This window comes from Talpa europaea (assembly GCF_964194135.1).
Source record: "Talpa europaea genome assembly, chromosome: X".
NCBI lineage: Eukaryota > Metazoa > Chordata > Mammalia > Eulipotyphla > Talpidae > Talpa > Talpa europaea.
In genome coordinates, this window is record NC_140081.1 from 94,909,065 (window position 1) to 94,979,839 (window position 70,775).

The window sequence follows — 70,775 nt, forward strand, 5'->3', positions numbered from 1 at the left end:
AAGTGTGTTTTGGGGGTTAGCAAGTCAAATGTTCTAGTTTCCAGATGTTCTTTGCAACACTGCCTGAGAGACTTTTCCATCGCTCCCCCCGGGGCGATTCAGAATCAGATCTCCCAGCGGAGGAAGATGGAGGTCGCTTGAGCGGATGCAGGATGGACATGAATTCACCCACTCATTCCCAGAATGGTGGCGTCACACCAAAGCCAAAGGCAATCAGATGTCCTCAGAAAACCACGCCGTGCCGCCCTGCACGTTTTGCCAGGGTCATGTACAGGGGTGTATGGGCTTTGCCCGACAGTCTCAGACTGGATGCCAGTGACCTGGGGCACGTTGCTTCACCTTGGTGCTGGGCCTCAGGGTGCTCCTGTGTGACAGGGTGATGACCCCACCTCCCTTGCAGCACGAGCAAAGAGCAGATGGACACCCTTGTCAACAGCGACAGGTATCGCGTCGTGACCCTCTGACCAGTGTGGCGCCCGGGCCGTCCGTGGTAGCCCGCAGTGAGTCTGTGGAGAGGGTCTTGGGCACCTGAACGTGAGTGGGAGTTCGTCAGACTGTACATTCCCCTCAGTTCTTCCTCTTTTACCGCCGCACTTCTCAGCACCGATGAGTCACACCCCGACCTGTCACGCAGAGGGAGATGCGACGACGACCTCTCTGTCACCTCCTCTCACCACCTTCCCAAATGCATCCTCAACAACTCCTCCTCCTGTCTGAACTCACCCCCACCTCCCTAGTCCCATGGCCCAGAGGCCCTCGAACTAGCCCAGCCCCAACGCTACAGGGTGGAGACAGGAGGTGACCGTGGAAAGTACGAAACCAAAAAGGAAGGCGGGACAAGAGGAAAAGTGGTGAGCAGAGAACGTCGGACGACACACCCCTTCCCCGAGGGTCAGCCCGCATGTCTCTTCCGACCCCTGACCTTTCCTGGAGGGAAAATAAAAGGCCACAGAGTGACGGGGTCTGGGCACAATGATCGCCCGTGGTGCTGAAAACCGGCCTTCCCCACACGTATGCCCTGGGGTTCACGCAGCTTTTGCAAATAAGCAGGTTTTGTCCATGCCAAGCATGCCCGCCAGGGCCGGTGCCCCGGGCCGGGATTGTGGAAGGGGGCGCGGGATGGCCTTCAGGAATTTGCCAACATGCTCTGCCAAGGACACAGATGGCGGTACCGGCGAAGGAAGACACCGAATGACGAGGTGCTGAACTGGGGAAAGGGGCAGAGGAGGAAGAGGAGTAGTGGAAGGAGGACTAGAGGGAGGAAGAAGGAGGAGGAGGCCGATCAAAGAGAGGAGGAGGGAGGGGGCGAGCAGGGAGCACGCGGTGCAGCCCCGCGGGTGCTTGGGGGGCAGGAGGGCTCTGGTCAGCATGCCCGGGGCGGGGCGGGGGGGGGGGCCTGCCTGTCAGGCTCGTAGCCCGAGGGCAGACGACGGCCCTTCCCGCAGGCCCGGCAGACAAACCCACGCGCAGCCAGAAGTGAAGCGTCTGGTGTTTATTTTCGGGCGGGGCCTCTGACACGGGTGCCAACACTCCAAGGCCACGGGCTCGCAGCCCTCCTGGAGACGCGCGGCCCTCGCGCCGGGAGGACGGCGGACCCGGCCCAGCGAGGCCCGTCACCCGCGGCCCGACGGGACGGCCAGGCGGCCCGCGGGGCTCGGGCGGCTGTGCGGCTCCCCGGGCGGCCTCGACGCCGACAGAGCCCGCGGGAGCTGCCCGCGGACGAGCGCCGCACCGAGGGGCTTGCTTGGAGGGCGACGGCTGCTTCTTGGGGGGCAGATGCGTGCCAGGCTGCCCGCTCCCCGCGCGAAAGGATGGGACTGGCGGGGAGGGGCGGGGGGCGGGGGGCGGGGGGGGGGGCCGGGGCCCGGGGCCCGGGCCGGGCGGGGTCACTGGGCGAGCTCGGGCCGCGCGGCTGCCCTCTTCCTCACTTGCTTCAGGATGTCCTTGTCGAACAGCTCCTTCTCCCGGCGCCGCACGGGCGGCCCCCGCAGGTACTTCTCCTCCGCCGCCTTGTAGTCGAGCCCGTCGAGGGCGGCGATGGCGCAGATGACGGCCTCCGGCAGCAGGACCTCCAGCACGAAGCTCACCCGGTCGTCCCTCAGCGCCAGCACCCGCCTGTCCACGTGCGGGTAGATGTCTTGCAGGTGCCCGACCACGGCGTCCAGCTGGTCCTCGTCCTCCAGGTAGGTCTCCACGCAGATGACGTACCTGGTGGAGCTCAGGAAGGACTCCAGCCAGCGGGACGGCCTCCTGCCCGTGACGACGTCCAGGAGGTGGCGGTCGGCCCCCTTGCGCCTCACGATGAAGTCCACCAGCTTCTGGTTGGCCCGGTCCCGGGCGGCCCTCATGCGGTCGGGCAGCAGCTTCTTGCGGGCCGTCTTGGCGCCGGGGGCGGCGGCGGCTCCGTCGTCGTCGTCGTCGTCGTCGGAGTCCTCCAGGTCGGCGTAGTCCACCTTGGGGAAGTCCACCCGCAGCTCGCCCTCCTGGACGGCTCTCCTCACCGGGTAGCTGGCGTCGGCCGCGTAGTAGTCCAGGAAGGAGCCCGCGAAGGCCCTGCGGCCCAGCCCCTCCCTGTAGTGGGCGATCAGCGCGAGGCACCAGTCCAGGCTGAGCGGGTAGCCCTTCCTGGCTCTGCGCACCAGCGTGTCTTTCTCGCCGCACTCCAGGTGCCGGAGCCTGCGGAGGGGCACGGGGATGCCGCTCTTGCCGCGGCGCATGTCCGCCTGGATCAGGAGCACCCTGGCCGTCTGCTTGGCCTCGTCGACGCTCTGCACCACCGCGGGCCAGAACGGGTGGTGCTGAAATTTGAACCAGACCATGGTCCCTCTTTCGATGGGCCGCGGCTGCGGCGGGGAGGCCGGGCGCGGGGGGCCACGGCCGTGGCCGCCCGGGGCGCGGGTGCGGGTGGGGCGCGCGGCCGCTGAGGCCCCCGGAGGCGGCAGTCCCGGGGGAGCGGCGCCCAGCCCTGGGCCTCGCAGCCTCCGCCTTCTGTTTGCCAGGCGCAGGGACCGGCGCGGCGCGGGGCCGGGCGGCGTGCCCGGGGAGGAGGCGGCGGCGTGGCCCTGCTGGGCGGCCCCGGCCCCGGGGTCCTCCGAGGAGCTGGGGCCTCCGGAGGGGCCGGCCGGCGCCTTGGCCTCTTCTTCCAGAGCCGGGGGCGCAGCGGCCAGACGCCCCGGACGCGGGCACTGGAGGCCGCCCGGGCTTTTCTGCTTGGCTGTGCGATGCAGGGGCAGAGCTCCCGGGGGGTGCCCCTGCCCGCTGGCCCCTGGGCGGGGCCGGGCGCCCGCCAGCGAAGCGACGCCTGGGCGCACGCCCGACCTCTGCGAGGGCCGCGTGCGCCCCTCCCTGGGCCCCGGACCGGCCTTCCTGCGCACCGGGGGGGCTTTGTGGCCTCCGCCCCTGACCTCCTTGCCGCCAGAACGCCGCCCCGACGGCCCCCTGGGCTCTTGCCTGGCCCCTGCCCTCCGCGGCCGGTCCCCGGGCCGCTGGCGAGGCTGTCTGCGGGCTGGCCGCGCTGGTCCCTTTGGAGGCAGCCCCCCGGCCTCCGGGCTCTGCCTGGCTCCCGCCGGACCCCCGGGCAGCGCCTCCTTCAGGATGTCCTGGGCCACCGCGAGGGCGCCGCAGTAGGCCCCGTCCTCGCCTGCTGGGACACCCTGCTGGCACTGGGCCAGCAGCAAGTTGGTGACGGAAGCCATTTGAGAGGCGCTGAGGATCTGGACGTCGCGGCTGTCCGCCCGAATTCTCTCATCCACCGACAGGATCTGCACTTGGAGAGAAGGCGCCGCGGCCCTGTTCCTCCTGGGCGCCGCGGCCCCGCCTCCGGACAAAACCCTTGCTGGCCAGTAGCGGCCTCTCCAGGGGCACAGGACATACTGGGCCTGCGCGGTCGCCTGACTGGGCTCTGGCGGGGCCGGGCCCTCCGCGGCGGTGGCCGCGGGGCGCTCCCGAGGCAGCGTTCTGGCCGACGCCCTCCTCGGCCGGGCCCGCCGGGCTGGGCTGCAGCTTGAGCGGCCGGTCCTCCCCGCCCGGCTCCTCCGGCGACGCTGGACCCCGAGTCTCCAAGCGACAGAACCGGAGGGCGGTTCTGAGGGCAGGAAAGGACAGGACGAAAGACTCAGGGACCCGCCCCCCCGTGCGAGGAGACGACAGTCGGGGTCTGGGAACCGTGAGGCGGGGGACAGACAACGAGGGGAGGCGCCGAGCAGGCTGGGCAGACCCGTTCTCGGGGGCCGGGCGTGGGCGCCCCTTTGAGAGCTGGCTCCCACCTCTGCACGGCCCCCCACGCCCTCCCCCCCCCCCGCCCGCCCGTGCCCTCTGGCGCCCGGGGGCTCCACCGAGGGGACCGCATCGGCGTCTCTCTTCTGGGGTGCTCTGTGCCATCCCGTCAGCCTGGCAGCCAGCGGGTCTGGGCCCGGGGGTGCCGGCGGTCGGCTCGGGTCGGGCTCCAGAGCCTGAAGAGGAGGCGGAGGCGCGGGAAGCTCGTGCCCGGGCTGCAGGCCTCAGCCTCCCAGGGCTCGCGGGCGCGGCTCACGGCCGCCGCTGCCACCGCCCACGTCCCCGCCTGTGGTGGTCGCGAGGTTTCTCCCCCCGCCCACATCTGCAAAGCCCTGGCAAGGAGAGGGAGCCAGACCGCCCCACCCCAAATGTCGGCCCCGCGGGACTGCGGGCGCCGGGGGAGCCTCACCTGACGGCCCGGGGCTCCTGGGACGGGCGTGTGCTTCTGGCAGCCGGAGGCCTGGCCTCTCCGCCCGCCACCGCCTGGCGGGCGCACCCCTCATCTCGCTCCACGCTTCTGGGGCGTCCGGGCCCCGCCGGGGTCCAGGGGTGCCAATGCTGACCCCGCACCGGTGCGCCCCGAAGGAGAATCTGGAAACCCAAGAGCAGAGGGGAGATTACTGAGCCAGTGATCTGCGGCCCGCGTTCTCATCTCCTGCCCCCGCCCCCCGCCACTCCAGAACGCGCCCCGTCCGCGCCCAGCAAGGCCGGCAACCTCCTCCCCGCGTGGGAGTCCTCTCTGCCTCCTCCCGCCCGTTCCAGGGCTCTCCACGCTGCCCGGACACCTGTTCTGGCGCGCATGCGGCGTGTCGCGGGCAAGGTGTTGTTTCACCTGGCGTCTGAGACGCGCCTCCCTGGCCGCACCGTGGAACACCTGCTGGGAGCCTGTCCGGGAGCCGGGAGCCGGGAGCCGGGAGCCGGCTACCCAGCCGGTCAGCGCCTTCGCCGGCTGCTGGGGGAGCGGGCCGACGCGCTCGGGAGCTGGGCCGCCAGCAAGCGAGAGAGCGCGCGCGCCGGCTAGTCGGCCAGCTGGTCCGCCTCGCCACTGCAGTCACGGGCCCCTGGCGCGGCCCCACGGACGGCTGTTGTTGGGGTGACCCCGAGGCGCGGGCAACAAACGGAGAAGGAGGAACGGCGCGGAAGGGAGGGGAGGACGCGGCAGTTCTCTCCCTCCCAGACCCCTCGGCCTCTGCCGGCCCCGCACACCCTCCCTCCGGGGAGCCAGAGGACAGGCGGCAGGCGGGGTGGGGAGCCGGGGGAGCCCGCAGCACAGGGCAGCACACGGGGCTGAGCCCAGAGGCGCGGGGACCCTTGACCTCCGCCCCGCCTCTTCTGGAAGCACGTCTCGGGGGACGAGGCCGGGGTGTCCTCCAGGGGCCCCGCTTCTCTTCAGAGCCACGGTCACCAGAAACCCGCAGGGCGGCGGCGTCCGCGGCTAACGCGCCCCCCCCCCCCCGGCCCGGCCACCAGCGGGTCCCTGCTCAGAGGAGGCCCACCCCCTGCCCTCGGCGGTGCCCCCAGGAAGGCGGTCCGCGAGAGCCGCCTTCCTCCTCCAGCCGCGTCGGCTGCCCCGGGTAGCGCAGTCTCCCCGCCTGGCCACACGGCGAGCCCGGGCGTCTTCCCGCCGGGCCCGCCGCCTCTCCCCCGCGGCGCACGCAAGAGCGGCTCCCTCTGAGGCGGTGGGAGCCGGCCAGCGGCCCGGGGCTGCCGTCGTCGACGGAGGGGAACGTGGGCAATGCTTGGGGACCCCCGCTGTAAGGGACTCGGGCCACGATGGCCTCGCAACAGGTGTCGCCTTCGGACACTGACGGGGCCGGCGGGCCGGCGGGCCGGTCCCCTCTGCCGCCCCCGGGAGGAGCCGCTGGCCCCCTTCAGAAAAGGCCCACCTTTTGGCCAACCAAGCTCCTCGGGCCGGCGGGAGTCCCGCGCGCTCGCATACTCACACACACACACACACACACACACACGCGCGCACGCACGCACCCACGCACGCACGCACACGGCGGCAGACACCTACTATTCTCGATGTTTCTACAGTTACTCCATCTCTCCAGTCTGTCAAGATCCCTGTGCAGTGTTTCTGCTGCCAGGGAGAACGGCTTACCCCCGTTGTCGTGGAAACCAGAATGTCATCAAAACGCTCTCCCTGGTGTTAGCTTTCTATGGAAACCAGGAAGCACTAATGCATCCTCAGACGAGCGCGCCGCTCCCCACCTCAGCACCCGCCCCGCCCCGCCCAGGAGGGAGTGAGGCGGCCGCGTGCACACCTCACGTGCCTTGCACTAGGCTGGGCCCAGGCGCTTTGCGCGGAATGTTATGGGGCAGTGAAGGAGGCCAGCTCTGTTCCCCACACACACGCACACACACGCACACACGCGTGCAGGCGCGCGCCCCTCGGGGCCAGGTCCTCCCCCGGGGCTCCTTTCCACCGGACGGGTGCCGAGTCAGGCACTCCGCACCGGCTGACCTCCCTCAAGGGCAACCTGGACGCGCCTCACATGCTCTCGGGCCCCGCCGCAGGGGCCCGGACCCTGCGCGGCGCGGCCTGTCCCCGGGCTCTCAGGTGGCCGGGTGCGGGTTGAAAGGCACCCGCTCCGCTTCCCCGTTAGGCCCGACCCAGCCCGGCTCCCTGTGGGCTCAGGAAACCCCAAGGTGTGCCAGTCGGTCTTGGTTCTCGGCAGCAGGAGCGCCCCCCACGCCCTTTGCTCCTCATTCCTTGCTGCTTTTCCCGTTTGCAGCGTTTCCCGGGTCCCTGCTCCGCGCGTGTCCAAGCGTGCCCGCCGGCCGGGAGGCCAGCAGGTGGAGACGTCGCGCTGCCGGCGCTCTGGCCAGCCGGGCCTCTGACACACACGCAGGCCCAGCCCCAGGGCACAGGGGACGTGCAGGTGCCCAGCTCCCGGGCAGCTCCCTCGGTAGGCCCGCGCCAGGGCCCAGGACTCTGCAGGGGGACGCCGGTTTAGTCTCCTACCGTCAGCAGCGCTCAAAGCGTAACGTTTTGGCCTCACGGGGCTGCATGCGTCGAGCTCAGACGCACGTCTCCTTAGCCACTTGTCTGTCCTTGGGCGGCTGGGGTGATGCCAGGTCTTGGCTCTCGCGACGCACGCTGCTGGGAACACACTTCTTACGCGTGTCTTCACTTTCTCGGGGCCAATCCCTCGCCGGGCTGTGGCTGGGTCACGCGGCGTTTCCAGATCCACGACGTTCAGGAAGCTCCAAACGCTCTCCCCGGGGCTGGACCCAGGCGCCTTGCCTCCACCCGCGCTCGCGCTCAGTGAAGCTCACCCGCCTGCCACTGCACGGGCGCAGCGGAGGCTCCGCTTGCTTCAGGAGCACCTGCCCTTGGTAGCGGGCGTTCGGGTGTCCTGTTGGCGAAAAGGGGACAGTGGCGTGTTTGAGAAATAAAACCGCATCAGCGCTTGGCACTTTACACAATGCGTCTCTCGGCAAAGTAGATTTTAAAAATGCGCGCGGAGGATCCGCCACAGCAACTTCAAGTGCAAGGTTTTCATTCGTTGTGCTAAGGGAGGAGGCTCAGTGTGATCGCGGGCTAAAGCGCTGCGCTCCTGAAGCTTACAGAATGAGCCAGCGGTAGACTGGGAAGGCTTTATGGGCAACTCTGGATGGAGTTGCCTCGGCCTGCTGAGGTGACCCCTTTGCGGTACATGAATTCGTGCAATCAGCACGTCGCGCCCGAAACTACGCTCATGGGCACTCTGCGAACAAAATAGTAAGTTCTTCTCCATGCCTTGACATTTTGTGCATTTTAATTCGGGGGGTACGCTTTTGCCCTCATCACGTGCCCAAGTTCCACTCGCCTTCCACCCAACCGCCCGAGCCAAACCCCTTCTGCCTCCCTGCCCACTGCTCCCTCTGGCAGTCGTTACGTTCTTCCACGGAAGTCAAGATTCGTGGCTCCTGCAGCGGGCCGCTCGGGGTTGGCGTCCATATCCCCCAGCTGAGCGACCCATGCCCTAGCTCTCTTTCACTGACTTGTTGGCCTCAGATAATCACCTCGCGGTCCACCCTTTTTGCCCCAAACACCAGCATCTCAGCTTTTTCCATGGTATAATGCTACATCGAGCATATATTCCACGTTGTCTGTATCCTTTTGTCTATTGAATGACACTGTGGGTGCTACACAGTTCCCAGCCTTGGCATTTGTGGTCAGTGCTGCTATGTACCAGGCCTGCATAAATCTTTTTCTGTAATATAGTTTTCATATTCCAGGATAAATACCAAGTAGAGGCATTACTGGATTATACAGAAATTTTCATTTTATTTTCTTAAGCAATCTTCATACCATTTTCCAAAGAGGTTGTACCATCTTGCACTCCCACCCACATAAAGTTTCTTTATCACCACAATCTGTTGTTTTATCTGAGCTTTCTCACAGGGGTGAGGTGTATCTCATTGAGGTTTTGATTTGCATTTCTCTTATAACAAATTTTGAGTAATTTTTCATGTCTGTAGCCACCTGAATGTCTGCACGGAAGTGTGTACTTAGGTATTTTGCCCATTATCTGCTAGGGTTGCTTCTTATCTTGCTGGTGCATAAGAACTACAAATGAACTATAAATCTGTATATGAACTACAGTATAAGAAGTACAGATTTTGGAGATTATCCCCTTGTCAGATGTATGATGTGCAAATATTTTTTCCCAGTCTGTTTGCTGTTGTTTTTTGGGTTTTTTTTTTTTTTTTTTGAGTTTGTAGTGTCCCCTATGTTTTCTTTCAAGTAGTCTGTGGTTTTGGTCAACCATGCAAACTTAGGAGCCTTTCAATATGATCTACAAGGTACTAGGATAGATTCTTCTTTTAAAGACTATGTTACTGGAATTAAGGCTGCCCCTTACTGAGAAAACACAACAGGGTGCACAGATTAAATAGATTTTTTATTTTGTAATATTTTTCCAAAGGGAGAACAATGTAAAACTCCGTATTTGCAGTTTCTGCTCTTGCCACCAAAGCACTGAAAGCTTCACACACATACAACTCTGGTTTAACTGCTACCCACATAACTGTCTGGGGTTCCTTTGGTGGTTAATGGAAAAGGAGTCCTACACTCAACAAACATATGATAACAAAATGAACTGACTTTAGCGAGAAATATTTAAACCACTGCAATGTGGCTTAGTGTAGCTAATGTTATGCTTATAACAAACAACTTGCGTTGAAGTTCTTTCTTCAAAATCACCAGAACAACATGGATTGGAGATAGTTTCGAACGACTGCCATATCTTGCTCTTGCTGTTTCAGGAAAGGAAACATTAGTTAAGTGCTATGTGCATTCTCATAAATAAATTACCCCAATGCTCACACCCCACCTCAGATCTTAATATAAAACCCACACCACTTACAGATTGTATCATAATGTTGTTCTGCAATGCGGCCATTTCTTGTCTGAGTTCACCATTTTCATCCATGATGAGATGTTCTTGATCCTTGTCTAAGTCCTCCATGCTCTGAAACAGGAAGTCCAGCTGAGTAACAAACTACCACTTTTCACTTCATGTTCTAAACATGAACGATTAAATCTTAAAAGTGATGGTTACTACATTCCAAAGGATGCTTGGTATTTATTTCAAATAAAGAATGTTAATATTACTAACATGTAAAGATCAAATACCCACTTAAGGAATTTTTAAATACCATATTTGAGTCAGATTATAGAGGTAGAAGTGTCATATACTGCACTCAAAGGAACGGGTGAGGACAAGGTGGATCAAAAAGAGCAAAAGACTGACATGCCCATGGCATGAATTACCATAATTTTGAAACTCTCTAAAAAGTTTCTAATCACTAGGTAAGAACAACACGCTTACAGTGACTAACCATCAATGTAACATGATGCCAATGAAGCAAATAAAATGAAAACCGCTATGCGACCATTTTAAGTTACGAGAAACAAACTTATGTGCTAAATGTCTGCTACTTGTCCAACCAACAGTGATCTAGTGTGTCCTAAATAAAAGGCACTCTGTTAAGTGCTATAGAGAAAAGCACCGTCACTTCCTTATTCCAGTGAGAATTAAAAAAAAAAAAAACATACAAAAAACTCACACAAAAACTTTATAACAATTGGCAAAAAAATAAAGGTTTCAATAAGGAAAGAGACGATTAAAGAAAGACAATGAAGAAAGAGACAATTAAGGGCCTCCCCGGTGGCGCAGCGGTTGAGCGCTGGGTTGCGAAGCTGCCCGCGGCCTCTGCGGCGCCGGTTTGATCCCCGGCTGCTCCCCGGCCATCGGAGGAGGGTCCCACATGGCGCGCAGACCTCTCCTGCCGCCCGCTGCTCCCCTCAGCAGTGTCCTTCGGTCCTTCTGCCTGCTCTGCTCCCCGCTCTGCTCTGGTGAATTCTCTCACCCTCCCGCGCTTCTGACTGTACCCAGTGCATGTATAGACAAAACAAACAAACAAACAGACAAAATGAATAAAACATGCCTCTATAAAAAAAAAAAAAGATTAAAAAAAAAAAGAGACAATTAAGTGTTCCAGGGTAGGAACACGAAAGCAAGGTGAGACACTGGGTTAGTTCAGAGGCAGCAACTGCTCTGGAGGGCTGGGAGCAAACACAGAATGTACGTAGGAAACTGCCAAGGAGGCCTCGACGCCAGACACCGCAAAGCTGAGAACTGAAGGTGGGAGGGTGGCGTCAGGTCTTCCGGAGGGCGGGCACGCGGCTGGAAGAGTACTGTGCGGAGCTGTAAAGCATGAGAGAGAGCAGGCAAGAGTTTATGCAACAGCACGAGCGATGAATGACAAAGTCCTGACTAGGGCAGTGGCACAAGAGCTGAGAGAAAGAACTGTCTGGCCGTAATTTCAGAGGGAAGAATTGCAGGGCCCAGAAATGACGGGATGGGAAAGTGCTGATGTTTAGAAAGGACCTTTAGGAGAAATCTTCATTAGGACTTTATCAAACCTCCACACCAAATAATAACTGGCTCTCAGGGAGAATCAGAGCAACACTGTCTCTATTTGAATTTTAAAATAACTATGCTGAATATACAAAACTCTGACATTCCTTAAAGAATACTCCTATTAAAACTCTTTCACTGCACTCCTTGAACCATCTTATTTGACTCACTGACATATATTTGCCCAAGATGATTAAAAAGAACATCCCATGGTAAAAGAGAAGGGGTATAATGAGGATTCCATCACCACCTAATAATTACACATCTGTATGAGGAAGAGAACAATGTCACCGAGGAAAATCAGCTTATAGGCAAACAGGACAGCAGCTGATTCTCAGTTCACAAGCTTAGCGCCCTCCTCTGCCTTTCATATTGTTACACATCAGGGCCTTATGATCCCAAGTCTGCATATATAAAGCCATTGGAAGTCACTGGAGATAGTCTCAAAGCAAATGTACCATAAAACACTCATACCATATTTTCTAAAAAAGAGATATTCAATCATTTCAATTTCTACTTTCTATTTTACATAAACTGATGATACAATAGAAACTAAAGATATTACAACCAAAACACAGACCTTAATTTCCATGATAAAGTTGTCACTGATCTCCTAAATATCTTTTGTTGAATACAACATTATAATTAGATATCAATTTTAACTTCAACGTTACATCGAGGTAAAATTCCCAATCTACCGCTTCTTGTCTTATATAACATCACAAAACTAATAAATTCTGAAATAAACACACGTTAGCTTGTATGTTTAAAGAGGGAAAAATAATTCTGAAGGGAAGATGGTTAAAACCATGTGGTTAAAGCAGGTAACCAGAATATTTTCCCCATAAGTTATGAAATAATCCTGCTTTTACTTCAAAACAGACATTATGTTTTAGAAGACTTCATTGTTACCAAGTGCAACCGACCTTTAAAAACTCCTCGTATAGATTGTTTAATTTTTTCTGTCTCTGGTGATGAACCATTCTAGTTTGTTGAAAAAAAATTTTTTGCTCCTGAATCAAATTCTACAAGAAAGAAAAAGTTGAGATAAAATGCACTTAATTTCATAGCTGGAAAAGCATAAGGCCACACTAAGTTTAAAAGGATTTTTCTTGGAATCAGTATATTTAACATTTAATTTTAACTTTTATGATAACGTTTCAAGATTTGTGTTCCCCACCAACAAATGAAAAACATACTAACACTAGCCATCAGGCTTGAGAAAGAAATTTTCTGTCTTATCCATATTCAAAATATCTTAAATCTAGGTTATTTTCAAATCCACAAATGGCCCGTACAATGATCCTTTTACTAGAAGTAAGTGAAAACTATGCACTCATCTTACTAACAGTCAATAAGGGCACATGCTTTTCTAACAATATTCAAATCATATAGTAGTTCTTGGGCATTCAACATCCGTACAGGTGAACCTTCAAATAATGCAGACTTTTGAGTTCTTGGCCTCATCTCCAAAAACAATATTGTCATCTCCCCTAGTTTAGGTGTTTACTTCCAAGTTCAAGCCCTAGATTCTTTCATCCCCTGCCATCTCGACAATTGCAATGTTTGTATGACAACAGACTTATATGGGAGCTATGTGTCAGGTCTGCTTTGCAAGATTATAAATAAAATTAGAATACTGATATTTATGTTCAAAACAAACCGTGAGGTCAGTGCTCTTATCATGCTCCCTTCACAAATGAGGACATTGAAGCACAGAGATTACATAATCTGCCCATGGCTACTGCAGACACACAGCAGACACATAACCTGCTATGGATGGAACAGAGTTGGACCCCATATGCTATATCCAAAGCCACAGGATCTTGACCAGTATATGCTACTGTCTCCCCAACATTCAACCACTAGGACCTCCATGTGTTTACAGCTCACTCCCTCTCACACTATAGCTCGGTCCTTTGTAAGGATCTAACAAGGACTCAGACACTCTTCATTGTCCCTTATCTCTACATGTGTTCACCTTCTTCCTTCCCAGCTAAATCCATGGTCAATCATCATAACTGTTGCATTTTCACCTTGGCCCTGTCTCATTCTGTCAGTCTGCATGACCAACCCATGCCCGGAAAGCCCGGCTCTCCAGATGCTCGGCCACAACAGCCCGGCGCACTCTAAGCTCACGAGCGCTGTGATGTTGCTGCCGCCTGATAACGACCCTTGTCCAGTGCTGGTCCAGCCTCAGGGAAGACTTGCAGGCTCCTCCTCTGCCCTCAAAGTTAACACCTCCTCTGCCAACCTTACTCCTAACTATGACAGGGGCCAGTTCATTCAGAGTAAAACGTGTCCTGACTGCAAGGACTGGTCAAGGATTGAGCAAATGACCCAAACACGGTGAGTCAGTGCCCAGAGGAGGGGACTCCCCAGAGGAATCTCCTGCCAGAGCTGTGAGGAAACAGTGCCTCAGTATTCTGGCATGACTACACTGTAGTGCATCTAGATTACGAGGCCCTCTCTTGCTGATCTCATGGAACAGGCCTGCGAGGTGCACGAGACACTGCCTGAGCAACCTTTTCCTGGTCCCATCCAACTGTACCTAGAGCTAAGCTCCCCTTGTATTCTGTGCATAAACCAAAAAACAAAAAAAAAAATCCATCTTTGGCACTTTGGCAAATTTGTGTCACTTGGAACTGCAAGAATCCCAAGCAAGAGAAGGAATCAGAGCCTGGGGCTTCTGTGAGTGCGCTGTGTGCCTGTGCTACTGCACTTCCTGTGACAACGCAGCCAGCACTGGGGACGGGAACCTGACTCAGGTCTATGGTAGAAGACATGGCCAGGCTCTCTTCCTGACCAAGATGTGGTTACAACAGACTAATTAATAATTAACTGTGGCTCAGCCTGATACCGACAGCTAGTTTTTCCTCTTCTTCCTTGACTTTCTGCACATCTATATTCCACTCCTGAAATAAAGTCAGAAACTGCTGGGAATATTCCTGGAAAAGCTTCTGCCTGTAAAACACAATAATGAGCCATGTCACATTCCTCTCCCGAAGAGAAAAGGTAAACACTTCCAAAAATATTGATTTGCCATCAACTGTACTATAAAGGGAAAAGAGAAAAACAGCAGCTGAAACCTTCAGATGGGAAACAAATGAAACAGATGGTGGCCTCTCATTCCTGGAGTGATTACTCCTAAAAGACGTGGAGAGAAGCCACCTCAAAGGCCTTCGCCCTTGAAAACTAGGAGGATTAATGTTGCATAAATTTTCCAGGAATATTCATTTTATCCACAAGGATTTCTCCCTCCATTTTCTTCTGCAGAATAAAAGATAGGCTGTGACAGGATCAATCGATTCGATGAGGATACCATGTACACTACAATAGAAGATTGCCAAACAGTAGTATTTCACATTTCCCCCACTGTAGCACAATAAGGATTTGTACAAAAACACAGTGAACCCAATAGAGAAATTTTAGAACATTTAAATATAAGATTGAAATTCTCCACATAACTGATAACAGCTAACAATCACAGGACATTTATTTTTTATTCTGCTAGTATATTCCAAGAATGAATATAAATTTTTTTCACATCAAGAAAACTCAATTATAATTTGAAATTGACTTCTAGACAATACATCTCTACTCAATTAAGGTGTGAGGTTAAAGGAATTACTCTTCTTAGAGACATATCAACCAAATACATTTTGCTCTAGAGACTCCAAAAAAAGAGAAGGCAATGGCATTATCCTCAATTACTTTGTATCCATGAATACTAAGAAATTATATGCAGATTTGGGCTCTAAAATCCATTAAGATTACCTTTGCTCATCCTGGATTTTCCAAATATGCTCAATTTTCTGGTATATTGCTCTAATAGACGCATCGGTGTTTCTTTGGAAACTTTTTCTCTTTTCGTGATGAACCTTTGCAATGTCTTCTGTATTGGAAATACATAGCCATTGAAGTTCAATGTTGAAAATTATACATTCACACTCATGTAAGATAACATGGTAAAGATGGTTCAGCAGTATTGGGAAGAAAATTGCCAAGAAAAAGGCCTCCAGTCAAAAATCAAGTTTATTCACCTCCTTTTATCCATAAAATCTTTTCATTGCTCTATTCTTTATTGTAATTTTTATAGCTGCAGGCCATTTATTAACTTAGACTCTAAAAAAGAGCTACAGCAAAAAGTGCTATTTTCAAAATTGCATACTATGAGCCTCAAAGACATAGTCTGAATTTCTGTCAAAAAACAAGTATAAAGGCTAATTCTTAATAAATATGTAAGATATACTTCAAGTCAGAGGATGTGTTTGGCAGGATTATTGTTAGAAATGGATAAGTTAAATGAACAATATTACTCTATGTTAAAAGATTCCAAACAAGATAAAAATAAATAATTATAAAGATAAGAAACTTATTCTTAAATTTAGTCACTGAGGATTGTAGTTAAAGACCATGGAGAATTTCATGAACTGAAATAACTTATTCAAGTACACTTTCTAAATACTTTTTAGAAAAAACATGGTTAAATTTTTCAACATCACTTTAAAAAAGAAGGGCCTCCCCGGTGGCGCAGCGGTTGAGCGCTGGGTTGCGAAACTGCGCACGGCCTCTGTGGCGCCGGTTCGATCCCCGGCTGCTCCCCGGCCACCAGAGGAGGGTCCCACATGGCGTGCAGACCTCTCCTGCCGCCCGCTGCTCCCCTCAGCAGTGTCCTTCGGTCCTTCTGCCTGCTCTGCTCCCCGCTCTGGCTCTGGTGAATTCTCTCACCCTCCCGTGCTTCTGACTGTACCCAGTGCATGTATAAACAAAACAAACAAACAAACCAGCAAACAAATAAATAAAGCATGCCTCTATAAAAAAAAAATTTATAAAAGAAGCTTTACAATTTATGAGAAGTTTAATACTTCTAGAAACACCTTATAAAGTATATGATTTCATGTTTTTGGTCTACCATCAATAGCTATTTTCTGGCAATCATGACAAGGTACATTATTAGATATTTTACACATCTAGCTTATTTCTCATCATAATTCATGAGACAACTCACAAATCAAGCGTCTTGTCACCACCAAAGAGAGGAAAGCTTTCAAGATATATCTGCTCACAAGAATGATCCATAAAGAGGACTCAAAAGTTGAGTCTGGGGGGGCCTCCCTGGTGGCACAGGGGTCAAAGTCAGCACTATTAAGCTATCATCAGCCACTGCAGGATGAGTTCAGTCCCTGGCCAGGGAGCTAACCCACACATGGTGGGCAGACCTCCCCTGTCTCATCCGCTACTCCCCTCAGCAGTGTAATTCAATAGATCTTCCTGTTCTGCTCCCCACTCTGTCTCTGGTGAATCCTCTCACCACCACCCCACACCTCTGGCCTATACTCCAGATCTTGTATGGATAAATAAATCTTAAAAAAAAGAGTTGAGTCTGTGTAAAGAGTCTTGTCCAATGGACCAGCTAATGTAAATGAGCTCATGTCAACAGGACAATTTAAACTTTGATGTTTATGGTTCTGAGCATTCATCACTAGCATACTTTTTTCTTTCTTTTTTTTTTAGCTTTATTTTTATTTATGCAATCAACAACTGGGGTGCAGGCCAGAGGTACGGATGTATGAATGTGCGTGTGTGAGAGACAATTCACCAGAGACAGAGTGGGCAACAGAACAGGCGGATTGACTGAAATACACTGCTGAGGGGAACAGCGGGCGAGACAGGAGAGGTCTGCTGCGCCATGTGGTCAGCTCCCTGGACAGGTATCGAACTGATGCCTCAGTGGCTGCTGACAGCTTGATAGTGCTAACTTTAACCTCTGTGCCAACAGGGTGGCCCAATACTGTTTTTCTAAAAAACTTCTAGGAATGTGTTCTTTGCAATGCCACTCACTGTACCTGTTATTAACAAAAATTACAACAACACAGACTCATTTCATAGGCCTCAATTTCAATTTCTGGACCAAAGGGAAAAATAGGAAAGTCACAGAACATAACTAGAAAGAGAACACTTGCAATGTTCGTATAAAAGCTGATACATAACTCTGTGGCAAAGAGAAAAGGCAGTAATTCAAACACGTCATCCTAGCACCCTGGGACCCAGCAGGCGCACAGCACAAGCAGAAGCACCGCTTTCATCTCACCATTCGGAGCAGACTCCCCTCTTAAGTGCCCGTGAAGATGGGGTCGCCGAGGAAATGGGCGCACTCGCACTACGCTACATGCTAGGGGAAGCCTGTGTCTGAAGAAGGTGTCAAATACAGACCTGTAATCCACAATTACCATTTCCTGTCATACATGATTTTTGGTTTAAAACAATTCTCTTTCACTACAAGAGCTTCTAAATCATACCTTTAAATTTTTCCAACATCTCCCGTAATTCTTTCCTGTGAAGAAATTACATTCAAAATTTAATTAAGAATATGCAATAGCAAAGAAATTACATTCAAAATTTAATTAAGAATATGCAATACCATGCTTGTTCTGAAAGAAAGTGTTCATGTCAGTATTTGTAACAACAGCAGTTACCTGAGCTAACTTTTTATAGTACACATACTGGACAAGCAAATATTACTTTAAAAACATTACCGCATATCTTCCGCAAATGTCCCTGTAGAATGAACTTCTTCCCATGAGTCATCATCAACTGCTGGACTGCTTCCTGCATTGACAGAGATGAAAAAATAATTTTAAATGAATTATGGCATATTGGTAAGTTACAGAGAAATAACATTCTGTGGCATTTTTGAGATTTTCTATCAGCAAAACTTTAAAGGAAACATGTGGGAAGAATCATGTTATGTTCAATGAATGAAATTTAATCAAGGACCAGGCCTTTTCCATGTAAGCATTCTTTTTAAGATTTATTTATTTATACAAGAACCAGGGAACAGGCCAGATTCATGGGAGGGTGAGAGGATTCACCAGAGACAGAGCGGGGAACAGAACAGGCAGACTGATGAAATACACTGCTGAGGGGAGCAGTGGGCGCGACAGGAGAGGTCTGCCGTGCCATGTGGAACCCTTGCCGGCTGACCAGCTGGGATTGAACTGGTGCTTGCAGAGGCTGCGGACAGCCTCACAGCGCTGCGCTCAACTGCCTATGCCACCAGGGGAGGCCCCATGTAGGCATTCTTATACCCCTTTCTGGTTAATATTACTGAACCATCTTTGTAAGCCTTGCTGCTAACAAGTAAGATTCTGTGATCACAGTTTAGGACATGAATATCACATGAGCATGTACATGCCATACACACAAAAGGAGTTTACTGTTTACAATTCTGAGGATGCTGAAGGAGTGCTCAGAAAGGCATGGTTCCTGCCAGATATGCTCTACCTGCAAGAGAGGAGACAGTACCTCGCTGTTCGGCCTCTGCTTCACTCAGGTCCCTTCCCTCTTCGCTCTCAAAATCATAGACTGCCATGGCCTGAGTATTCCCAGATCTTGCCTGGCATTTCTTGTCAACAGAGGCCATCCCCAGCTGTGTGCTGGGCACACACAGGTCTCCTGAACCTTGTGAGCACAAACAAGGGTTAAAGAAAGAGGGTCGTTACTGACAGAACTGCTGGTAAGAGTTCCATTTACAGATCAGGTGGGCCTGACTCCTGGTCTCTTGCTGTATGTACAATAGGAGAAAAACCACAGGCGGCCAGCCACCCCGCCCATCCACATTAGGGCTTGGGATGCAGAGCTGCCTCCTGACTCCAGTCAACTCAGTGTGTATCTCTCAGCCAAAGTCTTGACCACTGTTGGGACAGAGGTCCCACCTAGCCTTAGGTCTCTAGGGACAACTTGTGAAGAGTCAAGACAAAAGAAAGTTCCTGCATTCCAAAGGGCAATCGACCTTTGCACCTGTACTGGGGCCCAAATTAGACAAGGGACCCGGTGACTTCCTGGAGGCATTCTAACACCCCATTCTGGGTTAATTTCACAGCAAATCACCACTGTGAGCCTAGATACCATGGGATACCAGGTTCTGTGATGCCGGATTACGGCACAAAGATCACAAGCACATGTACATGTTCGCCCCCACCCCCAATGCACACGCGGGAACTTCACTGTGTGCAAGCACATCCGCACGCAGGAGTAGTAGGCCCCGGGACACGCCCTACCACGGACGCTGCGAAGGTGCCAAGACAGTACCTGGCTGAACCGCCTGTGGCCCACTCGGCTCCTCCGGATCGTCACTCTCAAAGTCATAGACGGCCATGGGGTCAGGGGGCGCCTGCGGCTTCTTAGATCTCGCCTTGCGTTTCCTCCCGGCGGGCGCCATGGGCAGGCGGCGGCCAGGTCCTCGCAGCTCTGCTTCCTACCTCGAGGGAAGGGCCAGGCCCTGAGCGCGGCCGGCCGGAGCCTGCAGGGGTGCGCGTCGGCCAGAGGCGGCGCCGTCCCGCGCGCTCCGGGGCCCAGCGGGCGGGAAAGAGCCGGCGACCGCGCGCCTCACCCGCGTGGCCTGAGCGGGGGCACCTGCCTCAGACGCCGCGCCCGCCCTCTGCCGGCAACGAGCCTCCCGCGCCGCCAACGGACAGGGAGCAGCAGGCCTGATGGGCGCTGAGGCCCCCGCCCGCCCAGGTCCCGGGGCCGCGACCGCAACCGTCGCGTCGGGGCCGGGAAGTCCAGGGACCGCGCGCGTCAGAGGCCAGAGGTTGCCCGCGCCGCTCCCGCCCCCTCAGGGCTGAGGAGACGCCCAGGGCCACGTGACCCCTGAGACGCCCAGCGCACCCCCAGCCCCTGAGGGCCTCCGCGGCCCTTGGTCTGCGCCTCCCTCTGGCCTCCGTCCCTCCTCCGGCCGTCCATGCTTCTGCCCTCCGTCCGCCCGTCCTCCCTCCGCCCGTCCTCCCTCCCTCCACCCCGCCCTCCGTCCAAACCTCCGGCCCACGGCCCGCACCGCGACCTTCCCGGGACTCCGCCGAGCTCCCGTGAGGCTCTGCGGCAGCTCAGCCCGAGACTGGGGCGAAACGGGCGGGAGCCGCGCCGATTGGCTGGTGTGGTGCGCCTGCGCAGCTTGGGGGCGGGGTGGGTGGGGCTCTGACTGGCCACGCCCCCACGGGGGACCTACAGCACCTGCGCCTGCACACTGAGGGAACGGGGGGGGGGGGCGGGGAGGGACAGGGAAGGGGCACAGAGGAAGAGGAGGGGGGCAGGGAGGGGACGGAGAGGGACCGACAAGGGGGGGGAAGGAGTCTGGGCTTCTGTCTGGCAGGGGCTTCCCTGCCTCCTCCCCTGGGAATCTCAAAAGGACACGGGCCTGAGGGGTAAGGCCTCCCCACCTGGTGAGGGAGAGCTGCCAAGTCCCCTCCTTGGCCACCTGGCTCCTGTGCACCCACCCGACCCTGGACCGGGGCCTAGCTGCCCGCCCGAGTGCTCTGGGCATGTGCTCCTCGGTTTGCCAAAGTTGAATCAGTCAGCCCGCCTGGACATGTCCTCCAAGGTTCCCGCTGAGTGCTCCCGCCATCTGCATAGACTTCTGGGGGTGGCGTTTGGGGCAAAAAGGGTGGACCGCGAGGTGATTATCTGAGGCCAACAAGTCAGTGAAAGAGAGCTAGGGCATGGGTCGCTCAGCTGGGGGATATGGACGCCAACCCCGAGCGGCCCGCTGCAGGAGCCACGAATCTTGACTTCCGTGGAAGAACGTAACGACTGCCAGAGGGAGCAGTGGGCAGGGAGGCAGAAGGGGTTTGGCTCGGGCGGTTGGGTGGAAGGCGAGTGGAACTTGGGCACGTGATGAGGGCAAAAGCGTACCCCCCGAATTAAAATGCACAAAATGTCAAGGCATGGAGAAGAACTTACTATTTTGTTCGCAGAGTGCCCATGAGCGTAGTTTCGGGCGCGACGTGCTGATTGCACGAATTCATGTACCGCAAAGGGGTCACCTCAGCAGGCCGAGGCAACTCCATCCAGAGTTGCCCATAAAGCCTTCCCAGTCTACCGCTGGCTCATTCTGTAAGCTTCAGGAGCGCAGCGCTTTAGCCCGCGATCACACTGAGCCTCCTCCCTTAGCACAACGAATGAAAACCTTGCACTTGAAGTTGCTGTGGCGGATCCTCCGCGCGCATTTTTAAAATCTACTTTGCCGAGAGACGCATTGTGTAAAGTGCCAAGCGCTGATGCGGTTTTATTTCTCAAACACGCCACTGTCCCCTTTTCGCCAACAGGACACCCGAACGCCCGCTACCAAGGGCAGGTGCTCCTGAAGCAAGCGGAGCCTCCGCTGCGCCCGTGCAGTGGCAGGCGGGTGAGCTTCACTGAGCGCGAGCGCGGGTGGAGGCAAGGCGCCTGGGTCCAGCCCCGGGGAGAGCGTTTGGAGCTTCCTGAACGTCGTGGATCTGGAAACGCCGCGTGACCCAGCCACAGCCCGGCGAGGGATTGGCCCCGAGAAAGTGAAGACACGCGTAAGAAGTGTGTTCCCAGCAGCGTGCGTCGCGAGAGCCAAGACCTGGCATCACCCCAGCCGCCCAAGGACAGACAAGTGGCTAAGGAGACGTGCGTCTGAGCTCGACGCATGCAGCCCCGTGAGGCCAAAACGTTACGCTTTGAGCGCTGCTGACGGTAGGAGACTAAACCGGCGTCCCCCTGCAGAGTCCTGGGCCCTGGCGCGGGCCTACCGAGGGAGCTGCCCGGGAGCTGGGCACCTGCACGTCCCCTGTGCCCTGGGGCTGGGCCTGCGTGTGTGTCAGAGGCCCGGCTGGCCAGAGCGCCGGCAGCGCGACGTCTCCACCTGCTGGCCTCCCGGCCGGCGGGCACGCTTGGACACGCGCGGAGCAGGGACCCGGGAAACGCTGCAAACGGGAAAAGCAGCAAGGAATGAGGAGCAAAGGGCGTGGGGGGCGCTCCTGCTGCCGAGAACCAAGACCGACTGGCACACCTTGGGGTTTCCTGAGCCCACAGGGAGCCGGGCTGGGTCGGGCCTAACGGGGAAGCGGAGCGGGTGCCTTTCAACCCGCACCCGGCCACCTGAGAGCCCGGGGACAGGCCGCGCCGCGCAGGGTCCGGGCCCCTGCGGCGGGGCCCGAGAGCATGTGAGGCGCGTCCAGGTTGCCCTTGAGGGAGGTCAGCCGGTGCGGAGTGCCTGACTCGGCACCCGTCCGGTGGAAAGGAGCCCCGGGGGAGGACCTGGCCCCGAGGGGCGCGCGCCTGCACGCGTGTGTGCGTGTGTGTGCGTGTGTGTGGGGAACAGAGCTGGCCTCCTTCACTGCCCCATAACATTCCGCGCAAAGCGCCTGGGCCCAGCCTAGTGCAAGGCACGTGAGGTGTGCACGCGGCCGCCTCACTCCCTCCTGGGCGGGGCGGGGCGGGTGCTGAGGTGGGGAGCGGCGCGCTCGTCTGAGGATGCATTAGTGCTTCCTGGTTTCCATAGAAAGCTAACACCAGGGAGAGCGTTTTGATGACATTCTGGTTTCCACGACAACGGGGGTAAGCCGTTCTCCCTGGCAGCAGAAACACTGCACAGGGATCTTGACAGACTGGAGAGATGGAGTAACTGTAGAAACATCGAGAATAGTAGGTGTCTGCCGCCGTGTGCGTGCGTGCGTGGGTGCGTGCGTGCGCGCGTGTGTGTGTGTGTGTGTGTGTGTGTGAGTATGCGAGCGCGCGGGACTCCCGCCGGCCCGAGGAGCTTGGTTGGCCAAAAGGTGGGCCTTTTCTGAAGGGGGCCAGCGGCTCCTCCCGGGGGCGGCAGAGGGGACCGGCCCGCCGGCCCGCCGGCCCCGTCAGTGTCCGAAGGCGACACCTGTTGCGAGGCCATCGTGGCCCGAGTCCCTTACAGCGGGGGTCCCCAAGCATTGCCCACGTTCCCCTCCGTCGACGACGGCAGCCCCGGGCCGCTGGCCGGCTCCCACCGCCTCAGAGGGAGCCGCTCTTGCGTGCGCCGCGGGGGAGAGGCGGCGGGCCCGGCGGGAAGACGCCCGGGCTCGCCGTGTGGCCAGGCGGGGAGACTGCGCTACCCGGGGCAGCCGACGCGGCTGGAGGAGGAAGGCGGCTCTCGCGGACCGCCTTCCTGGGGGCACCGCCGAGGGCAGGGGGTGGGCCTCCTCTGAGCAGGGACCCGCTGGTGGCCGGGCCGGGGGGGGGGGGGGGGCGCGTTAGCCGCGGACGCCGCCGCCCTGCGGGTTTCTGGTGACCGTGGCTCTGAAGAGAAGCGGGGCCCCTGGAGGACACCCCGGCCTCGTCCCCCGAGACGTGCTTCCAGAAGAGGCGGGGCGGAGGTCAAGGGTCCCCGCGCCTCTGGGCTCAGCCCCGTGTGCTGCCCTGTGCTGCGGGCTCCCCCGGCTCCCCACCCCGCCTGCCGCCTGTCCTCTGGCTCCCCGGAGGGAGGGTGTGCGGGGCCGGCAGAGGCCGAGGGGTCTGGGAGGGAGAGAACTGCCGCGTCCTCCCCTCCCTTCCGCGCCGTTCCTCCTTCTCCGTTTGTTGCCCGCGCCTCGGGGTCACCCCAACAACAGCCGTCCGTGGGGCCGCGCCAGGGGCCCGTGACTGCAGTGGCGAGGCGGACCAGCTGGCCGACTAGCCGGCGCGCGCGCTCTCTCGCTTGCTGGCGGCCCAGCTCCCGAGCGCGTCGGCCCGCTCCCCCAGCAGCCGGCGAAGGCGCTGACCGGCTGGGTAGCCGGCTCCCGGCTCCCGGCTCCCGGCTCCCGGACAGGCTCCCAGCAGGTGTTCCACGGTGCGGCCAGGGAGGCGCGTCTCAGACGCCAGGTGAAACAACACCTTGCCCGCGACACGCCGCATGCGCGCCAGAACAGGTGTCCGGGCAGCGTGGAGAGCCCTGGAACGGGCGGGAGGAGGCAGAGAGGACTCCCACGCGGGGAGGAGGTTGCCGGCCTTGCTGGGCGCGGACGGGGCGCGTTCTGGAGTGGCGGGGGGCGGGGGCAGGAGATGAGAACGCGGGCCGCAGATCACTGGCTCAGTAATCTCCCCTCTGCTCTTGGGTTTCCAGATTCTCCTTCGGGGCGCACCGGTGCGGGGTCAGCATTGGCACCCCTGGACCCCGGCGGGGCCCGGACGCCCCAGAAGCGTGGAGCGAGATGAGGGGTGCGCCCGCCAGGCGGTGGCGGGCGGAGAGGCCAGGCCTCCGGCTGCCAGAAGCACACGCCCGTCCCAGGAGCCCCGGGCCGTCAGGTGAGGCTCCCCCGGCGCCCGCAGTCCCGCGGGGCCGACATTTGGGGTGGGGCGGTCTGGCTCCCTCTCCTTGCCAGGGCTTTGCAGATGTGGGCGGGGGGAGAAACCTCGCGACCACCACAGGCGGGGACGTGGGCGGTGGCAGCGGCGGCCGTGAGCCGCGCCCGCGAGCCCTGGGAGGCTGAGGCCTGCAGCCCGGGCACGAGCTTCCCGCGCCTCCGCCTCCTCTTCAGGCTCTGGAGCCCGACCCGAGCCGACCGCCGGCACCCCCGGGCCCAGACCCGCTGGCTGCCAGGCTGACGGGATGGCACAGAGCACCCCAGAAGAGAGACGCCGATGCGGTCCCCTCGGTGGAGCCCCCGGGCGCCAGAGGGCACGGGCGGGCGGGGGGGGGGGAGGGCGTGGGGGGCCGTGCAGAGGTGGGAGCCAGCTCTCAAAGGGGCGCCCACGCCCGGCCCCCGAGAACGGGTCTGCCCAGCCTGCTCGGCGCCTCCCCTCGTTGTCTGTCCCCCGCCTCACGGTTCCCAGACCCCGACTGTCGTCTCCTCGCACGGGGGGGCGGGTCCCTGAGTCTTTCGTCCTGTCCTTTCCTGCCCTCAGAACCGCCCTCCGGTTCTGTCGCTTGGAGACTCGGGGTCCAGCGTCGCCGGAGGAGCCGGGCGGGGAGGACCGGCCGCTCAAGCTGCAGCCCAGCCCGGCGGGCCCGGCCGAGGAGGGCGTCGGCCAGAACGCTGCCTCGGGAGCGCCCCGCGGCCACCGCCGCGGAGGGCCCGGCCCCGCCAGAGCCCAGTCAGGCGACCGCGCAGGCCCAGTATGTCCTGTGCCCCTGGAGAGGCCGCTACTGGCCAGCAAGGGTTTTGTCCGGAGGCGGGGCCGCGGCGCCCAGGAGGAACAGGGCCGCGGCGCCTTCTCTCCAAGTGCAGATCCTGTCGGTGGATGAGAGAATTCGGGCGGACAGCCGCGACGTCCAGATCCTCAGTGCCTCTCAAATGGCTTCCGTCACCAACTTGCTGCTGGCCCAGTGCCAGCAGGGTGTCCCAGCAGGCGAGGACGGGGCCTACTGCGGCGCCCTCGCGGTGGCCCAGGACATCCTGAAGGAGGCGCTGCCCGGGGGTCCGGCGGGAGCCAGGCAGAGCCCGGAGGCCGGGGGGCTGCCTCCAAAGGGACCAGCGCGGCCAGCCCGCAGACAGCCTCGCCAGCGGCCCGGGGACCGGCCGCGGAGGGCAGGGGCCAGGCAAGAGCCCAGGGGGCCGTCGGGGCGGCGTTCTGGCGGCAAGGAGGTCAGGGGCGGAGGCCACAAAGCCCCCCCGGTGCGCAGGAAGGCCGGTCCGGGGCCCAGGGAGGGGCGCACGCGGCCCTCGCAGAGGTCGGGCGTGCGCCCAGGCGTCGCTTCGCTGGCGGGCGCCCGGCCCCGCCCAGGGGCCAGCGGGCAGGGGCACCCCCCGGGAGCTCTGCCCCTGCATCGCACAGCCAAGCAGAAAAGCCCGGGCGGCCTCCAGTGCCCGCGTCCGGGGCGTCTGGCCGCTGCGCCCCCGGCTCTGGAAGAAGAGGCCAAGGCGCCGGCCGGCCCCTCCGGAGGCCCCAGCTCCTCGGAGGACCCCGGGGCCGGGGCCGCCCAGCAGGGCCACGCCGCCGCCTCCTCCCCGGGCACGCCGCCCGGCCCCGCGCCGCGCCGGTCCCTGCGCCTGGCAAACAGAAGGCGGAGGCTGCGAGGCCCAGGGCTGGGCGCCGCTCCCCCGGGACTGCCGCCTCCGGGGGCCTCAGCGGCCGCGCGCCCCACCCGCACCCGCGCCCCGGGCGGCCACGGCCGTGGCCCCCCGCGCCCGGCCTCCCCGCCGCAGCCGCGGCCCATCGAAAGAGGGACCATGGTCTGGTTCAAATTTCAGCACCACCCGTTCTGGCCCGCGGTGGTGCAGAGCGTCGACGAGGCCAAGCAGACGGCCAGGGTGCTCCTGATCCAGGCGGACATGCGCCGCGGCAAGAGCGGCATCCCCGTGCCCCTCCGCAGGCTCCGGCACCTGGAGTGCGGCGAGAAAGACACGCTGGTGCGCAGAGCCAGGAAGGGCTACCCGCTCAGCCTGGACTGGTGCCTCGCGCTGATCGCCCACTACAGGGAGGGGCTGGGCCGCAGGGCCTTCGCGGGCTCCTTCCTGGACTACTACGCGGCCGACGCCAGCTACCCGGTGAGGAGAGCCGTCCAGGAGGGCGAGCTGCGGGTGGACTTCCCCAAGGTGGACTACGCCGACCTGGAGGACTCCGACGACGACGACGACGACGACGGAGCCGCCGCCGCCCCCGGCGCCAAGACGGCCCGCAAGAAGCTGCTGCCCGACCGCATGAGGGCCGCCCGGGACCGGGCCAACCAGAAGCTGGTGGACTTCATCGTGAGGCGCAAGGGGGCCGACCGCCACCTCCTGGACGTCGTCACGGGCAGGAGGCCGTCCCGCTGGCTGGAGTCCTTCCTGAGCTCCACCAGGTACGTCATCTGCGTGGAGACCTACCTGGAGGACGAGGACCAGCTGGACGCCGTGGTCGGGCACCTGCAAGACATCTACCCGCACGTGGACAGGCGGGTGCTGGCGCTGAGGGACGACCGGGTGAGCTTCGTGCTGGAGGTCCTGCTGCCGGAGGCCGTCATCTGCGCCATCGCCGCCCTCGACGGGCTCGACTACAAGGCGGCGGAGGAGAAGTACCTGCGGGGGCCGCCCGTGCGGCGCCGGGAGAAGGAGCTGTTCGACAAGGACATCCTGAAGCAAGTGAGGAAGAGGGCAGCCGCGCGGCCCGAGCTCGCCCAGTGACCCCGCCCGGCCCGGGCCCCGGGCCCCGGCCCCCCCCCCCGCCCCCCGCCCCCCGCCCCTCCCCGCCAGTCCCATCCTTTCGCGCGGGGAGCGGGCAGCCTGGCACGCATCTGCCCCCCAAGAAGCAGCCGTCGCCCTCCAAGCAAGCCCCTCGGTGCGGCGCTCGTCCGCGGGCCAGCTCCCGCGGGCTCTGTCGGCGTCGAGGCCGCCCGGGGAGCCGCACAGCCGCCCGAGCCCCGCGGGCCGCCTGGCCGTCCCGTCGGGCCGCGGGTGACGGGCCTCGCTGGGCCGGGTCCGCCGTCCTCCCGGCGCGAGGGCCGCGCGTCTCCAGGAGGGCTGCGAGCCCGTGGCCTTGGAGTGTTGGCACCCGTGTCAGAGGCCCCGCCCGAAAATAAACACCAGACGCTTCACTTCTGGCTGCGCGTGGGTTTGTCTGCCGGGCCTGCGGGAAGGGCCGTCGTCTGCCCTCGGGCTACGAGCCTGACAGGCAGGCCCCCCCCCCCCCCCCCCGGGCGTGCTGACCAGAGCCCTCCTGCCCCCCAAGCACCCGCGGGGCTGCACCGCGTGCTCCCTGCTCGCCCCCTCCCTCCTCCTCCTTCCTCCTCTCCCCCCACTCCTCATCCTCGCCCCCCTTGTCCTCCTTGGCCCCCACGCCCCCGCTCCCCGGGCAGCTCTCGAGGGCTGGGTTGAGCTCCCGCGGGGCTGAGCCTGTCTTGGTGTCTCCGCATCCCCCTTGCCCCGACGTGGCCGCGGCAGGTCGGGGGCCACATCCTGCACACGCTAGCTCGCGATTTCCCGGGCCGCCCGGTGCCCTTCGCCTCAGCTTGTGCTCAGCACACCCCGCGGTTGCGCGCCTGCGGGCGGGCCTTCTTGGCCTCGGCGCTGCCCTCCCACGGCCAGGTCGGTGTGTTTGGGTGGGGCAGCCCCTGCCCCATCTTCAGCCTCTAGACAGGAAGGGGGTCAATGCCGGTGCTCCCGGAGCCCACAGTGTCCCTGAGGAGAGACAAGGGGATGCTTGGTTTCACCCTGGGGGCCTGAAAGATTTGGGACACACTCGACCCAGTGAAACTTCAAAACTCCCTGCCACGTCAATGGTTTCTGCTGCAATGAAAGCCCTGGAATGTCGTACAAATAACGCAAGACAGGAGCAATATGGGAAAAGAAAAGAGATGGTCCAGATAAACATGAGGGAGAACAAATTGAGGCAGTCATAGAAAAAAAGTTGACTTGCTTCACTCACCTCTGCCAATACTCCTGTGCCCATGTTAGCCCCATGTGCACATATGGAGGTGAGAAGAGGTACCCCCAAATTTATATAGCTAGGCAAATGACTGAAAATTTTTAAGATTTTGATTTTAAGAAGACTACTCTCCACCTTACAGGGGACTGCTAAATTTCGAAAGAAAGCTGACCTTTTAACAGTTCTAAAAACCAGCAAAAGAGGCGCTCTTCACATGTGAATTTTTAACATATCTGCTCTCCCGGTCACCTTCAAGAGCAGAAAAACTGTATAATACCAAGTGAAGAGGAGAACTATCAAAGGAAAATCTCACACACGCTTATTAAAATAAAAAAAAAGGAGTGTGAAACAGAGTAATATCCCTCCAGACCATGAAAGCATCTTAGAAAGAAATGTACCACAAAGCAAATGAAACTATTCCTTTATTTTAAATTAAAGGCTTTAAGAAAATGACCCACAACATGAAAGAACAACATAAATTTGAGTTAGAAACCCTCAGAAATGACATGACAGACTCAGGAAAGAATTAGAGATAACAAATGATTTTAAGTATCTTTTATAATTTCAGAAATTAGGACTAAAAAGAACCTAGGAGTGACTAAATATAACATAATGCCTTACGAGAAATAAGGAAGCTTTTAAACAAAATGATGAGGAAATGGAAACTATTTGAGAGAAAAGGACAAATACAGAAGACAGATAATAGGAAAAAAATCTAATATATGTATAATAGGCTTCCCCAAAGATTAAAACTAAAGCAAAGGAAGAGAATGAATATTAAAATGTATATATCAAGAAAATTTTCTCAGAAAAAAAAATAAGATTCAAGACTAGGAAAGAGTGTACCACATAGCCTGGTAAAATGTTCCAAAACAGCAAAACCCGAACATGTGCCTATAAAATTGTTGAATTTATGGTAATTTTCTTTGGCTCTCTAGGCAAAAAGAATAATTGTACAATGGAGGTAAAATTAGTGTTTCCTCAAATTTTTCAACAACAGTGTTTTCTACCAGAAGCTAAGTTATGATAATCATGAAGTAGAAAAAAATCTCAGTCAAGGATTTTATATCCAACCAAGTTCATCATCAAGTTCAAACTCTCACCAACACTTGTCATTTGTTTTTGTTTTCTGATAGAAGCCATTTTGACAGGTGTAAAGAGACATCTCATCCTGGTTCTGATTTACATTTCCTGATAGTGATGTTGGGCACCTTTTTCATGCACTTGATGGCCATGTGTTTGTCTTCTTTGGAAAAATGTCTATCCAGGTACTTAACCCATTTTTCAATTGAGTTCCTTGTTTTTTCACTATTGAGTATTGTGGTGTTATGATATATTTGAAGATTAACCACTTATCAGATATCTAGATGGAAAATATTTTCTCCCTTTCAGTAGGTTAACTTCATTCTGTTGCTCGCTCTGCTATGCAGTTTTTTAGTTGATTATAGTTCACTTGTTTTTGATGCCTATGCGATTAGTGTCATATCCTTAAAATGACTCAACACCAATGTCATAAAGCTTTTCCCATGTGTTTTCTTCTAGGAGTTTCATAGTTTCAGATCTTTTAAGTCTTTAATCTGTTTAGAGTTTATCTTTGTGTATGGCATAAGAAAAGGATCTAATTTAATTCTTTTGTGAGTAGATAATCATTTTTCTTAACACTTGTCAAAGAGACTGTCGTTTCCCTGTTGTGTATTCTTCACTTCCTTGTTGAAAATCAGTTGACAGTATGTGTGTGCATTTATTTCTGGGCTCTCTCTTCTGTTCCTTTGGGTTATGTGTCCGTTCTTATGCCAACATCATACTGTTTGGATTACTACAGCTTTGTAATACACTTGAAATCAAGAAGTATGGTGCCTTTGCTTTGTTTTTCTTTGTCTATTGATTTGACTACTCAAGGGTTTTTGTGCATGTTTCATGTCTAGTGTGAGATAAAACAAATGAGGAAGTGTGTATATTCTAGTACGTGCGTGGGGATAATGTAAAATAGAAGAGATTAACAAAACTTACCCTGTGGCCTTGAATATGAATGAAAACCATCACTACAAACTATGATCTACTTTATGTTTATGAATGGACATTATCTCTCTGAACTATGAGCTGCTTTCCCTTTAGCATATGTGTATATAATTCCTGGCACCTAAATTGTCCTCGAAATTACATTTCTCACCTAAAATGAAATGAAAAAACAATAACAACAATAAAAACAGAGTTCCTTAGGGAAATAATTTATTTCAGGTCTGGGGTCGAGATGGATGAGCAACTGATCATACTGTGAAATGAGGATGTGCAAAGACTACTGTGGTTGTGTTCAAAGGTCTTGGAAGACTTTACCTGAAGGGCTCAGAGGAGATGAGGACAGCCCCCTGGCTAGACAGGAGGCAGGGGAAGACTTCCAGTGGGGACTCTAAACTAAGATGGACCTCATGGATAAAAGTTACCCAGGCCAAGAAAGTGGGGTTTCAGGCAGGGAGAACAGCTTACAGACAAGAAGAGGCTGAGTGAGTAGAAGGTAGGGGTGGCAAGCTCTTTCTGGAAAGGGCCGGAGGGCAAAATCTGCTGGAAGTGACAGTGTGGCTGTATGCCTGTGCAGCTATCTGTGGAGCTCCTGGCAAGCGACTTTCCACCACCTCAAGGGAAGCGCACACATGGTCAGAAGGGTCCTTTTAGTGACAGTAGGAAATAACCCGTGAAAGGATTAAATTCAAGGTCACTTAATTCACCTGTGGGTGGTGTGTAGGGTGTTCACATATAAGTGAACAATGCAGGACTTTTGGTGAGGTCAAGATTGTCAACTGATAATACACTGATTGAATTCAGCTCTGACCTTGATCCTGTGAATAGGGACAGATAGGACATTGTTCAAAACACACACATGTGTGTGGAAGGGAATTTGATAAAAGGATTAAGAATGCAGGGCCTCCCCTGCTGGCACAGCGGTTGAGCGCTGGGCTGTGAAGCTGCCCACAGCCTCTGCAGCACCGGTTTGATCCTGGCCACCGGCGAGGGTCCCACATGGCGCGCAGACCTCTCCTGCCACCCGCTGCTCCCCTCAGCAGTGTATTTCGTCAGTCTGCCTGTTCTGTTCCCCGCTCTGGCTCTGGTGAATTCTCTCACCCTCCCGCACTTCTGACTGTACCCGGTGCTTGTTTAAATAATTAATTTAAAAAAAAAAAAAGAATGCAGAGTTGGGCTTCCCCGGTGGTGGTGGTGCAACGGATTGAGCGCATCGCTGTGAAGCTGTCCACAGCCTATGCGGCTTGGGTTCGATTCCCAGCCAGCCAGGGAGATACCCACATGGTGCGGGACCCCTCCTGTCTCGCCCACTGCTCCCCTCAGCAGTGTTTTTGGTCTGTCTGCCTGTTCTGCTCCCTGCTCTGTCTCTGGTGAATTCTCTCACCCTCCCCTAGTTCTTGTAGAAATAAATAAATCATTAAAAAAAAAAAAGAATGCAGAGTTGAATCTAAACAAATCACATTGAAACTTTTTTTTCAGGTTAAAAACAAAATACTCATAGCGTTTAGAAAGACACGTTTACCACAGTGATCCTATTTCTAGTTGTTAGCCTAGTTCATGCGACAAATAGGCATCATTCCATCCCACCTCGACTTTCAGAGTGCTCCAGAATAACCGAAAAAGCAACAATACATACATAGAATGAAAGGGAGGTTTTATTAAAAACAAGAGAAAAGAAAAAGGTGTGGCCCTGGTGGCATCTGTCAGTGGCAGCGAGTCCTGCGCTGCCAGGCTACCTCTTCGCTAGCATCTTCAGGTGGGGGGCAAACCAGCCCTGTGGCCATTGGCCCCCTCACTCGGGATAGGGATCTGCCAGTTTCCGGGAAAGAAGGCCAGAGTCTCCCTCCTCTCCACAGGCCTAGGCTGCGCTCCTGTATCTTGGCGCAAGGAGGGTGATAAGGTGGCAGCGTCCTATTGTTGTTAGCGGGTGGCACCTCATTGAAAGTTTCCAGTTGGCAGTAGTGGGTCCTCCGGGCTGGCTAAGGAGAGGCTGGCGCGGGGCCTGCTGCAGACAGGACAGGCGGAAAGATGGACTGGGCTCAGCCCCGAGGCAGGATTGATGCAAAAGAAGACAGAACAAGATCTTTTTATGAAGAGACATGCTTTTGATTCCGCGATTTGATGCGAGAACTGAGGAGAATAGATTTTACATAAAGAAAGGCTTGGCACAGGTCCTGCCAAGGTGCCTCAGTCTGCTAGGCCTCGCGGTGTGCCGGCCCACCCCCATATGGGGTGGGGAGCTGCTTCTGAGAGAATCGTTCAAGCAGAGCGTTCTCATCTTTGTCGTGACGACAGACCTGTCTGGAAACTGAGAGTGTAGTTGAGGGCTGCTTCCTGCCACGGCGGCAGTGTGGTGACTGGGACAGGAGACACGCACTACCTGGTCCTCTAGGAGAAGCGCTCCCACCAGTGCTTGAAGCAACTGCATTTGTCCTGTCTCACAGAGCGGGGAGGTGATTTTAAAAGACCTTTAAAATGTGTGCTGCTTCGTTTGAACCAAGCTCCCTGCCCACTGTGACGAGGGCTCTGGCTGGTACCCAGGGTGTGCCGAACTCACAGAGGGCCAAGGAAACACGAACAGGGGAGTCAGCCTTTGGGGGTTCTTTTCTGTATCCCTTAGGGACTGCCAGGAGGCTCTTCTCGACCTAAGTGTGTGTGCGGCTGCCCATGTCCCTGAAGGAAGAGGCTCCGGCCCTTGCCTACCGAGCCTCGGCTCCTTTCCACGTGGGTGTGCTTTGGCGGAGGGTCAGGCTTCAGGCACTGCTGTAGCAAAGTGCCACAAATGGCGTGGCTTGGGCAGCAGACGGCGAATGTGTCCAGTCTTGAGGCCCAGAAGTCTGAGAGCCGGTGAGGGCAGGGCCTGCTCCCTCCCAACGCTCCAGGGCCAGGCCTCCTCCAGCTCCAGGTGGCGCTGGCAGCCTCGGTCACATCAGCTGGTGGATGCCTCAGGCCAGGCTTCACATCACCTTCCCTCTATGTGTATCTCTGTGTGCAAATGTCCCCTGTTATAAAGATGGCAGCCAGCTTGGATTGGGGCCACCTTAGTAACTCCGTCTTTTGGGATTATTTTTTCCTGTCTTAGGCAATGAAATAAGCAAAGACCCTATTTCAAAACCAGCTTACATGCTGAGGCACTGAGAGGTGAGGGCTTTGACTTGTGAGTGGGGGGAGAGGCACAATTCCACCCAACAAGTACGGATGTGAGACAATGTGAGTGGCGGTGCCCGATCCTTGCTCCCATCATGTGGCCACACAAGGTAGCAAGGAGAAGGAGGGATGGCAGAAGAATGCAGAGCTTGTTGTTGGGAGGCAAGGAAGAAAGGTCAGGGCCCCTCACCTACAGAGATTAAGAGGACACAAGAATCTAAGTCTCAGAATAGATACAGTGAATGCGGGTTTGCTCAGCAGATGGACTCCCGGGGTGAAGAGAGTGGAATGCAGGGTGGGGGAGCATGAGAGAAGATGGCTCCCAGCATAGGAGATGACCATCTCAGTTCCTTCTGGAATCTGCTCTACAAGGAAATCCAAAAATAAAACTTCTAGAAAACAAGAATGACTAGTTCAAGAATGCAAGTTCATCTGTTCCACTGTCCTGCCCCACAGACTCCAGCACCACGGGCAACTTTGAGAACATAGCCGCAGAGCGGTAGGATGCACCCAGGGGTCGAATGCAGTTGTTGGGGCTTCTGCTGGCTCCTGCTGCTGTGAACTGCAGTTCAGAAAGGTGCAGAGTATTGCTCAGGGTCATGGGCTCCTCAGTGGTGGAGCTGGGCTTAGAACCCAGTCACACAAAACCCTCCTTCTTAACCCAGTGCTGGGTTGCAGTGGTTCTAGAACTTCTTCCTTGCCAGAGCCACTTGGAGTGCTTCATGAAAGTCAGAGCGCTGGGGTCCCCTCCCAGAACATCTGGAGCTGAATGGGTCTGAGAGTTTGCATTTCTGCAAATGCCCAGGAATGCTGATGCTGCGCTCTCAGGTGCCCACCTCATCTCACCGCCCAGCGCTAGCACCAAACCAGCAATGCCCTCAATGCTGGCCATAGGCCCTGCCTGAGTGCTTTGGGCATGCTCTTTGCCCCTCCGCAATGTCCTCTTCCTGGGTGGCCCCAGGGAAAGCTCCAGGTCGGCCTAAGTCTGGCCCCCAGCAAGCAGCGCCCCACACCCGGCACGCCCCCTCGCTGGTGCAGCAGAAGGGCTCCGGGCTCCTACTTCTGTGCGGCACTGCGCTGCGCTGCGCTGCTGGGTTCCAGCGGAAGTGACCTTGTCCTTGTCTTCTGACGTCAGCAGTAAGCGCAGAAAGGCTTGTCGGTGATGGCTCTGCTCCATCCGGCCTCGGTCTCAGGCCCCCACTGTGCTGGCCTAAACACTGTTTCATTCTTACCCCGGACCTTCCATTGGCCCCCACGCTGCTGCCAGTTGCTCTCCAAGCAGAAACAGGTCAGACAGAAGGTGGAAGACTGAAGCCCCCAGCATAAAATGTCTGCCTGGGCTAAGCGTGGCCTGGGCAGCACGAGACGCATAGCGAAGCCGCAGCACCCACAAAGTGGGAGAATGCACCGCAGCGCTGCAAGAGAAGCGGGGAGGCCGGGGGTCCCTGAGGCCCTGGCGAGCAGGGGTCCATAAGGTCAAATGGCTTTTCATAGTGATGCTAAGGTGCTTCTGCCCTTTGCCTGCCCTTCCCCCAGCACAGCGAGCAGCCCCCCAGGCTACCGCAGCAGGAAATGTGAAAATGGGAGGGCAGACCGGGCGGCCGCCACTTGTTCTGTACACACGTGTTCATGAAGTGTTTTCTTCACAGCAACATTGCTGCTTTATCGCCGTCATCTTGGAATGAATGAGTAAGTATTTTTAAATTTTCCCACTTGTAATTTTCATACTGTAAATGTTGGTACACGTCGCCCGCATAAACAAGAGCTCTTTGGGGTCCTTAATAAACTTGAGGAGTGCACAGGTTTCCTGAGACCAGAAGTTTGTGAAGCTCCCGGTGTTGTCGCGGAGCTCGCACGCTGCTCTGGGGCCATGGGCGGGAGTGAGGGCCATGCGGGGGTGTGCCGGGCTCCGGGAGGGATGATTCCGCCTTTGCCCCGACCATTGCCTGTTTGTCCTCCTCGACGGTGACGGTGACGGTGACGGCACTGCCGGATGCAGGTCTCAGGGGCAAGCCTGGACAAGCGTCAGATATTTGTACTTACAATTTCCCTGTCTTCATTTTTTTACTTCTCCTCCTTTGTCTATGGGAAGGGCATAAAAATATCAAAAAGGAGTTATGGGCCCAGCTTGACAACAGCCAGAGATAAAGAAAAGGATGGTGTTAGTCCGCTAGGACAGCTGCAACAAAATACAAACAAACTACGTGGCTTAAACAACAGCCATTTATAGCCTCCCGGTTCTGGAGGGCACAAGTCCGAGATCAAGGTGTCGGCCAGGCTGAGATGGCTCCGCTCCAGGCCTCTCTCCTGGCTGCCAGCGGCTCCTTGGCCGTGGCTGCATCCCTCCCGCCTCCACAGGACGTTCTCCCTGTGTGTGTGAATATGGCCGCGCTCCCTCCTTTATCAGGACTCCGGTCCGGTGGGATCAAGGCCCACCCTAATGACCTCATCCTAGCGTGATTGTCTCTACAGCCCCAGCTGCAAATAGAGCCCCGTCCTGAGCACTGGCAGTTGTGACTCTGACGCAGCCCCTGGGAGAGGCACGATTCATCCCATAAATCCCGGCGAGTTAGAGAAACGACAAAGGAATGAGACGAAAGTTGAAATTATGGGACTCAAATCAAAGAATCAGTTCCCTATTTGGGCTCGTGGTAATGTTACGGGCAACCCCAATGTGACATGGGGTGACCTGATCGTGGGTCCTCACCCTCGGGCTTAAAGGGACTTACAATGAGACCCACTGCAGACACACACAGAGGGTAACAAGGGTTTATTTACAAAAAGGGGCAAGTGAAGAAAAGACTAACTCAGGGGGAGAGCGAGAGCGAGAGAGAGAGAGAAACTGGTGACTGCGTCCTACCAGTTCCGCTGAGCTGGGACCCCAATAGCAGAGCTGAAAGCCGGCGAAAAACCCAGGACCCCCACGACCCACAGGTCGGGTTCCATCAAACCCGGCAGCTTAACTCCACCCCCAGATCCCAGCACCCTCCCCCCAGAGGTGGGGACATTATGGGATTTGCAGTCCCTGGTGTCTCGGAGCTCCTTGCTCGGGGGTGGGGGGGGCATAAAATCTGTTTGTGGAGTTCGGTCAGGACGTCCGTGCCCCTGAACACTAAGAAAAAACTAAAGGGGATGTCAAGGCCAGAACTTCAGATTCCTTGCGGAGTGTTATTGTCCCCGCTTGCATGAAGATGTTACGTGGGGAATGGTTCGTCCTGTGCGGGCTGGGGCTGGGGGTGGGAGCGGAGGAGGGAGCTCTGCTCCCATGGCTGCAGTGTGAGGGAGGGGGGTTCCAGGGGAGAACCCGGTTCCAGGTGGCTCTCAGTCTGGGGTCCCCAATCTTCTCTTGCTGGCTGTTACCCCAGACCACTCTTTGCTCCTTAGGCCACCTTCTCAGTGTTCCCCGCCCCCAGCCCCGCCTGCAAAGAAGGTTTAAACTCCCCAGCCTTCGTGGCTGGCAATCCTGGGATTACCCCAGGCCCAGGGGAGAATCTAAGGCAACTGACAAATGCCCTTCCTTGCCCCAGCCACATGGCTCCACATGCTCACAGCGGGGACCCCAGGAGGCTCAGCCGTTGGGCCCGAGCCTGCCCACCGCAGAACACGAGCTGTGTCTCGGCTGCTCTGTCAAGACTGCGGTTCCCATCCACCAGAGCACTCCTCTGGGCGCCCTTTCAAGGTGCCTGAGCGGCTTTCAACTTGTCACTTCAGTGGCATCCTCAGCGGCCACTGAGCCAGCCCCTACCCTGAGGCCCACCCTCACGTACTTCCCACAGAAGACTCTTCCAGAGCAGATTTCAAGAGAACTCTTGAAACTGTTGTGGAAAAAGTTTCCCATAGCCGGGCCATTGGGCTTCCCTGCCCATGGCCCCCGCTTGTCGCTCACCATGTCCAACTTAGCACATGGGGCCCTCTGCCGTGGGACAGGGACACTTTCTCCACCAGCCCTCCCCCCTTAGCGCTGGGTGGACCTTTAAGGAGGTTCTGGTCACAACACACCTCCAAGAAGCCCCAGTGGCTTCCCAGACTGAATTCACTGTCAACCTAGTTGCCGCCCCCCAGCCACACCCACATGCCCAGCACTGGTGCAAGGACCCCACAGGGAGAGCCAGCCCCGAGGGAGCAAAGCCTGAAAGGCTGTGAGGCAGGAGCGCTTCTGTCAGGCTACCTCTCCCCTTGAACATGCACCCCCCCATATGCCCGAGGGCAGCACAGGGGTGCCCCAGCCAACCACCACCCACAGTCAGTGAACAGATGGCAGCAAACCCCACCCCATGTCCCCCAACGGCCTGTCCTCCTGCTCTGGAAAGGGAAGCACCAAATGGCCAGGCCCCTCACTGGAAACCAGTCAAACAATCAGTCACCCACATACACCCCCTGTGCCGCTGACCCACGTTCTGAGCAGGGAACGCAGGTGGAAGGGAAGCAGTTTCACCGTAGGCCTTCGAGGGCCCCTGACACCCTGGGGCTCCGCAGGGCAGCAGGCTGATGCTGGCCTCGCTCCCAGGTCTTCCACCACACCTCGCCTCTCTCTTTCCCTCCATCCCTCCCTCCCACCAATCCCCCTTCTGGGGAGGGGAGTGGGCCCGGGCCTAGAATTTGCACTGCGACTGTGGAGCCTATGAGTGAGACAGGCAGGCCCAGGAGCAGGGCAGCTGACGGGCTGCTGGCCCAGCACACACAACCTGTGTCCAAATAAGGGCCCACAGAAGCCTGGCCCTAATAGTGCCTCTGTTGCCTCCCATAACCCCCTTCTCCAGGAGCACCCCTGCCCGCAGTCGCCCGCAGCAGACGCGAGACTCAGAGAAACATTCCATGAATGTATTGAAGAGAAACGCCCGCTGCAAGCGCTGCAGGGAGGAATGACACACAGAAGCTCCTAAGGGCCAGGACGGCCACAGGTGCGGCCCCGTGTCGTCCTGGGGTCCCCGAGGAGGTGGCTCGGCTGCCCCCACCCTGCGGGCCTCCGCCACAGCCTCCCTTCCCGGGGCCCAGGACCAGCCTCCTGCCGGGACGGCCCATCGCTGGCCGCCGGCCGCCCCCAACCCGTCCGGCCGCCATGCCGGGGCGGGACCGTGCCCTGGGCCCCCGCGGGACAGTCAGGGCGCGCTGGAGAGGAAGCACAGGGGGGACCCCCGGCCCGGGAAACCGAGGGACAAGCAAGAAGAGGGCGGCGCGGCAGAGCCCAGGCCCCTTCCGGGGCAGCGTGGGCGCCGGCCACCCCCGGCCCGCCTTCCTTCCCGCCGTCTCCCGCGGCCGGGCCGGGCCGGGCCAGCTGGCAGCGCACACGCCTCTGCGCAAGGACAGGCAGCCGTCAGCCCGAGCCTACAGCGGGAAAGCGGGGGTCGCCCTCGGGACGCTGGGCGGAGGGGGAGCCCGGCTGGCACGAGCCCGGCCCGGGGGGCGGCTGCCCCGGCGGGCGGACACCCGCCGGGGTCCCCAGCCGCGCCGGGCCCTGCACAGGAGCCATGTGTGCACGGGGGCGGGTTCACTTAGCACGCCCGGGTCTCCGTGGGGCCCCAGAGACACAGGTGGGCTTGCCCAACACCGAGCGGCTGCCCCCGGGGCGAGCGGGGGGTGCCCGCCCCGCCTCCAGAGCCCCAGGTGGCCTGCAGCCTCGAGAGGGCCCACTCGTCCCCCAGACAAGCGGGGCGGCCGAGGTCCTCGGGTGCTCCCGGGCCAGCTGCCCCGGTGGCGGGGTTGGGGGCTGGGCTGGGGGCTGGGCTGGGCGCGGAGCCGCTGGGGCGGGCCTGGAGCGGGAGGGCGAGAGGCCCCTCTGGCCGCCCCGCTGGCATCAAACGCCGTCATCTCATCACCAGGGAGGGCTGGCGGCTGTGGCCAGGGCCCCCGGGGAGGTGAGGGTCCCCTGGGCTCGGTGGGGGCTGGGCCCTGCTCCCCAGAAAGGGGGGGACTCTGCTGCCCCAGAGGACAGGAGGCCCCACCCAGACCCCCTGAGCCTATTTTCCCGAGGAGGACTCGGAAAGGCTGGGCCCCCAGCCCCAGCCCCGGCCCCCCACTCCTCCGGGGTGGGCTTGAGACCCTCCTCTGGGGGCTCCTCGGCCTCCTGGGCCCCTGCCTGGGCGAGACCCGCTGGCTCGCAGCCAGGGCCTCCTGGGCCCTCCTGGGCCCTCCTGGGCTACCTATCTGGCCCAGCGTGGGGCCCCCGGGGGCCTCCGAGGGTGCTGCCCCACCCAGGCCTGCAGGGACAGGAGTGTCTTCATCTTCCTGGGTGGCAGCACCAGCCTTGCTGCTCTCCTTGGGGGAAGGGGCTGCTGTCTGGGCATCCTGGGAGTTAGGAGCAGCCTCACCAGCGCTGGCAGTGACAGGAACTGCCTCCGTGGCCTCTTGGGTGACTGTGGAGCAGGCTGTGGATTACCTGGTCATGGTGGAAGTGCCGGGGTGACCACCCCATGGGCCGGGGCCTCTTGGGCAGCATCTCTGAGGTCTGGGCCAGCTTGGGCGCCGTCTCCGTGGGCTGGAGCTGCCCAGGCCGCCACTGGGTGTCCACTGTCTGCTCTGGCCCCTCCTTCAGGTTGGAAGTGCCGGTTCCTGCCCGGGGCCACCTGGAAGCCTCAGTCTCCCAGAGGAGCCTGAGCACGCCCAGGCAGCCAGGCGGCCTCCTCTCCAGCCGCATCCTCATCAGCTGGTTCTGCAGTGTCTCTCTGGAGCGCGCCTGCACCAGCACCTGCCAGGCCCGCACCTGATAGCAATGGCCTGGTGAATGGCCCCTTCTCATGGCCGACCGCGCAGCCTTCCAGGCGTATCACCTAGGCAAGGAGAGTCTCCTGGGCTGCTGGAAGCTGGTGAGGCACCCGAGCTGTGAGGCCACGAGCACCCCCCCAGACCCCAAGCACCTGCGCCAGAGCGGCCACGCGGGGCTTCTCTGCCAGGAGGCCAGTGCGGCGCCGCCCAGCTCTCCACCAGCTGCCTCCTCCTCTCCTGCTCTGATATGTGGCGCCCCAGGTCCAGCGTGCCGTTGGCATGGTCCAGCCAGCTCTCGCAGGGCTCCTATACCCCAAGGCCTGGCTCTTCCACCCTGGAAACTTCCTCCACTCCAAGGAGGCCACATTTTCCAGCACAGGCTCCAGGGCCTGGCTCCATTGCTGGGTCCAGGCTTCTTCCTCACCTGCTGTTCCCCCCTCCCCTGCAGCATCCTTCTCCCTGCAGCTCCTGCCCAGTTTTTTGTCCTTGTCTCACCTGCAACTCCTGTCATACCTGTAGCTCTTTCCTCTCCTGCACTTCCTGCAGCATCTGCAGCAACCCCCTCACCTGCCACTCCTGCAGCTCCCCCCTCACCTCTGGCTCCTGCCTCTCCGGCCCTGCCAGCCACTGCTTGCCTCTGGGGGCACGCAGGGACAGTGGGTGCCTCCTGTGACTCAGAAGCAGGGGCCTGGGGCAGGAAGACCACAGTCCTGCAACCCCTTTGCCTGCTATCTACCTGGGGATCGACTGGGGTCTAAACCATCAGCAAACTCGGCCAAGGCAACCCTGGCCTGCGCAGGGCATCCTGCAGGGGCTCCTGGAGGTCCCCCCCTCCGCAGTCCTCAGGATGCCCAGGTGGAGCAGGGAGCACTGCTCTTTCATGCCCATGCACCTGTACCAGTCCCCCAGGCTCGCCAGTGCCATAGCCTGGACCTGGGGGGAGGGAGTGCCTCGGGCCCGGGGTGCTCAGACTGTGGCAGTCTGCAGCAGTGGCCTGTGAGAGCGAAGCAGAGACCCGGGACTTGGTACCCACCAACCCTCTCATCCCGCCCCCGCCTCCCACTCTGCCCCCGCATGTGGGTGCCCAGAGTCGCCTAACAGCTGGCTGGCCTGTGCGCGTCACTGAAAGTCTGTGCCCAACACCTGCAAATGGACGGCAGGAGACTCCTTTCATGTGTGGGGTTTCATTTGCCGGTGGACTTTCCTTGGACTCGTCCTGAAAGGCATTTTCCTGTAATGTCGCTTTTTAATAGGAATTTCCCAGCAGCCATTTCTTTCCCCCCATTACCATCCCTCTTACCTCCTTGGCCCTTTCTGCTTCCCTCCTTCCTTTTGACTTCAGAATCCTCATTTTGTTTCTGAACGCCCGGTGCTCTTGGCGGGCATTGGACTCCGTGAAGCACCCCTGCGTGGCGGGGCCCCGGGCTCGCCTTCTCACGGCGGCCTGCTTCACCCCACTCCCTCCGCTCCCCTCTAGCTCCCGTGGCACTGTTCCCCCTTTCTGCGCGGCTCAACAGTATTCCGTCAGGTGCACAGACCACGTCATCTTCGTCCAATCCTCCTTCAGTGGGCGCTTGCTGTGCTTTCACGTCCCAGCAATTGTACCTCTTGCTGCAATTAAACATTGCAGAGCACATGATTTTGTGAGTTGGTGATTTCGTGTTCTTTGCGTAGATGTCCAAAGGCGGTATGCTATTTTCATGTTTCGTTTACTAAGGTCAATCCAGATCGCTTTCCAGAATGTCTGCACCAGTTTCCACTGCCGCCAGCAGCGCAGGAGAGCTGCTGCTCCTCCTTGTCCTCTCCCGCCGCTGTTGGGGTCCTTCTCACACGTGCTGCTCTCGTGGGTGTGAGATGACACCTCGCGAACCTGCATCTCTATGGTGGCAGCGCTGATGACTGCCTTTCCATGGCTGCTGACCTTCTGGAGCGCCTCTGCGGTGAACTGTTCAGTTCTGCTACCCACTTATTCTTTGGTTTCTGTTGTCGAAGTGTATAAGTTCTTCGGATATCATTAACCTTTGTCAGTTAGGTGTGTAAATATTTTCTACTATTCTGTACCATGTCTTTTTAATTGACTTGTATTTTCTTTTGTTGTGTAAAGGTTTTTTAACTTGAGGTAATTCCAATTGTTTATTTTTGCTCATTTCCCTGGTGATAGGGGTTGAGTGACTAAAAAATCTTCATCACTGATGTCATAAAAGATATCGCTAATGTTTTCTTCTATGTATTGTATTGTTACAGTTGTTCCAACTAAGGCTCTAATCCATTTGGAGGTTATTTTTGTGCATGTGGCTGGAGAGTGATGCAACTTCATTCTTTAATATATGTGTGTCCAGTTTTCAGAGCACCATTTGTTGGAGAGACTCTCCTTTCCCCATTGTATACTCATGGCGGCTTTATCATTGATGAAGTATCCATATGTAAGTGGATTTATTTCTGGGCTTTCAATTCTATTCCATTGATCCATGTGTCTATTTTTGTGCCAATACCATATTGTTTAACTTACTGTTGCTTTGTTGTATAGTTTAAAGTCAGGTAATGTATGCTTCAATTTCCCTCCATTTTTCTCAGGATTGCTTTAGCTATTTGAGGCCTTTTATGGTTCCATATAAATTTCAATATTTTTGTCCAATTCTTTATAAAATATTGCTGTCATTTTGATGCAGAGTGTATTAAATATATACATATATATAATATTAGGTAGATAGTCAACTATTCTTTACTATTTAACCACATGTTTACCATCTATAACCAAAGATTAAGGTTCCCCTCTACTATCACGCTTCTTCAGATTGAAATACCTTCTTTAGAATTTCTTTTAATGCAGTGGTCCTTATTTCACCTTCATTCTTGAAGGATGTGTTCTCTGAGAACACTGTTCTGGGATGAAAGGTATTTGTTTTCATTCACTTTATTTAATATTTTATTTATTTATTTATACAAGCACTGGGTACAGTCAGAAGCAAGGGGGGAGGGGGGGTGCAAGAGAATTCACCAGAGCCAGAGCGGGGAACAGTACAGGCAGACGGATGAAAATACACTGCTGAGGGGAGCAGCGGGTGGCAGGAGAGGTCTGCGCACCATGTGGGACCTTTGCCCAGCGGCCAGGGATCGAACCGGCACTGCAGAGGCTGCGGACAGCTTCTCAGCCCAGCGCTCAACCGCTGCGCCACCAGGGGAGGCCCCTGTTTTCATTCACTTTAAAGTTGAATTTCACTGTCTTCTGGCCTCCATTGTTTCTAGTGAAAATGCTCATTGATTCTCTCCTATATTCAATGCTTTGTTTTGCACAGACTGCTTTTTAGGAGTTTCTCTTCATCCTCGATTTTCAGTAGTTTTGACTACAATATGCCTGAACGTGGTCTTACTTTGTGTTGACCATTATTTCCTCTGCTAAATTATGCAGCCATACCCTCCTTGGGATTTATCCCAAATAAAGGAAATTTATGTCCATGTAAACACTTGTACGGGAATGTCCACAGGAGCTTTATTTGCAATATCCCCAATTTGTAAACAACCCAAATATTCACCAAATGATGAACGGCTAAACCCATTATGGTACATTCATGCAGTGGAATACTACTCAGCAATAGAAAGGAATGCACTGCCGAGAATGCGATAAAATGGATGAATCCAAAGTCATTTTGTTGAGTGAAAGAAGCCAGATACAAAAGAGCACTTATATGATTGCATTTATATAAAAATCTAGAAAATACAAAGCACCTTGTAGTGACAGAAAGCAGGTTGGTGGTTCTTGAGGATGTGGGGCCAAAAAGAGACAGGAGAGAGGCACGAGGGACACAAGGAGATGGATGTGTTTATCCCCTTGATTATGCGCTGGTTTCGTGGATGTATATGCACCTGTTATATGTATGTCAAACCTTATCAGATTGCCTAGTTTAGAGATGTGGAGGTCATTGTATGTCACATACACCTCGAAATATCTAATTTTTACAAGAGAACATCTACAAGTAAATAATAAAAAGACAACGTCATAAAAATAGGCATAGTAAAGAGAAACTTTACAAAGGAAGACAGAAATGGCCAGTGAGCACATAAAAACATATTCAACATGATTAGTCATCAGGGAGAAGGTAATTAAAATCACCAGATACCACTTCACACCCACTTAAATGGCTAAAAATAAAGGCTGACAACCCAAAATGTTGAGAACCATGAGAAAGAAAAGGAACTCTTATATGTATCTGTTGGGACCTTAAATTGTACAACCACTCTGGAGGATATTCTGGCAGTTTCTTCTAGGTACTTTCCAAAGTAAAATGAAAGTGTCTCTGCACATAAATTTATACACTAGTGTTCAGAGTAGTTTTATTTATAACATTCCAAAATGGAAACAGCCCAGATAATAAACTGGTGAATGAATAAACCAATTTGATAATCTCCTACAATGTAATACAACTAAGTAGCAGAAGAAAGGAATAAATAACACATTCAACAACATAAATTTTAAAAATCATCATATTGAATAAAAGAATCAACCCACGAAAATAGCACATACTACATGATCCCATTCATACAAAGGTGTTAAAGAGGCAAAAGTAACCTATTGTGGAAAAGACTAGAAGAGAGCAGGACTGGAGCACGAGCCAGCCTGGAGTGGGCGCAGGAAGCTGATGGCAGTGACAGTGTTCTGTATCTTGACAGGTGCTTGGAGCATGCGTTTGTCAAAAGCCACTATATGAGGCAGTTAAGGTTTGTGTATTTCACTGTCTGTAAGTTTTACTCCCCTAAACGAAAAAGAACAGCAAGCAGGTCCTGATGTGTATCTAATGGTAATGTATAAAAAAGTGTTTTGACATGAATGTGCTGATGTCTTCCAGTTTGAAATGCATCCATAAAATCAGGATGAGCGCGCATCAAGCCAGAATAGTATAATGCTAATTGTAGAATATTGTTGATTGGTAAGTGTGTTCAAATATTTCCATTGATACGTATGTTGCAAAGTTTTCATGAGTAAATGTGGAAAGCAAGAAAAGTTGGTAGTATCATAACATTGGTATAAGAATATCTAAGCCGTCGGTAATAATTGTTACTAATAAAGCATTAAATTGTTATTAGTGGGAAAAAATGAAGAGAAAATGTCGAGCATGTCCGCCCGTCAATGTCAGCGCCCAGATCCCCGTCCAGCGGGCCCGTGTCTCTTTGGCGCTCCGCCCAGAGCTGCACCGTTGCTTTGGATCCTGGGCTTTGCATAGTTGTGCCTGCCAAGGGATCCCTGCACTTGCTGCTGGTTTTGCCAGCGGCTGTTCTGCCCTGCGGACTTCAGCAGTCTTCACAGAGCTGACACGCGCTTGTCATCAAGTTTCAGGTGAACCGTCGCCTCCTTGCAGTCCCCCACGGGCCCCTCCTCAGCGTCGGCCCTGTCCATGTTTTCCGTGAATTCTATCACCCCTGTGTGTTTGCGTTGATCCTCATTCGTCGGCGTCTTCGTTGGGAAACGGGGATGTCCAGAGAGCACCCGCGGGCTTAGCACCCTGCAGGGCGGCAACGGCCTCTTCGGGGGTTCGTGGAAGTGGCTGTCACTTGCAATCTAGCGCGACATGCGATTTTGAAGCGAACGCCAGTGCGTTTCCCTTTCGCCCAGGCCCGCACCGCGCGTGCACGCTCACACCACTGTCACCCCCGGGCGCTCCCGGCGCCAGGGCGCACCCCGAGGGCAGGGCTTCGGCCAGGTTTTGCGCAGCGACTGGCCACGCGAGGGCTCGCCACGGCGGTGGTGACTCGCCACGGTTATCGCCCACCCGCTCCGGCCAGACGCGCGCCGGGGAGGCCCCCGCGGCCCTCCTCCAGCGCGGCCGCCCCCCGCCCCCCGCCCCCCGCCCCCGTCCCCCGCGCCCCTGCGCCCCTCCCCTCGCATGCCCCCCGCGCCCCCCCCCGCGCCCGCCCCGTCCCTGGCCCCGCCCCCCGCGCCGGCCAATCGCGTCCGGCGGGCCGGGCGGGGCCGGGCGGGGGGCGGGGCCTCGCGTCCCTCTACCCCCGGCGGCTCCCGCGGCTCCGGAAACGCGGCGCGGGGCTGCTGGGCTCCTCGCGCGGGCGGCTCCGCGGTGCTTCCTGCCACGCCGGGCCTCCCAGGGCCGCGCCGGCGCTGCTCCGCCGAGGGCCGCGCATCGGCCGCCACGGGCCAGGGTGAGTGTGCGGCCGCGGGGAGCGGGCCCGGGAGGGCGCGGCCTAAGACGACGGTGCTGGGGAGTGCGCGGCGGGGGGCGGGAGGGAGGGGTGGCGTCGCGAGCCCCCGGGAAGCTGCTGGGCCCCGAGGCGCACGGGAGGGATGTCGGGTCTCGGGTGTTGGGGACGAGGAGGCCCGAGGCCTTCCCGCGGCACTGGGCGAGCGGCAGGCTGCGGCGGGTAGCGGATGTGCTGAGACTTACCCCGCTTTTGGCTGGAGCGTGGGAACCTATCAGTGTGGGATGCAGGGCGCCTCCCCCCAAGAGCGATGGAGGCCGGAGGGGGGGCGTTGGAGGGGAGTTAAAGGGCTTTTGCCCAGGCTGCGGGAGGGCCTGAGCCTCCACAGTTAGGGGGCGCCTGGTGGGTGAGTTGGCAACTGATTCGGCTGGTGCAGTCCCTCTGCCTTTTCGGTGGGGGTCGAGCCTCACTTGGGAGGAGGATGGGGTGGCCTAGAGTAGAAGGGCTAGGCCGGAGCACAGGGGGATAGTCCTGGCTGAGTGAACTCAAGCTCAAGGCCCTGGTTCCCAACAGGGATTTCTCTGTCCCCCTTCTCAGGGTCACCATCTCCCCCTCCAGTGCCCCCATTAAACTCTACAGTGCCTTCTCTAGTCTATATTTGGATGATTAATTACAGGTCTTGTTCCATCCTCCCAGCACACACCCACCCGCATCCCAAAGCCCATGGCCTCTTTCACACCCGGGCACCCCCACCCCGGCCCTCTTCCCAGAGGTCCCACCCTGTCCCCTCCAGCCAGTGTTGACTTGCCCGGCTGCTGGCCCCTCCGGGCACTTTGGTCAGTACAGATTTTTCTTTTCCGCCTCAGACCCGACATTTTTCTTTTACCAAAGGATTTCATTGGCATTGCTGGAACAGCACCCCCTCTAGGTACTAAGGCTGCTTCACTCCTCCTCTTGCCCCTCCCCCTTTGGGCCTTTAAGCAGAAGCAGCTTGCACGGCACCAAGTATGGCCCAGCGCGCTCCCCCAGATGTTGTGGGACGGACATTTACAATCCTATTGAACAGTGAGTTCCAGCCTTGTGTGTGACACCCCTTGGAAATCACTGGAGAGCAAGTTCTCCCAGAAATTGACCATTAGCAAAGAGACAGGATCCCATTCTGGAGCCTCCTGGGTGGGAATCCTGTCAGCTGAGTACGAGCAGCCAGGCGACCTCCTGATTGTGGACAGGCCCAGTACTGAGGAGGCACAGTCCCACATCCTGGTCCCTGAGTGCAATTGAAAATGCATATTCCTTGGCCCCACCCACACCTGCTGCTCTACCCCTGCAGTTCTCAGCAAGCTCCAAGGCAGGGTCAAACCTCCCACTCCAGCCCTGGCACTGACGTGCTGGCCACCTGCATGACCCAGCGCCCCTGGGTTTCCAGAGCGCCCCCCAGTAGACTCCTCCAGGGCAGCGTAACCTCAACAAAGCTCTACTTACAAGTTATTTTGCTTTTTAGTAAGCTGCCATGCATCGTCTTCGGAAAATGGGAACATAAACCTTTACTCAATTAAGTACAACAAACACTACAAAATCCCCTTCTGGTCCACCTTCTGGCTTTTTATAGAAGGGAAAGAAAATGGAAAACCTAAACAGAGAGGGACAGGTGCCCAGGCAGAGTGAGAGAGGAAATCTGGGGAAGCGGGCACAGATGCCTCCCCACCCACATACACAGAAAAAGACACAGACACAAATATCCCGAGAGAAACAGACTTTCCTGGTGAGACACCCTCTCTGTTGGCCCTTGAGGATTCTGCCACTGCTAGTAGCAGCATACAGAGTGGGCCCACTTCAAGCCAGGGGCCCGTCCAAGTGAGGTGGGGGAGTCTCAGCAGTGGGTATTCAGTCACTCCTGCCCTCTGGACAGTCACTCATGGCCCAACAGATCTGCGCCACGAGAGGCACCCAAGTCGGCTTTTGTCTACCCCGATTCTCCTTCCAACAGGGAGACTTGACCTGCCCGACTGATTGCACACAATTGTTCTGAGATCCCACCGGCCATCCCTTGTGTCTCTTGTAGGTAAGTCTGGGTGTCAAGGGACCTGGTATGTGGCCTTAGAGCTTCTGGAGGGCCCCCGGACAGGGATCAGGATGGCGAGGTCTTGTTTCTCTGCTGGAAGTGCTTATATCTTCATGAATGTCAGTGTCCAGAGGCACTGTACCATCTCAGCCCAAAGCCAGCTCTTGATGCAAGTGACGGGAGAAGAGAGCCAGTAAGGAGATGCGGGGCTTGGGTGCCATGGGGCGGGAGAGACGCCAGAGGCTGTTCAGATTAGACACTGATGACCCTTGGGGCGTTTTTGCTCTGAGCCAAAGCCCATTGAATCCTGGGTGCCGCCTATCGTCTGCCAGGGCCTGAGCACATTCTACTGTGGGTCCTTGTTTCCATGTTCCAGGGAGTCCAGGTGTTTCTGGCGGCTGCCAGATCCATCTAGTTTGGTGGCCCCACATCCCAAGGGAGAAGGGCCACGTTGAGGCCGCCGCTGGCCTGTTGATAGGGGCTCGGTCGAACGCTGACCTCTCAGGCTCAGAAGCAACCTCACGTGTTTTAGAAAACACTTTTCGGGTTGGGGGCGCTGGATGGAGTCACGATTTGCCTGTGTTCCTGAGATGGCTGCAGTGTCTGTGGCCCTTGGCTGGGTCCTACATCCACCCACCACCACCCTTGGGAGGGCCTTTGCCCGCTGGGAGTGTAGACTTGTCAGGCAACACTCAGGTCCCACTTAAACAAGGGGCATCCTGCTATTTCTTTTAAGAGGCGCTCGGTTTCCCTTCGTCTTCCCTGGAGCTTCCGTTTGCCAGGTAGGTGCAGGAACCTGCCCTCCCAGACTCGGGGCTATCTCTGCGATGAGCGAGGCTGCCTTGCGTTCAAGGTCAGCAGCATCCTCTGTATCCACCCAGCTCCAAGGTGTATCTTGGTCTGCCTGGAGTGCTGTGACCTTGACCCTCCCAGGCCCACTTTTGGAAGGCAGTGCCACCTGCGTCTGTCACAGCAGCCAGCTTCTGTTGCAGATTAGTTCCACCATTTTAAAGTAGAGCGCTTGTGCAGATGGCTTCTGAGTGATCAGATGCTGCCCAGCACGGAGGACACGTTGCCAGCTGCGACAGAGGCCCAGGGCTGTGTGCATCTCCCCGCGGTGCTCCTCCATTGCGTCTCTGAAAGCTTCTCCCTGCACACCTGGTTAATTCTATCAAGTTCCCGCTTCCTTTTGTGGAGGCAGGGCTGCTTTTTCCCTCCCATTTTTTGAGTTCCTTCTCAATGATCTCTGCGCACCTGTGGGCTCCATTACTGTGGGGAGTGCCCTGCAGTGCGCTGGGTTTAGCCCCCTGGGAAGCCGGTACAGGAAGGGCTGGGCGCTCCTGTTGCTACACTGGAGAGGATAGTTGTCAGATTCGTGGGGCTTGTGGCTCTGGGATTGCAACAGTTAATCATGCCAGTTAAGTGGGCATACTTGGCAGGGTCTGCTCCATTAAACAGAATGCTTCGGGGGGGTTGCTCGCTTCGGTGTGGTGGCTGGGAAGGGCTGTGGGAGGGAGGACAGAGAGCAACGCTTGTATTTATTGCATGGCGAGGGTCTGGGACAGCATGCTAATAGGATGGTTTCAAGCCCCGTCTCAAAACCTGTACACACCGTGGGGCCCCACACCTCCCTGACCTCCGGTGTGGCCTGCTGTTCTCTGGTGCTCAGAGAAGCCTTCACTCTTGGACCCCACAAACGATCTGAACCCACATTTGGCCTGCTTTCTTTGTGAAAAGAAAGTGCAGGCGGTGGCAACTGCAGGTTGTGATGAGGAAATTAAGTTTTGTGAAGGAAGAAGCACAGAGCCAAGTACCAGGTGCTGGTAAATGACATGCCCCTCCCCCACCCATTGATTCGGTCACCCCCACAATTTATCACGTGCCCACTCAGTGCCAGGAACTGCTGTAGATACTGGGGTTTCGGGGGTGACCAAGAAAAAGGTGAGCCCTGCCCTGGTATTTCTGAGTTGCTGCTTCGCCCAGAGAGGGTTGGGACAAGCCATGCAGAGGACGCTTTCTGGGCAGTACGGGTCACCACCGCAGCCCGGCGGGGCTGGAGCGCAAAGGTTACCTGGGGAGGTGACGCTGGAGTGACACCTCGGTTCTTGGAAGGGGCCGTCTAGGCCTGTCTGGGACCAAAGGAAGGCCAGAGTTTCAGGCTGGAATGGCTGACATGGGACATGGGGTAGGGGCTAGACCGCATGGGTCGGGCCAAGGCCTGGGGGCAGCGAGATAAGGGTTGTGAGCGGCCATATTTCTCAGGAGACCAATACCTGCTGTTCTCTGCACTCCCTTTGGCGCCACAGCAGCCTTGTCAGTGGCAAGTGAACTTCTTAAATGAGTTGTATCAATGATCCACGGCCAGTTCGGTTTGTATTGAAAACCAAAGTTCATGCAGACAGCAAATTGCTCAAGGGTGCCTGCCCAGATGACAGTGGGACACAGGGGCCTTGGCTGGCCTTGCTTGCACGACAGGCCAGCACCGCTGCGGGGGCCTTTCTTCTCCTGAAATGCAAATCCTTGCGGAGCCATGCACCCTCTCCACAGCTGCTGGTGTCTTTTTTTTTTTTTTAAGATTTATTTATTTATACAAGAACCGGGGTACAGGCCAGAGGCACGGGAGGGTGAGAGGACTCACGAGAGACAAAGTGGGGAACAGAACAGGCAGACTGAGGAAATACACTGCTGAGGGGAGAGGCGGCCACGACAGGAGAGGTCTGCTGCGCCATGTGGGCGTCTCCGCGGCCAGCCAAGATCGAACCGGCACTGCAGAGGCTGCGGACAGCTTCACAGCGCTGCGCTCAACCGCCTGCGCCATCAGGAGGCCCCAAGCTGCTGTCATTTTTAATAAATAGTTTCTTGCTCTCTGCCCCGTCCACACAGGGTCGGAGTTTGGGGAAGTCTGTGGCTACCAGCCTGCGCTGACCATCTGTTGATTTTGTTTTTCTTTTCATTTATTTTTCCTTTAGGTTTTTTGTTTGTCTTGTATTCCTTGTTTCTACCGCATGTTGATTTTGTACTCCACCTATCCAGTTTGCTTCCCACACCGAGTTCAATGATGGCTCCGGACTGCTGAGCCGCACCCAGCAACCCTGTTCTGCAGGCCCTGCTGTCAGTGCTTGCGCATCGTTCTCCTTTGCCGTTCACCCTGCCCGTGTCGTTGTGTCACGGTCTCTGTCTACACCTGGAAACGGCGCGTGCCTGGCAGAGATCTGTCATCGGGCATTTTGCACCCCGCGCACCCAGAGTGCAGTTCTGCACACCCAGCCCATGGTCACAGCTACGTCTTCTCCCGGTGAGGGGCTCGCAGCATCCCGCGGGCCTGGGCATACAGAAAACTTGCCTCATACGCTTTGCTCCTGCATGTGCTATTAACCCTACATGCCCTGGTATTCCCATTTCAGATGGTCAGCTGCTTTTCAAGATGTAAAGTCGAGCCACGTGGAAGTGTTCTATTTCCTCACGTGTTTGCGCACTGGGGGCCTGCCTGCCTTTGTGTGGGCCCAAGCTTCCACGTGGTGTTCCCCTCACCTGAAGAGCTGTCCTCAACAGGACTTGCAGAGCGGGACTGCTCCCGATGGATTCTCAGCTTTTGTTTCTCTGAAAACTTTCCGTTTTGGCTACATTTTTGAAGGATGATTTCCTTGAATATAAAGACAGTTTTTCCTCTTTAGCTGTTTTAAAATGTCATTCACTTGTTTTTCCCTTGAACGGTTTTTGACGAGAAGTCGGCATTGTTCTTCTCTTTGTTCCTCTGTATAGCACGTCTTTCTTCCCTTTAGCTGCTGTAAGATTTTTTTTTCTCTCTCCCTGGTTGTCATCAGGCTGGTTATGCTGTGTCTCAGGATACCTGTATGATTTTTTTTGCTTCATTTTTTGTTTGCCTCAGGTTTTTTTGGTCATTATTTCTTTTTTTTTTTTTATAAATGTAGATTGAATGATTGACTTTATTTGTTTTGTTTATACAAGCACTGGGTACAGTCAGAAGCGCGGGAGGGTGAGAGAATTCACCAGAGCCAGAGCAGGGAGCAGAGCAGGCAGAAGGACCCAAGTACACTGCTGAGGGGAGCAGCAGGTAGCAGGAGAGGCCTGCGCACCATGCGGGACCCTCCTCCAGTGGCCGGGGAGCAGCTGGGTATTGAACCGTTGCTGCAGAGGCCGCAGGCAGCTTTGCAACCCAGCGCTCAACCACTGCGCCACCGGGGAGGCCCTGGTCATTATTTCTTGAGCAGTTATCTTTGCTCTCTTCTCTTTTTCTCAGATTCTGCGTGCACGTGGATTAGGCCACTTTCTGTTCCCCCAGGGCACTGAGGCACTGTTTCTTCAGTAGCTTCTGTACTTTCTGAGCTTCCTTTGCGGTAGTTTCTATCATTGTGTCTTCCAGCTGCCTGGGTGTGCCACCGAATCTGCTGTTCCTGATACTCAGGGCGACTTCCATTTTGAATATTACAGTTTTCACCTCCAGAAGCCCCATTTGGTCCTAGTTTATAGCAGCCGTTTTCCTCATTATGTTCCTGCTTATTTTTCAGTACTTAACCATAAACTAGCTTTCAGCCTTATCTGTCAGAGCCATCAGCTCTCATTTCTGAGTGTTTTTATTGACTGTTTTCCCTGCTTCTTGGGGGCAGTAACTTTTGACCAGCTGTTGGGCGTTGTGGATATTATGTCATTGAGGTATGGGTTTTGGTGTGTGACAGTGCACAGTGTTGGATTTTGTTTTGGGAGGTGGTTATTCATGGAATGGTTTCATCTTTTTGAGGCTTGTTTTTAAGCTTTTCTGGAGCAGGTCAAGGGTAGCTGTGGCTCCAGGAATAGATCAGCCTTACTACGAAAGCATGGCCCTTGTGATTCTCTGCTGCTGCCCAGGTAGTCGCTGAGAACCCTTCAGCTGGCTGCTTGCGCCCATCTTCCTGCCAGGGTATGCCCTGGGAGTTGCTCAGCTTCCAGCTTCCTAGCTGTTCTTTTCACAGTCTCTTGGCGTTTCACCCCACGCGTGTGCACATTATAATCAGCAGAGGCTGATGGGGACCCTTATGTCAATTTTTTCAGAGCTCTTTCTTTCTGAATAACTGCTTCCTTTCTGGAACATTGCTCTGTAACTTGCAGCTGCCCTGAATGCTGGTCTGTGTCTCTTCAGCATCATAAAGTCACCAAACTCTTATTTGACTTCTATTTGGTTCCTTCTTTGTCCACTTCCCCTACTACTTGGGGCGTGTTTCCTTAGGCAGACCCTACTCTGGCTCGTCACTCAGTCATCTTGCAAGAGTGATTGAAGATTTATTTTTTTTTAAGGTTTATTTATTTATTTATACAAGCACTGGGTACAGTCAGAAGCGCGGGAGGGTGAGAGAATTCACCAGAGCCAGAGCAGGGAGCAGAACAGGCAGACTGACGCAATACACTGCTGAGGGGAGCAGCGGGCATGGCAGGAGAGGTCTGCACGCCATGTGGGACCCTCGCTGGCCGGCCAGGAATCAAACCGACACTGCAGAGGCTGTGGGCAGCTTCGCAACCCAGTGCTCAACCGCTGTGCCACCGGGGAGGCCCAGCAAGAGATGATTGAAGATTTGAAGTCAGGGGCCCAGTTTTGTCCAGAGGACCCAGAGGCCGCACCGGGCACTCATGACTCTTCACTTTCCTTAGCCCCACCTGCCTCCCTCCCCCATCCCCGCACTTCCCCAGGATGGAGCCCCAGGAAGACAGGTTTTGACAGGCCCTCTTGAGGTGCTGGGAGCCCAGGTGAGCTGTGCTTCCCTCTGCCTCAGCCTCTCGCCTCAGCGCGGCACGTGGCAGGGCCTGCACCCCAGCACCTGTGTTCCCTCCCTCTTTCCTTCTTTCCTAGAATCTGCCGAGGAATGGCTGCCCGCTGGGCGTGGGGTTGCCATCGTTCTGGCAGGGGGGGCTGGGATTCTATCTAGGGACATGACTGAACAGAGATCCCCTGGGAAGACAGTGGAAGGCCAGGCATCCGGCCCAGGTCTGCTGGGACTGGGCCAGGTTCTCTTTCCAGAACTCCTTGATGCTATGGTCAGAGTTCCATGTTAGCAACGCACCCCCATTCCAGACCCTCACCTGTTGTCCCTGGCATTCCTGGGACCACCCTGGCCTCATTCTAAAGTGACTGGCAGGGCTGATTTTCCCTGCAGATTCTTTCAGGACTTGGTGACGTGACAGTGTGGCTTGGAAAGTACAGAAAGGGAGTGGCGGAGGCTGGACCCCGAGCACAGGGTGCTGGTGTTCCACGGAAATGTGACTTCTGTGGTAAGGATGCCCCTAACATCCCCACCGGCTTTGCCACTAGCTTCATAGCCCTGCACAGCTTGGAAGGACACGGCCCGCGGTGCTGGGACGGGCTGTGAGGAGCATGAAACAGCAGCTGCCGCTCGCATCATGAGGCAGCAGGGCTCCTCCCAGACACTGGTGGCTCAGAAAGGAGTCTTGAGATGAGAACAGACTCATCCCGCTTCCTTAGGATGTTTTTTAAACGCAGGCAATGCTGGGGACACGGACACTTCCTGGGGGTTTCCTGTTGAGAGGGGTTCTGAGCACCAGCAGGGGCTGCATGCGGGAGGTGGGCCAGATTTGGGAGACGCGGAGGAGCATGAGTGCAGGTGTGGGAGACATGAGGGAAGGATCACCCTCTCAGATCAGCCGCCTGCCCCTGTCCTGGGCCCAGAGCGCAGCCCTAGCCGGGTTGGGGCATGGAAACAGTTCCCCTTCCCAGGCCCTGCTCGCGCACCATGCCACTGTCGCCCCTGGCCACCGATGTTGCCCGCATCCTTTTCCACTGCAGGAGCCCGGGGTTCGAATCCTGCCTCAGTCCCTCACCTGTGCCTGGGAGTTGCTGCCGGACGCCTCCCTTCCTGCGGCTCAGCTACGCATTCTGGTGAGTGGAAAGGGCACCTGAAGGGAGGCGAGGGACCTGTCAGGGAGGCCCTGCCAAGCTCTTGGGCTGTTGAAGTTGGGGTGGGAGGCCAAGCTGAGCATGGGGATGCGATGGCTTATTGCCACTCACCCAAGGAGAGACCTGCTCAGCACCACTTGGGTGTGCATCTGCTCACCAGCCCGGCAGACCCTGGCTTCCAGTTGTCTGGGCACCGGGCCTTGGCCCAGCCTGCGGCCGCAAAGCCCCAACAGTGGGCTGCGGTCACAGGAAGAAGGCCGCGGTCCCGAATGAGCATGCCTGCAGCCCTCCCAGCGGCAGCCTGCCCGTCTTTCTCTTTTCAGAGGCGCCTCGGCGGCCCGGCACAGGACGATGGGTGAGGATTCCCGGCCACAGGAGGCGGCGGCCACCAGCTCCCCCAGGGCCGGAGAGCCAGGCCCCGAGGTGCAGCGGCCCGGGCCGTCGGCCGCGCGCGGAGCGAGCCCGCAGCAGCTGCCAGTGGAACATCACTTCGCGTGCAAAGAGTGCGGGGCCGCCTTCCGCCTCAAGGTCCTCCTGGTGCAGCACCAGAGGGTGCACAGCGAGGAGAAGGGCTGGGAGTGCGGCGACTGCGGGCGCGTCTTCAGGGGGGTGGCCGAGTTCAACGAGCACCGGCAGAGTCACGTGGCGGCGGAGCCCCGGCCGGGCCCCAGCCGGGCGGCCGCGGCGCTGGAGACGGGCGAGCAGATGGAGCGCGAGGCCAAGCCCTTCGCCTGCGAGGAGTGCGGCCGGCGCTTCAAGAAGAACGCGGGCCTGAGCCAGCACCTGCGGGTGCACAGCCGCGAGAAGCCCTTCGCCTGCGAGGAGTGCGGGCGCGGCTTCAAGGTGCACACGCACCTGGCCCGCCACCAGAAGCTGCACGCGGCCGAGACGCCCTTCGCCTGCCGCGCCTGCGGCCGCGACTTCCCGGACCGCCAGGAGCTGCTCAAGCACCAGCGCGCGCACCGCGGCCACCCGCCCTTCGACTGCGACGACTGCGGCAAGTCCTTCCGCGGCGTGGCCGGCCTGGCCGAGCATCAGCGCATCCACAGCGGCGCCAAGCCCTACGGCTGCCCGCACTGCGGCAAGCGCTTCCGGCGCAGCTCGGAGCTCACCAAGCACCGGCGCATCCACACGGGCGAGAAGCCGTACGCGTGCGGCGACTGCGGCAAGGCCTTCCGCCAGAGCTCCAGCCTGCTGGAGCACCAGCGCATCCACACGGGCGAGCGGCCCTACGCGTGCGGCGACTGCGGCAAGGCCTTCCGCGGCCCGTCCGACCTCATCAAGCACCGGCGCATCCACAGCGGACTGAAGCCCTACGAGTGCGGCCAGTGCGGCAAGGCCTTCCGCCGCAGCTCGGGCCTCAGCCGCCACCGCAGGACCCACAGCAGCGCGCGGCGCTGCGAGTGCAGCCAGTGCGGCCGCGTGTTCCACCGGCGCTCGGCGCTGCAGAAGCACCAGCCCAGCCACCAGGAGTAGCCGGCGGCCGGGTCGGGCCCCGCCGACCCCTCCGGGCCCCTGGGGTGGGCGGCACCGCCCTGCCGCTGTGGTTTCCGCGTCGCCGCGGGCCAGCGCCGGCCCGCGGGAGCCCAGAGGGTGGGCAGAAGCCTGGCAGGGACGCGGGGGCAGCCTGGTCCTCTGTTTCCCGCCCCACCCCCCCAGCCAGTGAGGGGCGCAGGTGGCCTCCCACCTTCCTGAAGACAAGATCCCCAAAGTTTTTTGGCCTACTTGAATTTATAAATTTTTAGGGATGTACATAGCGTGCTCAGATGTCTTACGGTATTTAACTTACTCGTTTACTTACACGTACCTGTTGGAAACCGCACATGATAGAGAATAATATATTAATCTAGAAGACCTCCCTCCCTGTGCCCACTGAGGGCCGCAGGGTCCCATGCTTCCAACTCCTCACCTCGCTTCTGACTGCACCACCCCCACCCACCTCCAGGCCCCTTTGAGTCATCACGCACCTTCAGGGTGCATCTAGCGGCCTCGTCCTTCTGAGCTGTTGCACTGTGACAACCCTGCACCATGCCCTCACTAGAAATTTCTTCCCACACTTCAGTACATGTGGCATTAGGAAGGTTCTTTCGTTTTTGATGTGCCCTGTGACTTCACACCCTGACAGCCTGAGGCCTCACTCTCTTCAGTGACCTTCACGAGGCCTTCTGTGGTGCCTGCCCTTGTCCTGCGGGCTCCACTCCTGGGAGTGGTTACTAATTGGGGTGGGGTTAACCGCGGGGCCTGTTTTCTCATTTGCACATGTCCACTTGCACACACATGTGCGGCTGGCATCACTAGCACTTTGCTTTAGGATCGAGGGCCTTGGCCTGGAGTGGCACGAGTCCATTTAAAAAGTAGCCGAGGGCACACCCTTGTAACAGCAGACGTCTGAGGACTCCCATTCAATGGGACACCTCTCCTGGGGAAGGAGAGCCTTTGCAGGTGTGCTGCTTCTGCATCCCTCATTGCCTACTCTGTAAACGGGGTGGGGATCACAGGACCTCTCTCCCGAGGGTGTTCCAAGGACCGGGATGCCACCCCTGGCACAGAGGGCATGCCCGGTAAAGGTCATCTGCTGTCATCGCCATCCATCTCGCTGCCACGGGGGCCCCACCACCTCACCTCTGACCCCATCTTCCATGCATTCATCTCCTTTGGCCCATCATCAGGTCAGGCCGCCTTTGGAGACCACCTCCCCGGCCCTTCTGCATCTGCTGAGCGCGCCGCCTTCTGTGTATCTGGTTACCAGGCTTCTGTGGCACGAGCTTTTGATTTCTCCATACCCTGGCGTCCACTTGGTCACTCAGTCTTACTTTTCATTCCTTCAGTACTTAAATAGGATGATGTTTTCTTCTTGAATTTTAATCACAAATGAAAAGTTGAACCGCCCTACCCACCGGAAGCTGGCAGCACCGGGCGGGCGGGCTGGTGGCAGCAGGCTGGAGAAGCGGGCTTGCTCCTCCTCCGCATTGTAGACTTCCCATGTGTGGGCGGTACTTGGCTCTCCCACCTGGCCACTCGGGCACGGGGGAGAACCTTCCATTGCAGGCTGGCCGGAGCGCTCTGACTTTCTCATTGTGGCCCTTGCCACCCCTAGCACAGCTGGGCCTCCCCTAGATCAGGGGGTGTCCACACTCGGTCTTGACAGCCCCTGGCTGAGCTTTGGGCTCCTGGGAGCCTTGGCCATGCCTGGAGTGGATTCAGTGCCTGAGCAGCAGAGACGCCCCAGAGACATCTCAAACACAACAAGACTCACTGCTGCCAGCATGCGGGCTCACCCTCCCTGCCAGCGGCTCCGGAACTAGAAAGGTGGATTTAATGGCTTTCATTTTGGCACCTAGGGGGGCATTCACCCTCGCGTTCTAATATCACTTCCTGTAGCCCCGCCTAAGATGGGCATCGGAGCATTAGCTGCAGCCCTCTGATGACGTGCATGTCACGGCAAGAGAAGCCAGCCACACTGAGCCTGGCTGTGATGTGTGACAGCTGTGCCCAAGAGGGGCACTAAAACAAGGGTTTGGAGGGCAAAGATGCCCTTCTGATGGCCTGTGTGGCAGAGAAATAGAGGCTCGTCCCCTGGGGCTGGGCTGTCTCTGCCAGCAGCCTCCCTCAGGAAGGGAGGCACAGGCACAGGCTGGCCAGGGATCTGGCCACACGAGGGCCGCAGTGTGCCTTCCCAGCCTCGCCTGGGGGACACTCAGGCCGGAGAGGCTCACCCTTCCAGCGGGACCACTGGGGCTGAAGCAGAACGTCCCAGCAGGCCCCCCTCCTAGAAAGCAGGGTCCCACTGGGACTCCAGTGACCTTAGCCGAAAGGGACTTCCAGGGCCACGGCGGTGGCCCTGCATCTCCACACTGACCACACTGGAGAGAAACCACAGCACTTGCTGCACAGTGATCCTGTTGCTCTGTGGCTTCAGTGGTGGCCAATCTTCTCTGAATCACTTCCTTCTCGCATCAGTTTTCTCTTTCCAGCTGTTAGGCTGTATGTGATCCAACCGACATGACACCCACGGGGCAAGGCTGGCGTCTTGACCTGGAAGTCCTCTGCCCTCGCCCTTCCACGAGTCTCTGGCTGAGTTTTCGGCAGGATCCAGACACAGTATTAACTGGGACCCTGGCGCCGCCCTGGTCATCGCTGCCCCATCTCTCCCAGCCAGGAGATAGCATCCTGGTTTCCTATCCTGCTCTCCTTTACTATTTTCCATTCTTGGTTCTAGAATTTTCTCTCAAACCGTCTTCTAGAGTGAACACTAAAGATCGTGTCTTTCCTGTCCCTGCGTGTGCAGTGAAGTCTGCTCTCTGATCGCAAGCAGCCGTGGCTTTCGCGTGTCCTGTAGTTGCGCGAGTTCAGCTTTTGCCTCTGGCTGCTGGAGGTGGACCGCCTCGTGTGCGCTAGGCGTGCCGCCGCGTCGGCCACAACGTGCAATCGAGCTTCCTGTCGTGTGCGCTTGTCTGTGCGTTGGTGTACCTCCGTCATTTCTGTTCTCTTCATCACACGATTCCTGTGCAAGGGAAGCGGAGAGCAGTTGGGTGCAGAGAATGCCAGCTCTTGTTTGAAGTAGATCTCTCTTCTGTTCTGAAAGAATCTTCCTGTTGCTTTTGTTAGTTTTTTAAATACTTGCTAGAGTTTGCAAAAGAAGCGCTTGTTTACCGTTTCTGCCGCCTGGTGAGGTCACTGTGTCGGTTTGCTTGAGCCCAGTGGTGTTGCTTCCCAGGAGCCCCCGCTCGGCCTGTTGTGTGCCACGTGACCCCACCCATTTCTGGGCCATGCCCGTTAAGCCACAGCCGGGTCCAGCTCTGGGCAGCCAGTGCCTGGACACGATGGGAGGGCCCATCAAGGCTCTTCTTCTGTGAAGTGCCAACAAGGAAACCGAGAAAGAAGTTTCTAGTTGATGTTGGAAGGAAGAGGAGGCCACCCATTATGCAGTGCAGTCCCCCCGACGCCCACCCTGAGCGGCATGGGCATGAAGATCATGGGCTCCTGGGACCCCAGAGCAGTGTTCATCCCAGCACTGCTACGGAGGCCTGGCCCAATTACGTTCTTGGCTTCCTGGTGACCACCATCCTGGGTCCACCTGTGCCCCTGCTATAGACCCCCTAGACTTGAGGCAGCTTGATTGGGTCTCCCCTTTTTGCAACCTGTCAAGGGCCAATTGCATTGACAAATTTGCGGCTGCTTTCCCCGTGTTCCTGGCCGAGCCCCACCTGTCGTAAACGCCTGTTGAACGTCGCGCTGTGCTCTGTTTTCTAAGATGGGGGAGAAGCGACACCTCGTCTCCACGAGTTTGCCCAGTGCTTTTCTGTGCGACCCTGTGTTTGCCCCAGGAGATGAGTCCAGTCGCCTCCCACCCCGCTCTGGACGCAGGAAGGCCTCGCTGCTCGCGGCACGTTCGCCGTGGGGCCTTGACCCTCTGTAGCGCTGGTCTGCTGACAGGCTGTGGCGCTCATTGCCTTGGTTTGGGTGTTTCCTCTCGAGGAAAAATGGCCCCTTTGAGCTCTGCCCTCAGTGTTATCTGCCCACCTGAGCGCAGTAGCTGCGTCCAGCCCCAGCAGCCCTCGTGGTGTGGCTGCTGCGTTTTCTCGTTTCGCCCTGACCCCTCAACGTGTCTGTTTTACGCACTTACTATAGCCAGCCTTGCACTGGAGCTTCGCCCGCCCCCACCCGTCAGATTGTGAGCTCTTACGAAGACAGGGGTGCCCCCCGCCCCGTTTGAGTCCCCTCCCGGATCTAGCACAGTGCCTTGCAGCAAGTAGATTTCAATAAATATATGTTCGGTGGCGCTGGTCTTCCTTGGCTACTTCTGTCAGAGCTTCCGCCCCAGGGTCCCCATCCCACTGGGACCGGTGAGGGCCACCCTGCCCCGCCCCGCCCCGCCCCACAGCTGGAGGGAAGAGAAGTGCCCTGGTGAGGGAGGGCTGGCTTTTCTGGAAGTTTGAGCCGTCCCTTGGCAAGAGGCCTGTCATTGGGCTACATGCCTTCACCCCAGCTGGGCCTTGCCTGGAGCCTGAATTCCGCGCAGGGGCAGACCAGGCTGCTGTCGCCTGCGAATGGGGTGATATGAGTGTCCAGAGCTGGAGCATCAACCAGCATCTCAGAGCCGGGGGGCAGGGAGGGTGGTCCTCTTGGTGGTCAGTGGCCGGCTCGCTCCCCAGTGACCGTTTCTTCAAAAGAGGGACAGATCCTTGGCTGCCTGACCCTCCCAGATGCAAATGGGGCTCAACCATGGTGTCAGCTCCCAGGTCCCAGAAGGATAAGCAAGGAGTAAGTCCCAGGAGAGCTTGGGTTGGGCCCTCATGGGCCATGATGTACCCAACGGGAGGAAGCAACATTCCGGAAAGGAGCATGAGGCCCCCGCCAGCCCTGTCCCCAGCAGGCGCCCCAGCTGGCCCACGTCTTCCCTGCAGGGTCCCAACCTTGTGCTGGGCATTCTCCCGATGCTGCTTCTGGGCAGGTGCTGTGACTGCCCACAAGTATGCGAATGCCTGCCCCATACGCCCACTCCCAGCCTGGACACCTGTGGCAACCATTTGCTGGGAAGAAGCTACCGCCTGCTTCGCTGGCTCCTGACACGCTTGCTCCTGAGTGGTCCACCTACTTGTCCTTGAAACGTGCAAACTCCACGCTGCCGGGCTCTCCTTGTGCCAGAGTAAAAGAGAGGCCACAGGTCCATTTGGACAGTTAATCCTTGGCCCGGGGGGGGGGGGGACAGCCGGGGCTTTTCTCCTGGGGGCCTATAGTAGGTAGGATGTTCCTTTCTGCCCTGCTTCGTGCCCCTTCCTTCTGGAACCTGGTCGCTTCTCTAACATCACCCTCCTTTGAGGTCCCCCCAGAAGTCATGCCAGCCTCGCAGTTCATGGTCCCCACAACCCCGTAGGGCCGGTGTCTAGGCCCCAGCTCCAGGCACAGCCCTCTGCCCCCCACCCACCTGTGTCCAGCTCAGCCCACCTGGGGGGAGAAGGCACTGCCATTGTCCTGGTTCATTTGGGCTGTAGTGGCAGAGGCACAGACCGGGTGGCTTCACGGCAGACATTTCTTCTCACAGTTCTGGAGGCTGGAAATGCAAGATTCAAGTGCCACTAGGTCCTGCATCTGGTGAGGGCCTGTGACCTGCTCACAGGCAGCCGCCTTCTCCCAGCATCCTCACCTGGCAGGTGGGGTGACAGTGCAGCCCCGGGCCTCTTTTCTAAGGGGGGGGGCGGTGAAATCTCCCGGGGGCTCCACCCAGTCCCCCTGTCCTGACGCCGTGGCATTGAGGGTTAGTTTTCAAAGGATGAGCTGGGAGGGCACGAACCTGCAGGCTTCAGCAGGCATGAGGCAGAAATGGGGCTTGTGCCTTGGTGCTCACGTCATTTCAGTCTCCTGACCTTTTAGCCTGAGACTTCCAGAACAATGTCGGGGCCCACCCTCACCAGCCCCTGCAGAGATGCTGACGCCTTCCGTGTGCTGGCCTGATGGCCCGGTTCCTGGGGTCCTGAGATAACACACACTTCATGCCAATGGCCAACAAGTGGGGCTGCCCTGGCCTCAGTGCGGGGCGCAGCCGACGCAACCACGGTGACGCAGCAGGACGCGCCTGCAAGAGCCAAGAGGAGCAAGGCACGAGCGCACCCTGCCTGCTGGTATCAGGGCCCAGGGCCCGGGCTTCTTGGGGAACACGTGGGCGACTTCGATCTTCACGTTGCTGAGCTGTTGGAAGCAGCACCCACCGAACACATACTATTGCTTGAATTAGAAGATTTTCTAAAAATATATATATAATCAAAAAAATGACCCCTGACTTTTTCCAGGCCAGACAGTTCAGGAAAACCGTGCTCCCTCCCCACCCCTCACCCCTTTACTGACCTTCACTCAACAGTGTGTGGAGCCCCTGCTGTGGGCCGAGCCCCCCCACCCTTGGAGGGGGGACATCATCTCTGCGCCCCAGGACAGCACCAGAGCAAGACTAGCATGTCACCAAAGTGCTACCACCAGTGGGGTCGACCTTTGCCAAGCCAGGCCCCTGAGATTTGTACACTTGAATGGCTGTGGGTTGTCCTGCAGTCCTGCGTGGGGCCTCTCCCCTTGGGAGCCATTGTGCTTTCAGATCCCACCCACTGCTGGGCAGTGCCCTCCAGACCCAGAGCCCCTGGTGAAGGTGTCCTGCCAGTGGGGGGGAGGACAGGGCTGTCCCACCCCAGACCCAGTGTTGGGGACCCTGCAGGCCCGGACCTGGGGGAGCAGACCGCTGCCTCTTGTGCCTTGCTTGATTGCATCTTTAGCCCCGCATTAGAAAGGCATAGTCCTCCAATTTTGTTCTTAGAAATTTGCTTTTATACTTTTGTTTTATCATGATTAGATGTTTTTCATTCAGGAACCTCTCTTCATCTATAGTATCTGGCTAGAATCTGCTGTTTTGTTGGTTTCCCTTACATGGGTAGCCAACTGTCCCAACACCACCCTTTCCCCAATTTCCTGAAATACCAAATTCATCACGTACAACATAAGCTCCAGCCTCCACATGATGGGGGCTTTGTTTTAGTCACCCCAAAACAGTATCTGACACATCATAGACAACCACTGTCAAATGAATGAATGGGTGGGTGGATGGATGAGTGGATACTGGATACTAAATTTCCTGGAATTTCTGTTGCATCAATAATATACTGATGCTGCTCAGTCAAGTAACGGTAGTAGTATGTTTTGCTGTCGAATTGTCTCTCTTAAGCCAGTCCAGACGCCTTTCTTTTTGCCCAGTCCTGTGTACTTCTCTCCAAAGGGCTTCACAATCAGCTCATTAGTTTCCATTGAAATCTTCCTTTGGTTTTTATTAAGACCGCACTGAAGTTATACTTTACTTCAGGGGAACTGACGCCGCTCAGAGTTGAGTCTTTCTCCCTAAGAACATGACACACTGCAGCATTTATTCAGACCTACTTTTATGACCTATAATGAGTTTTTATATTTTTCTTTATCTGGGCCCCCTCTGAGGCACGGTGTGGTTTGTCTTGCTCTTGCCAGCGGGCAGTGTGAAAGGTCATACTTGTTAACTACTAGTTGCCGAAAAGGTAGAGCTTTTAAAAGCGCTCACATGATGACCTGCCGGGCGCAGAACATTTCTGAACAGTTTTTCTCTTGCTGCATCTGTGCCCGTATTGCCGTGGTCTCGCAGTGACCGGGATGAGTCCGTTACGGAAGAGTGGCCAGGTTGGCGGGAACGGCTGTTGAGTCTTATCAGATGCTTTTCCTGCATCAGTTGAGATAATATAGTTGTTTCCTCTTCAACCAGTGACGAAGTGAATTACATGACAACCAGCAATGAACTTAATTACATTAATTCCGGTTGACACTGATTTATCATTCATTGCACTCTCGAGGAAACCCTACCTGGGTTCACGTGGCATAGGATCTAGGGTCCTTGAGTTGATGTTCATGGCAAAGACGTGTCTGTCCCGCGCTTGTACACTGCTGTCTTAGTCTAGTTTTGGCACCGGAGTTAGAATAACCTCATGGTGTGGGTTTGGATACTTTCCATCTTTTTCAATACAGAAAAGGGTTTGGACAATATGAGAACGACCTGTTTCTTTTCAGGTTGAATAGAATAACATGAAGCCCGCTGCAGTCTTGAAGGGCAGATCTTGACATTTCTTCTCTGGATGTTGTTTATTCCAACTTTCTGTTTCTTGGTTAATTATTATGTCATATTTTCCTGGAAAATTATCTACTTTATCTAGGGTTCCCAGTTGATTCATATAAAGATGTATATGGGGGCCTCCCCGGTGGCGCAGCGGGTGAGCGCTGGGTTGCAAAGCTGCCCGCAGCCTCTGAAACGCCGGTTCGATCCCCAGCTGCTCCCCGGCCACCGGAGGAGGGTCCCCCATGGCGCGCAGACCTCTCCTGCTGCCCGCTGCTCCCCTCAGCAGTGTGCTTCGGGCCTTCTGCCTGCTCTGCTCCCCGCGCTGGCTCCGGTGAATTCTCTCACCCTCCCGCGCTTCTGACTGTGCCCAGTGCTTGTGTAAATAAATAAAAATAAATCTTTAAAAAAAAAAAGATGTATATGGCATTTTCTTACATTTGTAGAAATTCTCTCCGCATCTGAAGTCACACCCCATCCTGTTTCTTAGGATATTTATTCAGTTGTCCGCCCTCTTTCCTCCTGACCAAAACTGCCATGAATTTGTGCATTTTTTACTTCAGTCTTTCTACTATTCTGGGTTTTTTCTTATTGATGTCACTAACCATTATTTTCAGCCTTGGGGGATGTGCTTCGGTTAGTAATTCCTCAGTTTCCCGCTTTGGACTCAATGAGTATAACATCTGCTTTGGGACTGGAGGTTTTCTTTGTGACCAGCTGAAGACGTAGTTGGTTGTGGATTACGCGCCAAATGCATCTGGAGAGAATCTGTTTGGTATACACTGGGCATGTCAGGTCAAGCTCGCGCCTTGTGTCCTTTCAATCCTCTGTATTCTTCCTTGGTTTCTGCCGCCTGTCTTCTCGGCCCGCCAAGTCCTACCAGCTGTGTGGCGCCTCCTGCGCTCTCAGCAGGGCGCTTCAGTTTCCCTATGAACTCCTACCAGCTTTTTGCTTCACTATTAAGAACACATATTGGGGGCCTCCCCGGTGGCGCAGCGGTTGAGCGCTGGGTTGAGCGCTGGGTTGTGAGGCTGCCCGCAGCCTCTGCAGCGCCGGTTCAGTCCCCGGCTGCTCCCCGGCCACCGGAGGAGGGTCCCGCATGGCGCGCAGACCTCTCCTGCCGCCCGCTGCTCCCCTCAGCAGTGTCCTTCGGTCCTTCTGCCTGCTCTGCTCCCCGCTCTGGCTCTGGTGAATTCTCTCACCCTCCCGCACTTCTGACTGTAGCCAGTGCTTGTATAAATAAATAAAAAATAAATAAATCTTAAGAACCCATGTTGGGCACAGAGTTCTACCTCTCTCATGCTTTCTTCGAACTGTGTCTTTTATTTGTAGGAATATTCATACCTGTCCCTTTGGAAGCTTTTTGCTTGGGTTCTATTTTCTGTGACAATAGTATTGCTCTCCGTGCTGCCATCCACAGGGAGTCCAGTCCTTTTCGTTTCACAGGGCGTTCCACTGCGTGACTCACGTTCCCATGTTCCCACAGCTACAGTGTGTGTAGCTCTCCTGTCCCAGCTGGATACCTGGTTTGCTTTCCACACCCAAGTCCCCCAACAAACCATTGTGTGTGGCCCCTGTGGCCACCATAACAAAGTGCCACAAACTTGGTGGTTTATAACAACAGAAATATATCATCTCCCAGTTCTGGAGGCCACAAGTTCAAGATCAAGGCGTTCGCAGGGCCCTGCTCCCTCTGAAGACTGTACGGGGGGGCCCTCCCTGATCTCTTCCAGCTTCCGGTGGCCACAGACAGTGTCCTTGACCGGTGGCCTCGGCCCTCCCGTCTCTGCCTCTGCGACCATGGGGCTTCTCCTCTTCCGTCGGTCTCTGGTTTTCCTCTGTCTTACTGTGTAAAGAGACTTGTCGCTTTGGGCCAGTCGGATAACCCAGGACGCCTCCTCTCAAGATCCTTAATCACATCTGCAAACCCTTTCTCCAAATCAGGTCACATTCACAGGGTCTGGAGGTTGGGATGTGGGCAGATCTTTTTTGAGGGGGGCAGGAGGGCACCATTGAATTCCTCACAGCCATCATCACCTGTTTACTGGTGCCCACCCCAGATTTCTCCAGTTTGTATACTTGGCAGGGAAAAGTGGGGTTATAGGGGAGATGTCTCTTCAATTGTCTTGCAAATGCCTGTTGCACGACTGAGAATCCTCAGACATTTCGCCATCTGCCAATCTGGAGGCCAGGTCACACACCTCGTGATGCCATTCGCTTACTGTTTTGTAGTGACAAGTGAGGTCTGAGCACCTGTCAAAGGTTTCTGGGCCATTTGGATTCTATTGTGAAAAAGATGTTCGGCTTGTGGCCTATTTTTCTAGTGAGTTCTTTATCCTTTTCTTATTTTGTTCCTTCTATCTTCCAGCTGTGAGAGCATTGTCGGTCATAAGTGTCTTCTCTCCTCCAAATATCCCATCAGCATCTCTCAAATTGATGCATCCGAAAGCCACCCCAATCCCTTTACTGAACTCTCCTCAAGGTAGCTTATGTGCGCCATCTGTCCCTGTCAGGAACAATAAAATACTTCCTAATGTCCATTGTATTGTAGTTCTTGAACCGTGGGTTACCTAAACGTGTATTTCTCCCTTTGTAAACACGTGGGGACTTTTCTGGCTACTTTCTGCCAGAGAGCCGCAGGCACACGCCGCGGGTGAGCGGGCTGGATCCAGCGCTCCTTGCAGCAGACAGAGGCGCACAACGGGGAGCCGGAGGGTGAGCGGAAAAGATGCTGTCCTGAGATTTGGGCTTTGGTTGGATGCTGGGGGAGGTGGCAAGGGGAGGGAGCTGCCAGAAAGCAAGGACAATTCTGTGATTGAAGGTCTCGGTCAAACTCCATAGGCAGAGCGCCGTGAGGATGCGGGGGGCGGGGGGTGGGCTTGGGCATTCTGTGGAGCGCACACTGGCCTTGGTTTTATCTGTGCTTAGAACAAACTGTGACGTGACCTTGTTTCATCCCATCTGACCATGGTTTCAGTGTAACCTTGTCTGCATTTGGCATCTGTGAGACTCTGTGTCCAGTTGTGAGTGCCAGACCAGATTGCAAATGCCTTTGTTCTTTTATTTTCTTCCCTTTCTCGGGGGTTTCAAGCTTAATTATACTGTGGGCAGAGATCAAGCTCTGAGTAATGTTGAGCCTTTGAAACATGTTCGAACCTGCTTCCATTCCAGCCTGTCTGCGGGCCCCGGCCGTGGCGGGGCTTGTGCTAGATGGTTCCTCCCTCCTGCTGCAGCCGTCCACAGCCTCATCACTCTGGCGTCCTGACTGCTCGCCGGCACGATACAGGGTGCTCTCCCGAATGCACCTACGAAGTCATCCTGCCAAAAAACTTGAGCCCACATCTGATCAGCCTCTGTTTCTTACTACCAAAGTACAGGAAATATGGACTTGACCTTGGTCAAGTGCCGGGCAGGGAGGCAGTTGTCAATGTACAGACTGGGCAAAGGAGGCCGAGGTGGAGCCTACACGTAGCATGAAAGGCTTCAAAGCATCCTTCAATGGGTGGGACCCACTTGGCTCCTGATTCAGACACACTATACAGAAACCAGTGGAAAATTTGGGCGCCGACTGCATATTTGATGATATTCCAGATGTATTGTTAGTGTTTCCTGTGAGAATGGTGTTCTAGATATGGGAGTCAACAGCCTGTCTTTCGGGGGTACATACTTAAAGTTGGCGAACTCAAGAATAGGATGTGTGGAATGCATTTCAAAATAGCTCAGGAAATTCTGGGAAGAGGACGGTGACATAGATTTTTAATCTCCCTAAATCCTCACATACAACAGAATCAGATTACAAACCCTGACCCTTTACAGCAGTAGGCGCAAAGGTCTTCCCTAAGACCCTGAAGTCCAAGTGGGTGGGTACAACACCTGTAGCAGCCAGACCCACACGGCAGCCACATCCGAGGGAAAGGAAACACCAGGAGACAAAGGAGGCAGTGACCGGCCTGAGAACGAGAAGCGGGGATAGTCGACGGGTCTTCCTTGGAAACGGAGGCAAGCCGGTTGAGAACACCTTGGTGCTCCCTGGCTTGAAGAAGCCCCACTCGGTCTCTGCCTCCTGCCGCACCTGGCATCTCCCTGTGTGTTTATGCCTCTGCGTCCAAATGTCTCCTTTTATAAAGACACCACCCACGTCGGAGAGGCCCGCCCCGCTCCGGTGTGACCTCGTCTCAACTGAGTACTTCTGTAATGATTCTATTTCTAAATGACGCCCCGTCCCTAGGTTTGGATTGGAGAGTTAACATTTCAACTTATAAATTTTGGGGAAAGGCACAATTCAATTCATAGCACCAAGGAAAGAAATTATGGTCCAAGGATATTTTATTTCCAGCCAAACAAACTTCCAAGTGACATTTACCACACCGGAAAGCAAGAAAACAACCCGAACCCCCCAGGCCGCATGAGAAGGACGTGGACATCAGAGGTTTATTAGTCCAAGCCCCAGGAGTCCAGTACCGTGCAAGCACGCCCCCGTCTCTCCCTCTGTAATGATGTTTCCGAAATCTCTAACTGATCACCTCCTGTGGCGCTGAGGAAACCAGTTCATAATGTTGAAAGTTCATCGGCAAAGGGCAAGAACCAAGCATTTATCCTGCTTTGCCAGGGCGAGCTGAACCGCCGGGTGAGCAACTCACAGGCGGGGCCGGCGGCTCCTCGTCACAAGCGCTGTCAGCATGTGCAAAGGACGCGAGAACAGGAGCATCGTACCCGTTTCCCGTTTTCAGTGCCTGTGAATTCAGGGGTCCAGTCTCTGAGCACCCACAGCCGACACCACAGCACAGTGAGAACGGAGGTGCTGTTCCTCCTGGCGGAAGAACACGCCGCGCCTGCTCCGGCCGAAGGCCTGGGCTGGCGTGTGATCACACCTCTGGATCCAGCTGCCAATTTTCAGGTGCTACTAACGACAGAGGGACAACGTGAACTGTACCTTGCCGGTGATGCCAGCAAAACCCAGGTTGTGACAAAGGCTGCATGTCACGTGTGGGCCGGTCCTTCCACACGTGAGTTGCGAGGGAAAGACCAGAACAGAGTGGGAAGCTCTAGAGGGAAAAAGACGTTCAAGGCGAGTCCCGCGCCCCGCGGGAGAGGCCGAGCGTCTGGAGGTGGGCGCTCGCGGGATAAGGCCGGGAAGGCGCAAGGGACTCCTGGTTCCCGCCCACTCCCGGGTGCTGGTGGTGTTGTATCGCTGTCAACACCTTCAGAGGTCGTTTAAGGAGGACATTTTTGTAGCTATCGCCTGGATCAAGAAATACAACTTCTCCACGTGCCCCTTGACGCGTCCCGAGGCTCCCTTCCAGTCGTGGCCGCCTTTCTCTCCCCGAAAGTAGCCGGTATCCTGTTATTTATCTCCAGTGGTGCGTTTGCCTCACGCTCTGTTTTGTCTAATATTGATACAGCAATGCCAGCTTTCTTTTGACTCGTGTTTAGAGTCTTTTTCTATTTTCTTTCCTTTTGCTTCCAACGTTTCTGTGTCTTCATATTTTAGATGTATTTTTAAAATAGCATGTTGTTGACTTTTTGCAACTCCAACCTGTCCGTCTTTGTCTCGTGGCATTTAGCCCTTTTCCTCCTTGTTGCCTGCGCCTCACTTTCAGTCCTCAGGAGCGTGTCATTGCAAACGTCCTCCCTCTGGTCCCGACTCTCACCCCTCCGGCCATCTGCCCTCCGCCACCTCAGTACCGCTCAGTCCCCCCTGAGTCATCGCTGCGCCCTCCTGGCTGGCCTCCCTGCTCTCCTTCTTGCCCCGCCTTCTCAGCTCGGCGGCAGGTCATGGGCTTCATCACACCCCTTCCCCAAATCCATATTTGAAGTCTTGACCCCCCAGAACCTCAGCATGTGGCCTTATTTGGAAGTGGGACTAAACCTTGCGTGGAGGTGATTAGGGTGAGT